At 31.8% G+C, this 72,089-nt stretch overlaps 4 protein-coding genes across 5 annotated transcripts in view; 1 reads left to right on the top strand and 3 right to left on the bottom strand.

Moving 5' to 3' along the window:
- The window catches only part of LOC111710331 (flotillin-1), a 12,232-nt gene extending 2,218 nt beyond the window's left edge, over positions 1–10,014 (top strand). The window contains exons 2-15 of one of the 2 annotated variants that reach the window (XR_002767036.1): positions 21–78; positions 266–298; positions 706–789; positions 1,620–1,679; positions 2,129–2,260; positions 2,945–3,063; positions 3,316–3,400; positions 3,477–3,634; positions 3,782–3,865; positions 4,765–4,855; positions 5,056–5,148; positions 5,917–6,015; positions 7,122–7,266; positions 9,503–9,592. Coding sequence is in view for 1 of the 2 variants with exons in the window: in XM_023484394.1 (XP_023340162.1) it covers positions 37–78; positions 266–298; positions 706–789; positions 1,620–1,679; positions 2,129–2,260; positions 2,945–3,063; positions 3,316–3,400; positions 3,477–3,634; positions 3,782–3,865; positions 4,765–4,855; positions 5,056–5,148; positions 5,917–6,015; positions 7,122–7,187; positions 9,503–9,562 (1,206 nt within the window). In the remaining variant the exon portion in view is untranslated. Of the gene's footprint in view, positions 1–20; positions 79–265; positions 299–705; positions 790–1,619; positions 1,680–2,128; positions 2,261–2,944; positions 3,064–3,315; positions 3,401–3,476; positions 3,635–3,781; positions 3,866–4,764; positions 4,856–5,055; positions 5,149–5,916; positions 6,016–7,121; positions 7,267–9,502 lie in introns of both variants that reach the window. The other variant, XM_023484394.1, reaches the window with a different exon arrangement.
- Positions 10,015–15,403: 5,389 nt separating this feature from the next.
- Positions 15,404–23,481, bottom strand: LOC111710327 (peroxidase). The gene is made up of 18 exons (XM_023484391.1): positions 23,217–23,481; positions 23,033–23,090; positions 22,571–22,690; positions 21,568–21,652; positions 20,459–20,514; positions 19,472–19,518; positions 18,772–18,864; positions 18,375–18,518; positions 18,034–18,149; positions 17,755–17,859; positions 17,503–17,544; positions 17,310–17,427; positions 17,042–17,178; positions 16,865–16,966; positions 16,666–16,765; positions 16,450–16,589; positions 16,202–16,356; positions 15,404–15,965 (listed from the first exon to the last, which is right to left on the bottom strand). Exons 1-18 carry the CDS (start codon positions 23,430–23,432, stop codon positions 15,631–15,633), a joined length of 2,169 nt encoding a protein of 722 aa, XP_023340159.1. The 5' UTR covers positions 23,433–23,481; the 3' UTR covers positions 15,404–15,630.
- A 9,012-nt stretch (positions 23,482–32,493) lies between these two features.
- On the bottom strand, positions 32,494–63,427 carry LOC111710326 (uncharacterized protein C05D11.1). The gene is made up of 42 exons (XM_023484390.1): positions 62,807–63,427; positions 60,759–60,827; positions 59,628–59,664; positions 59,010–59,069; positions 58,456–58,526; positions 57,453–57,551; positions 56,720–56,777; positions 56,409–56,473; positions 55,964–56,025; positions 55,370–55,432; positions 53,845–54,007; positions 53,745–53,800; positions 53,290–53,411; positions 52,895–52,967; positions 51,648–51,706; positions 51,075–51,145; positions 50,928–50,932; positions 50,662–50,759; positions 50,412–50,489; positions 49,773–49,857; positions 49,263–49,296; positions 48,142–48,234; positions 47,227–47,292; positions 46,844–46,979; positions 45,829–45,905; positions 44,473–44,531; positions 42,948–43,005; positions 42,315–42,404; positions 42,103–42,138; positions 41,103–41,199; positions 40,735–40,795; positions 40,348–40,436; positions 40,069–40,168; positions 39,337–39,432; positions 39,070–39,151; positions 37,467–37,610; positions 37,049–37,135; positions 36,738–36,811; positions 35,692–35,751; positions 34,381–34,470; positions 33,029–33,449; positions 32,494–32,889 (listed from the first exon to the last, which is right to left on the bottom strand). The coding sequence occupies exons 1-41, from the start codon at positions 62,837–62,839 to the stop codon at positions 33,392–33,394; spliced, it is 3,114 nt and encodes a 1,037-aa protein (XP_023340158.1). The 5' UTR covers positions 62,840–63,427; the 3' UTR covers positions 32,494–32,889; positions 33,029–33,391.
- Positions 63,428–71,391: 7,964 nt separating this feature from the next.
- LOC111710325 (nuclear transcription factor Y subunit gamma) overlaps positions 71,392–72,089 on the bottom strand; it is a 2,532-nt gene continuing 1,834 nt past the window's right edge. The window contains exon 3 of the mRNA XM_023484389.1: positions 71,392–71,508. Within this exon, the coding sequence (XP_023340157.1) occupies positions 71,392–71,508 (117 nt within the window). The remainder of the gene's footprint in view (positions 71,509–72,089) is intronic.

Here is a 72,089-nt window from a genome sequence, read left to right as displayed (position 1 = left end):
AATCTCACCACCATATTTAGAATAAATCTGACCACCATGACGTTATCTGTGACCTCCTCTGGGGTGTACACTAGTCAGGAATAGTATATGATGAGTTTTAGATAAAAATCAATCTTAAAATCTAAAAATTGGGTTAATGTTCTTTTGCCTTCAATGTTGTTCATAAATTATGTCTCTGAACTCTCATCCTTATAAAAACTACGAAAAATAATTTCTATAAAATTTCAAAAAAAAGTCTTGAAAAATCATATAAAATGCCTCGCAGGGTGTCAATATCACCGTGACAGGAATAGCTCAGGTTTGTCTAATTTCTAAAATCATTTTTTCGCTGTTTTATGTTTACAGTGGTACCGACAAATTTATAGAATAGGAAGACGACAATTAGACTCCAGTTGTGATTTAAACAGTCCAAAGAACATGAAACACATCAACTGTGCTAGTGTACACTGACCCATTTCAAATAATATGTTTATTTTCAAGATTTAACAAAAAGTAATAATATTGTTTAAATGTCGTCTTCATTTTCCACAGTTTTATTGGTCGCACTGTAAAATAATTTCTCTAGTTCTTTTCCACGATATCTTACAGTCCCAGTCCCCAGACCCATATATATATATATATATATATATATATATATATATATAATGTATACTATATATGTGATGCTTAATATATATAATATATATAATATTGTTCAATATCTAGGTTAAGATCCAGGGACAGAATGAGGAGATGCTCCTGGCAGCCTGTGAACAGTTTCTTGGCAAGACAGAGGATGAAATACAACAGGTGAATATAATTTGGTTTTTATTCATTAAATAGTCTGTTACAGAGCACAGTTGCTGTGTTTCGTGTTCATTGGATTAATGCGACAATTTTCGCATTTTTCGCGAGCGAACGAAGTACAAAAAAATGTGAAATTTTCCCGAATCGATTTTTCCTTTTCGCGCAAACCCTATTCTCACTGAATTTTTTTCTAAAGACTATCAATTAAATATCTTTTTTCCAAAGAAAAATTAATGGCTTTAAAGGGACCGTTCACTTTTTTTGGTAACTTCATGGTGTACTAATTAGCCTATTAGCTATTGTATTAGACTTACATTTTAAAGATATCTATGACCGGAGAAAAAGCCGATTTATTGTTTAGAATTCCAGCGGAAAGCTATGATACCTTTGCATAGGCATTTTTCAGTAACAACAGCCCAATAAAATCTAAAATTATCATATTTCAATAACATCATGTGTCACCCATTATATGTATAATAAAATATAAAGACTTTCTCTCTCAGACAAACCGGTTCCTAGATTCCAACTCTTCAATAAATCCCGGGGATTCCCATGGGGAAGTAGGGAAAACTTATCAAACCGTCAAATGTTTAAAATAAGTTATACTTAAGAAAAAGACACCACAATTAACTATTAGATATACTACCTTTGCGCTGGATTTCTGAATGATAAATCGGCTTTTTCTCCGGTCACAGTTGTCTTTGAAAAGTAAGACTAATACCAATGAAAAGCTAATAAGCTATTAGGTTTACCCTCAAATTACCCAAGTAAGTGAACAGTCCCTTTAAGTTTAATCTGCAACTGCAGTAGAATTCAACTCATGTGATTTACAGGTTGCACTAGAGACACTAGAGGGTCATCAGCGAGCCATCATGGGGTCAATGACTGTGGAGGTCAGTATATTTTTTACCTCAAAATATTTAAAAGTTATGATGTTAGTTTTTATAACTCAAGCAGATAAATACTGAATTGAAATACATCCAATATAAACTAAGATTCATTTTAAGTGACGGGCCGACTTTTAAGCAGCTGTACAGTACACGCACACAAAAACCGTATGAGGCAAAATGTGAAGAACAATAACAATAGACCGGTTAGTACCATTAAATGATCGGTTCGAATCTTGTACAGATTACACTGCAAATCCCAGTCATAGGACACAGTTTGCTTTATATACTGTACTGTACTGCTTGCACTAGCAACTTGAAAGTCTGACTGGTACTTGAAATCAACCGGAATGTATACAGTGTACAAGGATTGAGTCGGACCAGTACAAATTTTGTGCATCTTTCATAATCCACGAGATTTTACGCTGTGTTCAAGTTGCTGTTGTTGTTGCTAGGAGATCTACAAGGACCGGAAGAAGTTCTCAAAGCAGGTGTTTGAGGTGGCCAGCAGCGACCTGGTCAACATGGGGATCACGGTGGTCTCATATACCCTTAAAGATATCAGGGATGAGGAGGGGTATCTTAAGGTAAGCCATTCAATCGATCAATTAATCCACCAATTTATCACACAATCAATCAATCAATCACTCAATCAATCAACCAATCAACCAATTTATTAATCAAATCGTTAATCAATCAAATCATTAATTTATCAAATAGTCGATAAATCAATTAGGTGTGGTTGATCAAGGAAATAGACAATCAATTTATAAATCAATTAATTTAGCAATGGATTAATCAATCAGATAATTAAATGATTAATTAATTAATTAATCAGAGTACATTTGTTAAGATTAGAACATAAGAAAAGATTTAAATTTTTCCTTTTCTTGTGAATTTGTGAACAATAGTTAGTTTGTTTGTTTGAACAATTCTTTAATTTGAATCTTTTCAAACTATTTTTGCTGCTGAAATTGCACACATTGCTATTTTTGAATATTATTTATATCCCTTTTTAAATGAAATCTTATCTTTATATTCAAACTCCTGATGTTCAAAGAAATAGTTCAAATGAGCAAATTCAATATGTAGATTTGAACCTATAGCATGACGTCATGTGAGTAGTTAATATACAATAGTTCAAATCATTAATAGTTTAAGCGATTAATGGTTCAAAGGACGGTAGTTAAAACAAATAGCCACCCTAGGAATGGGCCGAGTAAGAAGCTGTCGCCAGATAGAAGACGATATTTAATGCAAGCTCTGTTTAGGCTCTAGGAATGGCCCGAACAGCTGAAGTTAAAAGAGATGCTAGAATAGGAGAAGCAGAAGCTAAGAGGGACGCACAGATTAAAGAAGCAATTGCAGAAGAAGAAAGGATGGCATCTAGGTATACATCGATCATTATCATTTTTCTTTCCAACAACTTGAATTTTTTGTTTTATTTTAATCTAACATTTCTTTAAAAATGCTAACATTTTGTTTGAAGTTATGAACAGCAGGTTAGATGTATCTCACAAATTTTTATATTTCTAAAATTCTGTTTGTAATTTCGAAAAAAATGTTATTTTTTTCTAACAATTTGTCATTATTAGATATGTCTAAATTTGTGAGATAAATCTAAATTTGTATGATATTTTAGATTACTTAACGATACTGAGATCGCCAAAGCAAAGCGTGATTTTGAGCTGAAGAAAGCAGCTTATGACGTGGAAGTACAAACAAAGGTTAATGATTTAGAAATTTTTGGTAGACAAATTAAACAAGACCAATTTTGTAAATCCGGTTTTTTTTTGTTTATAGAAAGCAGAAGCAGAATTAGCCTATGAGTTACAAGCAGCAAAGACAAAACAAAGAATTAAAGAAGAGAACATGGAAATAAAGGTGATGATGATAATGATGATACTCCAGGTTATTGAACGAAGACAAGAAATTAATATACAAGAGCAGGAAATTTTAAGGTAAACCTATAAATTAGATTTTAAATTTTGTTTTATTATTTCATGAATACCAATTACTACTAAGCCACTCCCCCTTTAGAGAAGGGTACACTTCTCCTTTCTTGTATTCAAATAAAAGTCTAAAATTAAAAAGCAAACATTTTTCAGACGAGAAAAAGAATTGGACAGTTCTGTGAGAAGACCAGCGGAAGCTGAAAAGTATAGACTAGAGAAGATTTCAGAAGCTAACAGGTTAACCCAAGGAGTATAAAATAGAAGGGAGATTCAACTGACGCGGCCCGCCCTACCATATGAATATACATGCTTTGCAGACGGGTACTCCATTTGTATAAGAAATATTCAGAATAGGTTATTGCATACGCGGTAGTTGTACATCAGACAAATATTTCTTATTCAAATGAAATACCATCTGTTAAGCATGTATACTCTTATGGTAGGGCTGGCCGCGTCAGTTATATCTCCCTTCTATTTCATACTCCTTAGGTTAAAACGATAGTTTTTATTTTATTTGAAGTTATCCTTCATTATAAATAAAGGGGTGTGCCCGATCCGGTATCCTGTAAACCTGAATTTGATCAATAATGTGGAAATAACGTCCCATGTAAACCTGAATCTGATCAATAATGTGGAAATAACGTCCCCTGTAAACCTGAATCTGATCAATAATGTGGAAATAACGTCCCCTGTAAACCTGAATCTGATCAATAATGTGGAAATAACGTCCCATGTAAACCTGAATCTGATCAATAATGTGGAAATAACGTCCCCTGTAAACCTGAATCTAATCAATAATGTGGAAATAACGTCCCCTGTAAACCTGAAACTGATCAATAATGTGGATATAACGTCCGCTGTAAACCTGAATCTGATCAATGTGGAAATAACGTCTGTTTTCAAGCTTGAATAGTGTTTAATTCTAGAGAAAGAAATCCACAATTCACGTTTGAGGAGAAACAACAAATGAAATAAGAGAAAACACAATAAAAAATAATCAAATTGCAGCAATAAAAACAAGGATATCTCATTCTTCCTTTTTTAAATGAAGGGTCAATTTAAATTCTAACAACAACAATTTAAACTTTTTATTTGTAAAAAAGTCCGAATGAAGAATTTTAAGTGTTTTTATTTAGGAACAAGATGATCATGGAAGCTGAAGCAGAAGCAGAAGCTATTGCACTGAAAGGAGATGCTGAGGCGTATGCCATAGAAATCAAAGCTAAGGTGACAAGTAAAAAACTGCTTTTTTGTCAAAATTTTCCGATTTTTTTATAAAAATGTTGGTTTGAGTAGATTTGAAGATAAAATATTTGAAAAATCTTTCTAAAATCTGCATTCTGCAACTTAATTGTAAAATTTTATTTAAATCTCGAACCATTTTTCATCCCGGATCCGGATTCGTATGAAAGACTCGTTGTATCTAGGCTGAAGCTGAACAGATGGCTAAGAAGGCAGATGCCTGGAAGGAATATAGAGAAGCTGCCATGTTGGACATGATGCTCACTACACTACCAAAGGTAAGGAAGGCTCTTTCTCTCAATTTATCTAAACGATGTTAGGTACTTTCCAAAAGGCATTTTCCCAAGTGGCAACTTTCCTGGGGTATTTTCCCAAGTGGCAACTTCCCAAATGTGCAATTTCTCAAGTAAAAAACTTCCCGAGTCTGTTCTAGCCGCAGCACCCGGCCCCCTAGCCTGATCTAGCTGCTGCGCTCGGCCCATCCTAGCCGCAGCGCTCGGCACCGAATGCAGCCTTCGGCGCCTCAGAAGGCCGAATAACCTAACCTTTGGGAAGTTGCCGCTTGGGAAATTGCACATTTGGGAAGATGTCACTTGGGAAATTGTCACTTAGGAAGTCGCCCTTGGGAAAATGCCTTCGGGAAAATACATAACACCATTTAAACATACAGTGGGATTGATAAAACTGTGGCATTTGAAGACGACTGTCAGACTCAAGTTATGATCTTAAAAGGTCCAACAAAGAAGTTGCAGTAATTGTGCAGTGTACACTGATCCATTTCACCTAATTAGTTAATAAATTTAAGCAACATCAAATACAAACAAAAATTGCTTAAATGTAGTCTTCCTGTTTTGAAGTTTTATGGTTTTTTTGTCAAAACAGCTGATCCAATTGGGGCCTGATTTTTTTGTGATAACTCACAAGAAAGATTTTTGGCCAGTCAGAATTAAAAATGCTTGCTTGAATTTCGATTAGATTTCGATTTTGGAAATCTGCCAATATGTAGAAAAAAAATCTGCGAAAATAAATAAATAATTTGTTTTGAGATTGCTGCCGAGGTAGCTGCCCCTCTCTCCCAAACGAAGAAGATCACGATGGTTAGCGATGGTTCAGGGGAAATAGGAGCCTCCAGGATAACCGGCGAGGTATATTCAGTCTCGTTAATCGTTAATCGTTAATCGTTAATCGTTTTGAAAACTTTTAAGAAAACTTTCACGTTTTCAAAACTGTTTTCAGGTTTGATTTTTATTAAGCTTTACAATATTTTTGGTTCGTTTTTGTCGAAATGTTCTTTCAAGGTCAAAATTTTACATAATGTAAGAAAAACACATGTCTGGAATAAATAATTTTGAAAACAATTGCTCTTCTTACACTATGCAAAATTAGGACTTTGAAAAAAGAAAAAATTGACGAACCAACTGATTGCAAATCACTGGCCATATTTTAACGGAAAGAAGATATTTCGATTACTTACTGTTTTTAATATTCCCATTAAAAAACATAACAGTTTGATATTCCATATATAATAAACCAAGACATGTTCCCTATATATGGACCGAATAGGCTGAAATTTTTAAAAGGAACCCAGTAGTATCCCGGGGTAACATAAGCTAACAAAATTTCAAATATTTTTTTTTCAAATATTTTTTTTCAAATTCTTTTCAATTTTTTTTTAAATTAGATTTTCTAATTTCTAACCCTTTATTTTTTACTACATGTTCCATGATTTGTTTGATCTTTGTGAGATTTTACAAACTATTGCTAAACTTTCTTTTTAATTTTTTTTATAACTTTCTGAACAATTTGGGACATTTTTTGAACAAATTTTTAGATTTTCCGTAACATTTGTTAAAATTTCTTAAAGGTCTGGAACAGTTTGCTACATTTACAGCCGCTTTGTAAGAATGTAAGATTTGTAATACAATTTGTTACATTTTCCTGGTAGCTGGTTAAATATTTCTATTGATTTGTTAGTTTGATTAAAAAATAGATCTTTATTTCTGTTATGACACTGCTACACTCCGCCATTTATGTGCTCCATTCATGCACATAGAAAATTGTTTAAATCTTATCTATATTAAGCTGAACCAGGGGAGCTCATGTGTAAACAGCCTGAGCTATCTTGTAGCTCCCCGGTCACAATATACTTTTAATTGTTTGTTATTTTCAATTAGCATTTATATGTATGTACATTGTATAATTTGTGGCCTAATAAAAGATTTGATTTGATTTGATTTGATGACTATTTTAGGTTCTGGATATAATGGTCCGTGTACCGGGGATGGTGAAGACAATGACCGGAGTTGATATTTGCAACGTAAGACCAGGACGAACAATGTGCTAAATGTACTGCAGATATTGTACTGCACCTAGATGTTCTAGATGGATGTTTACATGTACGCGTACATAATTTTATAGATAGGAACTCAAAACTCTTTTATGACTGTGACCGTAATTCTATCAATTCATCGTAATTCTAAGTGACCTGTCGATTCACAACGGAACCTGCAATAAACTTAGTTTGAGAAAAGATAGAAGATATTGTCGTATTCCTATCCTAAAATATTCCTGCAGTAACTTACAACGGACTTTTTAAAACATCGAAAATTTAAATGAAAAATTAAAAAAATCTGGAAGACGCAGCTTTCCTTGAAAGCAATTCGTTGGTTTTGACACCTTAAGGGACTTACGCGTAATTTTAAGTGACCCTCCATGGAAAAATAGCCCGATTTATAACCTTCATCTGGTCAAAAATGCGTAAGTCACTGTCGCAGAAAAAATCGCATGAATATCTATTTTAATCCTTTTAAAGATGTTGAGATATATTAGACCAGTGTCCGAATTTAATGAATCTACGCCGCATATCAAATCCGCCAAAACCCGGTTTTAATTGAGTGCCAGCATAAATCTTGAAACATTGAATACGATTTTAAGTGGAACCAACCATATTTGAGCCGCGGCTTAAATTTAAGCCGCGGCTCAAATTCTTTAAATTTGGCCTCAGCTCAAATGAAACCTCCAGCTAAAAAAATTTTGTTCCATTTACCAATAATCTTTAATGTCGTCAGTTTTGCTAATTAAAACTATATGATCGCCACTGACTGAAATTAGACTGAAATTAGCGATTTTTTTCCTGCAAATATCTGAAGAAAGACACTTAAAAGGTGGTAGCAGAGCCATTTTTTCCATTTTCCATTTTAAAGTACTGTTTTAAAGGACTTTTCATGAAAGGTCGGATAAATTTTCACATTTTACTCCAAAACCGTGGGAGCAATTCCAAATCCCTGAGAGCAGCCACCCCTCCCTCATCAGTCATCATGCAAAGCTTTTAAATTCAATTTTAAATTTTGAAATTACTCTTACTACAGCCCCTTTAAATAAACACTCTAATCTATCAGCCATTTTACTTTTCAGATTATTTCCAGTTAAAATAAAAAGAGTTTTGTCATTTGAAAAAAATATGTAAATATGTAGATAGTTATGTGTAATTTGCCACACTTCTTTTTTTTCACTTTTTTCATTTTTTTCTTATCTTTTTTTTATTTTCAAATTCTCTTAATGATTCTATTCTTTCATTTTTTTATTTTGATTCTTTTTCGTAATTTGAACAGATCGATCCATTTAGCTTTTTTTCAATATTTTTTTTATGTAGTTTGCAGCCAAAGAGAATAGAATATGTATTAGAGTGGAATTTACCAGAAAAAAGTGTAAAACGGCCATTTTGTTGTACGGCTTCCATACTGCAGGTGTACTTCAAATATTCGTGCTATATAACCTTTTGGGCCCTGGAACATCATTTTATTGAAAATCTAAAATTAATATTAAAAGTAAACCAAATTATGAAATAGGCTGGTTTCATAATTGACCAATGATCATTTCACATAGACTCTATGCCTTTCACTTTACAAACGATGATTTTCCGTTATAACTATAAATCAAATTTTGTTTTTTAGTCACCTAATTCATTTTATAACGTTATTTCGAATTTAAAAATTGGAAATTGAATTGGATAGTCTTGGGAACATACTGTATTAATGTACTCTACTGCATATAATTTGTGAACATTTACATGATTTGTACACTTTGAAGTCCCTTTCAGGCTGAAAGGGACGGACAAAATTCATACCGAGGGAATGTATAAATTCCACTCTAATTTATAATCTATTCTCTTTGTTTGCAGATCTAACATTTGATATTTTTAGTGTAATTTCTTTATCCTTAAGTTGGAACATTTTTGTGAAGTATGATTAATCTTGAGCGAATGATTTTGATATCAAATGCGGAAACTTCGAAAGGCTTGATCCCTAAATCAAAGTTATCCCAGCAGGGAATGGCCATCATTAAATGAATACGTAAATCAAGGAGATCAATACTTGATACTGAGATTCACAACATAAAAGGAATTGAGGCTTTGTCACAAACTCAAATTTACTGATCCCTATATCTTTGAAACCTTTAATACATCAATCTTAGCTTATTTAATATAACCCAATTCATAGCTTGAAATATCTAATGGGTTGCTCAGATATTGGGATTAGAAAATCAGAGTTCAGACTTCTTGGAAATTATTTTAGAACAAAATATTTTAATTTAATAAAACACTATATTTTTTAATGTTAAATGTTTTTTTAGATGAATGTTGGAGGGGGCCCACCTAGAAGTCCACAACCAAGAATCCGAATTAGAACATAATTATTTCGACATACAGACATAGGAATATTTTGACATACAGACATACACACATATAGGAATATTTTAATATACAGACATAAACGCATAAATATACATAGACACCCAGACATGAACATATACATACAGACACAGACATACAGACGTACATACATGAAGTTAGACATGCAGACATAAATATGTACTTACAAAAATAGACTTTAAAAAATATGGACATACAGACACCCATATAGATAGAACGGCATACAAATAGACAAAAAGCGTAAATATACTGCCGCAACGACATAAAATTATACTGAAAGGCATAAATTTAAACAAGGGCATAACTAATTACTGAGACACAGACAAAAGGCCATAAATGCAGAACCAAATTGACATGCAAACATAATACATACATACATATATACATATAAACCTACATGCTGACATACCTTATTTTTATATTCATGGCATAAAGTTTTATACAATTTAAAAAAACTGTTTTGCTCTAAAAAAGTTTTTGCTACAAACTCAAATTTTCTTATCCTTATATCTTTGGAACTAAATGTCGTAAACCTTTGATGTTTCAAACTATAAAATCTGTTAGATCAAATAATTTAAGTTTGAAAAAATCAAAGGTTTTAACCATCCGGTTGCAGCGATATAGAAATAAAGTTTCTGGCAAAAACTCAGTGTCTTTAAAAAAACATCTAATCTCTTCTAACAGTATTTTTCGTATCACATTATATTTTTGATACGGTAGTTAATCACAACATCAATCTTTCAGCGGGATTTTTAGAATTTTCAACTATTAAAAAAATATGTAAATTGTATTTATTTATAATTACATAAGGTGCTTTCCAAAATCCGTTTAAACAAAAATAAGTCACTGATATCTACACTTAGTAAATGATCAAAATAAAGGGCCTAAAAATAAAAGTTTGTTTCAGAAAAAATACTGACTTCAAAAGTTCAAACTTAAATATTTAGGACAAATTGTAAAAATAATTTATCAACCATGCTTCATGGTTACATTAGTATCCATTTAAAGACTGTCATACACGATTCACAGTGGCACCCTTCAAACCTAAGTCTGATAAAAAAATGTTGGAGATATTCCTGTTTTTCTTTTATTTATTATTTTCAATTGTGGTTCTTTATAAAATTATTGTGCAGATTTATGCAGTAGAAGAAAATCTAGTGAAAATACTGAAGGATCAGGTTAAGCTCCTCTACAAGGATAAGAAAAGTTTATTCATAAATTTAAAACGTTTGTGTTCTTCTCAAAAGCTCTTTAATAAGAGAAGTTATGATTGATCTTAACTCTAGTATGCCAAGTCCATTAGCGCCTGATCCAATCTGGGTTCAGTCATGTATTTTTTGTCTATTCTGAACCAATAGAAATTGCATGGGGGTATAACATCTATCTTTCTATCTAGCTCATTATCCAATTAGAGATATGAATCCTTATATCGGCGCTATCAGTGAATGGAAATATTTCCTTATACTGAAACTATAGTGTTACGTGCAATTTACTTTAGTTTCACGTGTCCTCATTGTTATGAAGGGTATCATTGTGAATCGGACTTGAGGGTCACATAAAATTATGCCCATAGTCTCTTTAGCGATCATAATCACTCCTGTATGCTGAGTCCATTAGCGCCTGATCCAATCAGGGTTCAGTCATCTATTTTTTGTCTATTCTGAACCAATAGAAATAGTATGGTGGTAACATCTATCTTTCTATCTATATCATAATCCAATTAGAGTTATGAATCCTTAAATCGGCGCTATCAGTAAAGGTAAATATTTACTTCTGATGAAACTGTAAGTTTAACATTTACATTTTAACAGTTTGTCAGACATTGAGAAATGTTTTAATGATATTTCTCAAAGGATTATTTTTTTGTTCTGCTGGAAAACACTTTTTTTATTGACAAAGTATGAATTGATATTGTAAACTGTGTATCTATCAATAATTAAAAAATTTATATATTTCCATGTCTTAATATTGTAATTGCAAAGATAATGTGCGATAAAAGTGCTAATGCTAAAACAGCTCGGATTTAAGAATGACAAATATGAATTTTTTATCATTACAGGAATTAAGTCTTTGCCACAAACCCAAATTTTCTAATCCCTAAATCTTTGCAACCTGATGATGTTAACACTTGATATTTCAAACCCATAGATTATTTCATCCAACAGAATTTATAGTTTAAAATATCTACAACATTTGGTTGAATTGCAAAGAGATATGGATTCGAAAATCAGAGTTTGTGACAACAATATATATATCATTTTTTCTTTTTTACATTACCCTGTTTTAAAATGACCTAAAACTGCCAACTCTTGTACATAAGGTTTAACTCGTTTTGTATCTTTGTGCTGTACACTTGTGCGCTAGTTCATGTACATAACTGTTCCTATATTTAAACAGGTTCTCATGTAAATTCTTATGCATATGCGAAAACAATGCAAAATTGATTTCTGCGAGTGCAATGTGCCAAATGTGAATTTTGTGCCAAAATAACGTCTTTGCCATAATCAGTATTATTCTATGATGGCCGCCTAACTGAAAAAGAATGAAAGAGATAAGAAAGCAAAGAGTAAATAACATAAAGAAGCAAAGAATAAATGATATAAGAAAGCAAAGAAAAGAATAAATGATATAAGAAAGCAAAGAATAAATGACATAAGAATAATTAAAAATGAATGCATGAGAATAAACTAAACTAATTGAAAGCAAATGAGTTTGTATACAGTTAAACCCGGAGATTCGAAAGTATTTATTAAATGTCGTCTTTACAATTTTTTAATATGTTTTATTCTATTATATATATCTGAATTTCAGTAATTGTAAAGATAAAAAATAGACAAAAAATGTGCACGAATAGTTTTGAAGAGCTCAATATAATCGTTAAATTAAAAACTAAATATCTGCAGCATTCCATTATCAGTAGGATAAAGAGACAGTTTATAAATTCTTTCGATGACTCCGAAGTTCTGATTCAAACTGTAATTAAGAATGTGAATGAGTTATAGGGTGTCCCAAAAAAAGAATTATTTAAAAAGACGATATCGAATTCGTCTCTGAATTCCCATATTTATTGGAACACCCTGTAGAATAAATGAATTGTAAATTTTTGACTCGGTATGAATTTGTGTAAATATCTTTTTTATACAAATAAAGTTTTTAGTGTTCAGTCAGCGTACAATTAGTCAGTTTTCGAGAATATGTATCTATTAAAGGGACTTTTTAGAGAATATGAATTCATTAAAGGGACTGTTTAGAGAATATGTATTTATTAAAGGGACTGTTTAGAGAATATTTATTTATTAAAGGGACTGTTTGGAGAATATGTATTTACTAAAGAGACTGTTTAGAGAATATGTATTTATCAAAGGGACTGTTTAGAGATTATGTATTTATTAAAGAGAATGTCTAGAGAATATGTCTTTATTAAAGGGACTGTAAGCGCATTTTAAGTAACACTTGAAATTACGCTTACAGCCCAATCCATGGGCGATTTTCAATATGCAGTCCAATGTGTGTATATCTCGCAGATGTTGTCAAATATTGTTACGGTCGTCGTCGTATATATCAATACAATGAAGACGAATTTTGTTTTATATTTCTTTATTTCTACCAAGCTTTCAGACAGCAAGGATACACGTAAACTTGGAAACAAAGAGAAGTTGTCATTTAGCAGCTTCTCTTTGTTTACTTGGAATCTTGTAATTGAAAAAAATCTTGTTAGAAATAAGTCGTCTTTATTGTATTGATTTAAACACCAACCATTGTATTCAATGTGTTTCTGTTTTTAAATAAGTCGTCTTTATTGTATTGATTTAAACACCAACCATTGTATTCAATGTGTTTCTGTTTTTGAATAAGTCGTCTTTATTGTATTAATTTAAACACCAACCATTGTATTCAATGTGTTTCTGTTTTTAAATAAGTCGTCTTTATTGTATTGATTTAAACACCAACCATTGTAGTCAATGTGTTTCTGTTTTTAAATAAGTCGTCTTTATTGTATTGATTTAAACACCAACCATTGTAGTCAATGTGTTTCTGTTTTTAAATAAGTCGTCTTTATTATATTGATTTAAACACCGACCATTGTATTCAATGTGTTTCTGTTTGGTCCAGTTTAAGCCCTCTGATCGACCTGAAATGACAGAATGACTCATCTAAAGATCATGATCCAGACATTTTACAAATTCAAGTCATCAAGATTTCATCTCCCCTGTTCATTGAATTAAAGGGAAGGAAAAGAAATGTTTTATTACAGTGGTTGGCGTATATGCAAATACAATGAAGACGACTTTTCTTTTTTAGTTTTGATTTCTAACAAGCTTTTTTAAATTTTATAATTAAAAAAAGAGACGCTGACAGCTGTTAATTGGCAGATTCTCGTTATTTCGATGTTTATGCGTATCCATGCTGTTTGAGAGCAATGCAGAATTAAAATTTAAATCGAAAGTCGATATACACGACGACGACAACTGTAGATACCTTCATTTGGACAAACTAAGAATTCGTTGTATATTTGAATTAAATCCAAATCTATGGATACCCACAAAGGATTAGACTGTAAAGACGCCCCAGAAATGTAAAATATGACGATTTGAAGCTTAATTTTTGATTTCTGCATTAATTGGGTATTTTGATGGTTTACTAAATTGCCAAGCAGAGAAATAAGCCAGTTTTGGCCTACAAAGAACCCTGAATGCAAGAAAATGGACTTAACAAATTCCGTACAATCGTCTCTGAAGGGTCATTCTTTGTGGGTAACCCTGTATATATTTGGCTTTGTATCCAATAAACGCCGAAACGGCCGAACTGAACTGGTCCAAATCGTACAATCGTCTCTGAAGGGTCATTCTTTGTGGGTAGCCCTCTATATATTTGGCTTTGTATCCAATAAACGCCAAAACGGCCGAACTGAACAGGTCCAAATGTTTGACCCCAGGACTATTTTGAAATGTTTGCCCCAATTTGTAAATTCACTTTTAAAAACAGACAAATCCGCAAATATGTTCATTATTTTTAAAAAAACAATGCTACCCTTTCAGAAACATTAAAGGGGCTGTTAAGCGTGATTTTAAGTGACCTTCATTCAAAGAAAACAATTCCAGATTTTACAACGGAACCCTTTAAACCTTAATCTGATCAAAAATGTGGAAGATATCTCGAGAGGTGTTTATTTCTGTGAGTTTCAACATTGCTTCTTATTAACAAGAAAACCGCAAATGAAAATAAACAGTTCAATAAAAATTGTTAAAAAGTAGTTGTAAATCGGACATTGCCATCTTTGCATTCAGGGTCACTTGTAATTACGCCTACAGTCGCTTTTAAGCTGCACGAACGACCAAGGAAGTGTAGAAGTTGTACAATTGTGTAAAGCAATCTCTAAAAAAAATTTCTAAGATTAAATTACTAATTGTCAAACGAATTCTGCATATTATTTCATGTATCCTAGAAGATCTTCAAGTCGTCTCTTAACTATCATGTTAAGTAGTACACCCTGCAGCTCACAAGTTTAAGGCTTGCTTTGTCAATCAATCTTTCTTCTCCGAAAATGTTTTGAAAATAGTTTAAATTTATTAACTATAATTTGTAAAGATTTCGGAATGATAATAATTAACAGGAATGGTCCAAACTGGTTTAAATTGTTATTGTACTAGAATTGTACAATGAGTCCTGAAAACCGGTTCCAATCAAGAGTACAGCTAATGTAAAAACATAAACAAAATAAATATGTTGAGCAGGTGAAATAATGTAACAAAAATGTTAGATGAACGTAGATACAGAAAAATGGTAACACACAAGGTCGGACTAAAAAGAGGTTTCTTGTTTCAATTTCCCATTTCTCGTTTCTGTACGGTTACGTTGCATTGCCTAGGTACCTCCCAGGGTACATAAGTTGCGGCAAAGAAGTTGGCTTGTTGTACAAGATTGACTAGTTACTAATTTACAATTAAATTAACAAAGAATTGAAAAGCAAAATGCCCTTTTTAGATTTGATGCCAATTAAGAACAAGTTTAAATAATTGAGTTTTCATGTATCTAATCAATTTAAAGTCTATTTGCCAAAGCCAAATGAAGGTGAAGGTGCAGCGTGATAAGTTGCATCACGCCACTTACTCAAATCCATACGGGGTAGAATACCCGACTTGCATGGAACTCTTGGGTTAATTTCATGATCTGGCAGCACCATAGCGTAAACTTGTACATTATCCAACTCATCAGAGTTGTCACAAAGGATTCTGGACATCTTCATTTTGCGGATTTCTCCAAGTTGTTCAACAGTGAAGCTTGATGGCCATCCTCCATTCTCATACCAGAACCGATCTCCATGTCGGAAGTTGTGGAACTGTCTTCCTATGACGCATGCTAGGGTGGGGCCAACCAGTGATCCTGAAGACAGGTTCTTTATCATTTACTTCCTGGACCAGTCAAAATGTCAGTCAATCTGCCATAATAGGTCAGGTTATGAATATTCATTCATGCATGGCCAAATAGGTTTTTATCTCATTCAAACAGAGGAATTGAAAAGTAAATTCTTCAATAAATATAAATACATAGTTTAATGCTTTAATTTAAATTTTTGAAAGGGTTTAGCTTTAATTTGATTTGTTGTAAAGAACTTTTTCCTGGAAGGGGTTTCTCAGTAACAGCAGAGGACCAGAGATCCAAGTCTTCAACAGATGCATACACACCAGCATATGCCTTGACCGAGTTGTTAGGCATAATATCATGAAGATCCTCCCAGGTGTTCATTGGGTGGAGTCCACACCATTCTCTCCATCTTTTATAATGTTAATTTTAGTCACTATCATGTAAATTTTCAACCAATTAAGCAATCATTAATATCAATAAAGCAATCAATATAAGCACAAACCTATTATAAGAGGGGACACCATGTTCTCTTCCTCTTGCAATGTTAAGAGCTGCAAGATCCATTCCAAATTTCTTTCCTGGTTCTTGGAACAAATGGTTAGTAACCTCCTGGGTGACGGAGGAGTCGAATGCTTGAGCAACCTGGAAATTTATTTGGTTATGATGCTTAAGAAAGCCTAAATATTTATATAATTTGCAAAAGAAAGGTCCTTTTTACCTGGTTGATGAGTCCCATCATGTAAGCATCAGACCATCCAGGCTTGTACAGATCGTATGGTTGCTGCAACATCTCAGAAAGCTTTTGAGAACCAACATATCTGAAAGTAAATGAGTCTTAATCATCTATGAACAAATATCAATAAGTAACAATTGCATTACTCAGGGAAAGTAAAATATTTATTTCTTATCTTTCCTACCTGTGGGTCTTAGACCATCTTTCAATGGTTGAAGGAAGGAGAGTATGTCCAAAACGGAATGCAGCAGACACAAAAGAAGCAGCAGCAGAAGGGTTGGTGGCACTAAATAGAGAAATAATTCAGTAAAGAACATAGATAAATAACTAGTTAATATAAATGCAAACTCCACAATCTTACCTGTCATATCCATCAAAGTATCCTTCCTTGAGCAGAACCAGATCATTCCTCTGCATCACTTCCTTTCCAAGAACCATGGGGAGGAACTCATTGTAGGTAATATGTTGGACGAGAGCAGCAATGATATGCCGGACTTCCTGATAAGGATAAAACATTGGGTTGTTTTTTCATGAGTTCCAGTGAAAATTAAATTAAATTTCAAGGTTCATGGAGCTCTGATCCCGGAGTTAGAGTTTATGTGATCATCCGATTATCTCATAATTTCTACCTGGAAAATTGTTTCGTCATTCCAATGAGGGTTGATCTTGGAGAGTTCAACTGCAATTCTGTTGTGCTCTCTCACGAATAGGAGGTGAACCATTGCAAGAACAGTTTGCTCATTGACTCTAAATAAAAATGTTAGAGTCTTATTTTTTAAAATGGCTAGACAAAATAAAGATAAAGACAAAAAATGACAATACCTGCTATCACCAGCCAAAAAGCAGAAAACATCTTCTTGGGGTCTAAAATTAATGTTTGATTTATTTTTAAAAGTATAATCATCACATGCTTACTGTACCCCATAGATCATCATATTTTTTTATTACATTGATAACCATTTTGAAATAGAAAATGAGCCATTTGTTTTTTGTTCTTTATTTCCAATAGTTTGATATTATTTTCAAATTGAATTGGTCCTCTGGGTTTAATGATTATTAGAGTATAAACAATACCTGATACAACCCTCATCAGGTTCATGAAGCTTCAGAGGAAGAAGATCCCTCATATTGAACTCAGCAAAGGCAGGCAGAGTCTTCAGTAGTCCACCCTTATAAAGCCTGAACAGGACAGTTGGTTAGTTGTTTAGAGCAGGGACAAAGAGATGGTTAAAGTTTAATTTTCTATTCAGTCGTAAATGACGTCAGCTCTTTCAGAACAATCTTAGCTAGTTTCTGTCTAAAATTAGTTTTAAGAAAGCTTTATTTCTTCGTAAGGTAATTTTGTTTTCTTACCTCAGCATCTCCTGTTTTTCAGGTGTACTTCCATAAACAGTTCCAGCGTCAAGGATGGAGGAGATCTCATTTGTTGGTGTTCTAGGTCCTAGTCTGCAATTATGACGAAGACCAGCCTGAGAAAAGATCAATCTTTGTAAATAAATCAAAAGTTTGAGGTAAATGAAAATTTTGACACATTAAGTTAAATTAAATTTAAGTTTTGACACAACTGGTTTAATGAAGCGCTTACATGAGACATGTGGAATTGTATTCTATGTTAAAAATCATCATATTACCACAAGATATATATTAATTAGTTTAAAAATGCAATAACCATAACGGAATGGAATGCTATCTACCTCAGTCCTAACAAAGTTCATACACTTTCGGTTATGAGAGGCGTAGAAGTTATCACCAGGAGGAATTTCAATGGGCAAGCAGTTGGGGTGATTGGCTTGAGGGCCACCATCACAGCACTTGGGAGTCTTTTTTGTTATAGGGTCCTAGATAAATACAATCATTTAATGCATTTAAACTGAATGTAACATTAATAAAAATCTAATTGTAACTTCAAGAACATTGAGAACGTACGCGAACATGAAATATTTAATTGTTACTTAAGAATACGGGTTCCAATCAGAATTCCGATGCGTTGAACTACTTCTGTTGTGCACCGGTTCAAGTTAAAGATTAAGTGGTTCAACTTTGGCCATGCTATACTCAAATCTGGTCTTAGATCTTGCATCTACAATGTACCTTAGTTTCAGCGGTTAGCGTGATGTCATGATCAATAAACTGCCCCCAGGCAACCAGGAGGATGGTTACAGCGTGGTCATGGAAGCCTTCATCCTAAATATCATACGTTAGAAGAACTAAAACTTAGAATCAATATAATTTTTAATGATGTTTTGAAAAAGACAAAATACAATTTACTTTTTCTAAATCTTTTACAGTATTTGTCAACAATGTTTAAAATGAAAAAATATTTGGATAAAAACATTCAAACATTCAAATTTGCTTCATGAATGATGATTTTTTAAGTATTTCTAAATATAATGTATTCCGAATTGTAAAAAGTTTTATCTAAAATCAAAATAAATCCAAAATAAATGCCAAATATTGTGTGTTTCAATTTAAGTCAAATAAACAGTTTTTTTGCAACATTTTCCCACGAATATTTACAATTTGATAATTTGATTCGTCAATTTGTCAACAATACAAAATTTGGTTGTGTGGTGAATTCAAATTCATTCCACCACTGTGTAACTAATGTCTTTATTGGATAGGATGGATCCAGATAGATAGGATGGATAGGATGGAAAAGGATGGATAGGATGGATAGGACGGATAGGACGGATAGGATGGATAGGATGGGTAGGACGCATAGGACGGATAGGACGGATAGGACGAATAGGACGGATAGGACGGATAGGACGGATAGGATGGATATATTTACCCTGTGAACACTTGAAGAAACCAGTCTAGCGGAAGGAAGGGGATATCCTGAAAAATATTATTTATAAAATAGAACAAATCAGGATAAAATTTATAATTCTAATCCCAACCTTTACATTTAATTAAAATTTTTTACACAAATACTCTATCCTTTATATATACTCATTGATCCAACCCATATTCTATCCCTTCTATATAAACGTTGATACAATCTTCAACAATAATTTATCCTTTATAAATACACATTGATCCAACCATGTAACCTTCCTCAACTCATTTTATCTACACATTGATTTTGTACCAATAATCTATCCTTTATATGTATGCATTGATCATGTACCAATACTCTATCCTTTATGTATTCAATTGATCCTTTACCAATACTCTATCCTTTATGTATTCAATTGATCCTTTACCAATACTCTATCCTTTATGTATTCAATTGATCCTTTACCAATACTCAATCCTTTTTTTATACATTGATTGTGTACCAATACTCTATCCTTTATATATACACATTGATCCCGTACCAATACTATATCCTTTATATATGCACGATGTTCCAAACAATACTCCATCCTTTATTTAGACACATTGATCCTGTACCAATTCTCTATCCTTTATACATACACATTTATCCTATAACAATACTCTATCCTTTATATATACACATTGATCAACCACATCTTTTTTCGTAATATATACACATTGATCCAACCAATACTCTATCCTTTATATATCCACATTGATCCAACCAATACTTTATCCTTTATATTTAAGCATTGATCAACCAATACTCTATCCTTTATATATACACATTGATTCAACCAATACTCTATCCTTTATATATCCACATTGATCCAACCAATACTTTATCCTTTATATTTAAGCATTGATCAACCAATACTCTATCCTTTATATATACACATNCAAAAGTACTTTATCAAGTACTAATACTCTATTTTTTATATATAAGCATTGGACCAACCTGTAACGGAAGCCCTGGGTGCGGAAACCCCGTCAGCATAATCTGGAGGCAGGAATCTAAATAACAAATTAAAATATCATTTTAAGAATTCATATCATTGTTCTCAGTATTACAGTAATAAATAAGCCTGCAAATAAACCTTCCTCATATTACTTTAAGAAATAATTATCTTATATTCAAAGAATATTGCCATAAATCAAGAATCTAAGATGAACTTCCATATGATAAAGTGTACTACAGTTTTTGGGAGGAATGTTTGTAAAGTTTGGGCAACCCTGCACGTGTTTAAATTCCTCCTAGAACTACAGTACACTTCCTGTTTTATATATTTTTCGCGTACATATATTCAAGTTGTCTATTTTTTGTGAATTCAAGATGGCATTCTTTACACTTTACACTTTACAGTGTATTTTGTACACTAAAATCCTAAATAATGACTTGTACAGTGACAATTTACACTAAAATCCAACATGGCTATTTCTAAACTGTACACTGTACAGTGTACAATGCACTAAATCTCAACATTGATACCTGTAAATTTTGTAAATTAGATTCCAATATGGCTACCTATACAGTGTACACTACAATCAAATATGGCTACCTGTACACTGTAAATTGGACTACAATATAGCTACCGGCCTGTACATTGTAAATTTGAGCCCAATATGGCCTCCTGTACACTGTAAACTAGAATCCAATATGGCTACCTGTACACTGTAAACAAGAATCCAATATGGCCGCCTGTACACTGTAAACAAGAATCCAATATAGCCGCCTGTACACTGTAAACTAGAATCCAATATGGCCGCCTGTATACACTGTAAACTAGAATCTAATATAACCACCTGTACATGTAAACTAGAATCCAGTATGGCAACCTGTACACTGTAAACTAGAATCCAATATGGCAACCTGTACACTGTAAACTAAAATCCAATATAATCAAGTGTACACAGTAAACTAGAATCCAATATGGCCGCCTGTACACTGTGCAGCATTTTAAAATACTGCATACTGTAAACAAGAATCCAATATGGCCACCTGTACACTGTAAACTAGAATCCAATATGGCCGCCTGTACACTGTAAACTAGAATCCAATATGGCTACCTGTGATGAGCATTCATAGCTGCTCCCCAATGAGGATTATCAAGATTATTGCACAAACCCTCGATGGACCTAAAAAGATTGAAATGAAATAAAAACATAAACAGTTTTTTTTTAATCTTGATGAAAAATGGCGACAAGGTAATATGATATTTTCCCGCTGTGTTGTATATAAAATCCTGTCATATCATTCTATAAAAGCCTGGAGGAACCCATAAATGGAGTTCCAAAAAAAACGGAATCCCCAAAAAATTACAATATTGTTGTCAATTATAATTTAAACAATGCTTCCAACAGCAAACTTCAAAGGTTAGAATCGTGTTACAAATTTAAATTCAATATTGTTTTTTTTGAACAACCTGAGAAACCAGCGGGATCTCTGTATTATTCTTTGGTTCCTGTTTCCTTGCAGTGTAAACTTACTATCCTAATATCCAACTATCCTACTATCCTACAATCCAACTACCTACTATCCTACTATCCTACTATCCTATTANCAATTAATGGTCAACATATAGATTTAATACTTTGTCAGATGTATCCCTTCAGATCTTAGGCAAAAAATTATGAGAATTTTGCCAATTACTTCTAAAAAACTAAAGCTAAAAACAGTGCTGTGTAGATCTAAAATACAGGACGAAAGGAATCGTGTAAGTGAGTTTTTGAGGTTCGATGAAATGTTCAGGAGTCAATAACTTATCGAAGGGGGAGGGGGGGGGGGACTTAACCTTTTTCAATTTTCCAGAAGAGGGTTGAATGGTGAATCCATTCCGCGGATTATTTCAAGTACTTATTATTTCAAAGTACAACTTTAAGAATGACTCGACGTAATAATCCTTAACCCCATAAATTCACACAGTTTTTCAACTTTGACAACCTGATATTTTATATGTCGAAAGGAGTAATCCCTTTGTTCTATCTTAAAATTAATTATTTTCAATTGCAGTAAAATCAATTTTCCAATTTGTGCAGCAAAAGAAACGAAGAAAATGTCAGAATTAAACACTTTTCCAGATAACAGAGTGTTGGCGTCCTACCTTAGATAGAGCATACTGTTTAGCCAGGTATCTGGAGGCTTCGTAGATAACAGTCCCAAGAGAAGCAATGTCATGAGGACTAAACTTTCCTGAAAAGAGTTCAATTCAAAAACAGATTTTTAAACCTTTTTTCTCTCTATTCAGTCATAGTTTAAAGACTGATGGATAGATGGATGAATAGATAGAAAGATAAATATAGATAGATAGATAGATAGATAGATAGATAGATAGATAGATAGATAGATAGATAGATAGATAGATATATAGATAGATAGATAGATAGATAGATAGATAGATAGATAGATAAAAAGATAGATAGATAGATAGATATATAGATAGATAGATAGATAGATAGATAGATAGATAGATATATAGATAGATAGATAGATAGATAGATAGATAGATAGATAGATAGATAGTTAGATAGATACCTTTAACAGGGGGAAGCCCTAAACGATCTCTCGCGGAAAGGAACGCAGCGTTGACTGCCTAAAAAATTGGGGGAATTAAAAAAATCAGTAAAATATGGGAAACTATCAAAAACCAACCAATCAATCAATAAATATGCAATCAAATAATCAATTTATTAATCAATCGATTAAAAAAACAGCCTACCTCAAATGTGATACATGTATTCTGACCATCGTATGTATTAGGCCGGCCGCCGAAAATCTGATTTGCCTGATCAAACAGCGCCGATTTGCCGGGCCCTGGAATAATCAGTGCACAACCGGCGTTGGCGCTTGGAGGTGGGGGTGGCGGGGCTCCAAACCGGTTTGGGTATTGAGCCGCAGCGCCCACTACTAAGAGTAAAGCTTGCAGCGCCTGCATGGTAGGTGTGTGAGGGGGGAGGGGGCGGCTGCCAAAACTTTCCAATATATTTCTGAAAATATCATAAATATTTAAATTTTATCATCTAATTATTTTTTAAAGCTTGAAAACCAGCTTTTCTTTTATATTTTCTCTACAAAATCTACTCTTTAGAATTGTCAAAACAAGCTGAAAATATTCTACCTTCTTCCCTGGTTAAAATCGGTTCAGGGGGGTTCATAAGTTATGCTGTACAAACACACAGACAAACAGAAATTACTACTTAATATGTACATGTACATATGTACATTGTACATACAAGTAAATGTAAATTAACAGAACATTATCTTTGAATTAAATCAAATAAAGAGTAAAAGTATATTCTGAGCTAAAAAACTTTAGACATGGGATATCCTCAATCCCGATCGGTTAATCAATCTGGAGATTAATAACAAGAGGAAAACAAGCCTTATTTAATCTCGAGATTAAGAAAAAGAGTGGATCAAGCATTAATCCCGATATCTACCATTCAAAAGTTCCCAGATCAGAACTTATAGAGTTAAAACTTGTGTCATGTATAATGTATAATGTATAATGTATAATGTATAATGTATAATGTATAATGTATAATTTATAATATATAATGTATAATGTATAGTGTATAATGTATAATGTATAATGTATAACGTATAATGTATAATATATAATGTATAATGTATAATGTATAATATATAATGTATAATNGCAGTACAACCAAATAGTTCTATTTACAGTACAACCAAATAGTTCTATTTACAGTACAACCAAATAGTTCTATTTACAGTACAACCAAATAGTTCTATTTACAGTTCAACCAAATAGTTCTATTTGACCAGCTATAAAACTTCCTTGTTTGTTTGTCCGATCATAACTCATATACCTCTCGACCAATTTGCCTCAAATTTTTATTGGTGAATTCGGGAGAACCACGGGAATATTCTTCGCCTTGGATTTAAGAGTGGGTCGACTTTTACAGGAAATAAATTGCTAAAATCGTAATTTAAGACCAAGCGCGGCCGGGTAATTGGCTGGAGTACCTTAAGCAACGGTGGATTCCCAAGCTAGTATAATGTAAAGATGTTGTTGATTTTTTTTTAAAAACTTATTGCGTAACACTAATATTTTGTACTAGATGCAGTATAATTTTTGAATTATATTTGAATATTAGTTTGCCTGGGAATATCATAAAACTTTATAATGTTTATAAATATTACAATACTAAAAATATGTAATATTTATACATACCACACTATACTAGGGATATCTGTACCACAATAGAATAAGGAAGGATATGCATATCCACATTTAAATCAGAAGGGATGCCACAATAGAGTAAGAAGCCATGTTTGATTATTTTTATTCAAACAAATAGCTATCTATCTAACTATCTATCTATATAATATATCTATCTATTTATCTATCTATCTATCTATATAATATATCTGTCTGTGTATGTATCTATCTATCTATATAATATATCTATCTATCCATATAATATATCTGTCTATGTATCTATCTAATATCTATCTATCTATTTATCTATCTATCTATCTATTCATCAAACCATATGTCTGATTGAATTTGACTACTTAACAATAATGACAAGCCTGAGATGAATTACTACAGAATTATCCTCAACTACAGGGTGTCCCAGAATTATCCTCAACTACAGGGTGTCCCAGAAAATTGAAATTTACTCTTAGTGCAATTCTTCAAATGTTATTTGTTTTTAATAAATTAAAAACTTGGAACTCTTCATCCCTAAAAAGTAAAATTTCTTACGCCCCCATTTTACGCAAGCGCGTGAGTGCGCGCGCCTGATAACCTTCCGGTTTCTTGACCTTCATCTTTAAATGTACTTCAGGCGCAAAGATAAAGCTTGCGCCAAGCTAAATTGTACACTGGGCAGACAGATATTCGCGGATTTTTAGATTTCAGACGTTGTGGTGTTTTGCGTTAAGCTTTCCGGGAAAAAAAATAGTTCTGATGTGACGCACGGCTGGCGTTTGAACGCTACCTGCGCACCTTTCACTAGTTGGATGCGAACTGAGTCCTAGGCGCCGGGTCTATAAAGGCGCCAACATAGGCGCCAACACCGTCGCAACATCTGTAGAGAATGTGGTTCTCCTATTGGCTGAAAAAGTCACGTGACGAGGGGATACCAGATCCGCTTGTATCAATCTTATGCATTTTAGATCCAGATACGAAAATATATAAATACTTTTATAGATTATAGATATATTTATTTGAATATATATATGCATTCATATCTAGTATAACTAGCTTGGGAACCCAGCTTTGCCTGGCTTTAGAATAATTTTTGTTAAAAGCCATGAACATTCCCCTAGTTCTACCAAGTTTTTCAATCAGAATGTTAATGGGTTTCTGAGTTATGATCGGACATACAAACAAACAGACAGACAGACAAACTTACTATCTACTTTACATATTTCAGATATACACAATACAGATATAAAAAATACAGATTTAAATCTACTGAAAAAGTCTGTCTTCTAATTTACGTAGAAATAAAAGCATTTTAATAATTATCTCAGATAAAGGCAAAAACTCAAAAAGCCCTTCAAAGTATTACTATTTGAGTGACAAAATAAGAAAGACATTATTTTATTTTATAAAAATTTTGAAAGCCTTATTTTTATCAACATTTTAATGATTAATAATTTTCATAACTTTTTATTCATGACCCTTAGAACATTTTCAAACATAAAAATACGTCTCTTCTTACATTCACAAAATACAGTTTAATTTAGAATGATGCAAAATTTTCTTTATGCATTTGTTGAGATTTTACAAAAAAAATTTTATATGAAATTAGATTACATTGTTAAGCAAGGGGAGGGGGAAGGATGGGTTATAAAAGATAGTTTCTCAAAGCATTGGGCTTCAATTTTACCGCTCTAACCAACTTATGCTTTTTTGTATACTTTGAAACTATAAAGCACTTGTTTTAGATAAAATTGTGACGTCATGTATAATTGGTACATTTCTCTGTTGCCACCTATTGTACTGGATAATCTATTTGAGATAAACATACGTCTACTGTAAATTAATTTTCAAAACTTTATGGTTATGACGTAATCTTAATGATAATGTAATCACATAATTAAGTATTTCACTTGCCAAACAGTGGCGTACATAGGGGGGCAGTAGTCCTCTATCCCCCCTGGAAAATACAAAATTAAAAGAGAACAAATTTAAAAAGTAACACCTGACAATGACAAAGACTAAGGATTTGTCTAAATTCACTGTTAACACACAATTTTAAGATATTTTAAACTAAAACTTTTGCAAAAACGAGACCTCGACATATTAGATGCTTATAACATGATGTAAGATGTAATACAGGTATTCTATTTTTCCATTTTTTCTTACAGTCAATTAATATTGGAATTGAGTCTTTGGCACAAACTCAAATATTCAAACCTTTGGAACCTGATGTTGTAAACCTTTGATATTTCATATTCAGAATATTTGATATACAGAATTCACTTGGTTCCAAAAATCAGAGTTTGTGGCAAGGACTTAATTCCTTTATTTCCATAAAGTATATATATTCCATTCTCTATGTATAAATATCATCCCTGCCATTCAACGCCATCGTTGCTCAAATAAATGTAATTATGCAACCTTTCTGAAAATGAAATCATTATATTTTAAGTATTCCACTTTTAATGTTTATTTGTCAAGTTTACATGTTCTAGTTTACTCCATATGTAAACTACCCCGAAAGGCCTGAAAAAAGTAAATAATGTTAAAACTGCTTTGTTTGAAGCAGGTAAGTACTAGTAAACTTATATAGTTTTACTGCTTTCAAGCCAATAGTGTTTTATTTCATACATTGCATCTATATTCTATATACCATATATATGTATATATCTGGTTTGTCTGTCAGTTCGTATTTTTGTTTGTTAGTGTCCAATAAACGTCAAAACGGCTGATTTGATCAGCCTCACTTACCGCAAAGAACGGCTGTTCAAAATAAAAATGCCCGAAAACTATTTCGATTTCTAATTTTTTAGAAATCCCCCAATAAGAATGAAAAGAGGAAAATCTACCAAATTTATTTTTGTAGTAAGTTCAAGATTTCTCACAAAATCTGTAATTGCATTTTTTTGGTAAAAATAGGTTCCTACCTACATGTTGTGACAGTATACAGTGAGAATCAGAAAACAGTGGAATAAATGTCGTCTTTGTTTTTTTATTTTGCTATGGAAATTACTGTACAAAAGAAATCCATTATATATTGGTTAGTTTTTTTATTCTAATAATTCAATATATTATTCTTTAGAGTAACCAAAATTGAAAATAATCAGCTTTTAAAATCATAAACATTGATATCCAATCATAGAGAATAGAATATATATTAGATGGGGAATTTAAAGAATCTCTCGGTATGATTTTTTTCAGTCCCTTTCAGCCTGAAAGGGAGTTCAAAGTGTACAAATCATGTAAATGTTCACAAATTATATGCAGTAGAGTACATTAATACAGTATGTTCCCTAGACTAAACATTTCAATTTCGAATTTTTTTTAAAGCTGTTAAATAAACTTTATAATGAATTAGGTGAATAAAAAACATCATTTGATTTATAGTTATAACGGAAAATCATCGTTTGTAAAGTGGAAGGCATAGAGTCTATGTGAAATGATCATTGGTCAATTATGAAACCAGCCTACTTCATAATTTGGTTTTCTTTATAACATTAATTTTAGATTTTCTATAAAATGATATTCCATAAATATGTGAAGTACATCTGCAGTATGGAAACAGTACAACAAAATGGCCGTTTTACACTTTTTTTCTAGTAAATTCCACTCTAATATATATTCTATTCTCTATTTATCCAATACATTCTTTATCAGACAATGCAAATAGTACTATATATAGTACAAGTACTAAAAGAATCTATTTGAGACAATGTAAATCGAACATTGCCATCTTTGCATGAGGTAAATTATTTTTGTAAAAATACTAGATGGAGAATATTAGATTTGAATATGGTAGCAAGAATATGTTTAAATTGATGCAGGCGGCTAGAATAAGGTTACAGGATACAAGATACCGATCTCAGACATGAAATATACATAGAAAATGTATCCTTGGATTGTAGACAGACGAACAGAAATGACANTACAACCAAATAGTTCTATTTATAGTACAACCAAATAGTTCTATTTGCAGTTCAACCAAATAGTTCTATTTGCATTACAACCAAATAGTTCTATTTACAGTACAACCAAATAGTTCTATTTACAGTACAACCAAATAGTTCTATTTATAGTACAACCAAATATTTATATTTATAGTACAACCAAATATTTCTATTTATAGTACAACCAAATATTTCTATTTGCAGTACAACCAAATAGTTCTATTTGCAGTACAACCAAATAGTTCTATTTACAGTACAACCAAATAGTTCTATTTGCAGTACAACCAAATATTTCTATTTATAGTACAACCAAATATTTCTATTTGCAGTACAACCAAATAGTTCTATTTGCAGTACAACCAAATAATTCTATTTGCAGTACAACCAAATATTTCTATTTATAGTACAACCAAATAGTTCTATTTGCAGTACAACCAAATAGTTCTATTTGCATTACAACCAAATAGTTCTATTTATAGTACAACCAAATATTTCTATTTATAGTACAACCAAATATTTCTATTTGCAGTACAACCAAATATTTCTATTTATAGTACAACCAAATAGTTCTATTTGCATTACAACCAAATAATTCTATTTATAGTACAACCAAATAGTTCTATTTGCAGTACAACCAAATAATTCTATTTATAGTACAACCAAATAGTTCTATTTGCATTACAACCAAATAGTTCTATTTGCAGTTCAACCAAATAGTTCTATTTACAGTACAACCAAATAGTTCTATTTGCATTACAACCAAATAGTTCTATTTGCAGTACAACCAAATAGTTCTATTTGCAGTACAACCAAATAGTTCTATTTGCAGTACAACCAAATAGTTCTATTTGCATTACAACCAAATAGTTCTATTTGCAGTACAACCAAATAGTTCTATTTACAGTACAACCAAATAGTTCTATTTGCAGTACAACCAAATAGTTCTATTTGCAGTGCAACCAAATAGTTCTATTTTTCTTCTCAATAGCTATCCATAAAAGTATAAGTATGTTAATCAAACATGATTTAATTTGACGCGATTTGTCTCAAATTTTACGACACAATTTTGTTTCTAATCATGTTTATCATTAAGAATGTAGAATTTAGAGAGGCGAACATCTATAACTTTGAACAAAAAAAACAGTTTAAAAACGTTCTGAAATCAAAATAAAATTGACTAAAAAATGAATATAGTTTAAGTGAAAAAATTCAACAATTAAAAATATATTGCTAATCATTTTAGAGGTGGTGAATATTAAAGGAACAGAGTTAAAGACATTTGTGTGAAATTGACTTTTCTGTTAAAGGTTTGAACTTGGGTATGCACGAAAATATTTTGGTCATTTCAAAGTTCTAAGCTTTTTTACTGACTTAGCTTAGCCCTATAGTCAAATAGGTGTTAAAGGGACTGTAAGCGTATATAATGTTTAAGTGACCCTCCATGCAAGGATGGCAATGCCCGATTTACAACGGTACTCTTTGTATTATCAATTAGATATCAATGTTTGTAATTTAGTAAACTGATTATCTGGTTTCTTTACTAAAGCGACTTGCGCATTTCTACTGCTGGAAATCATGTAGAAATGATGAGATTAGAAAACTTTTCAATATGAAAAACGACAATATTTTTAACATTATTGATCAGATAATGGTTTTAAGGGTACAGTTGTGAATCAGGCATTGCCATCTTTGGATGAAATTACGCCTAGAGTCCCTTTAAGGCCTATTTCGAACCTAAATTATTGGTCCTTTTTGACTGTGCGAAACGAATGGCGGAACCTGATATCAATAATCAAATCTTATTTATGAGTTTAATCTACTCCAATACAACTTTACGTACATGCACGGTAGTAATGCAGGGTTTACCATTGAGACTGAGCCTTTAATGACGCCCTTAAAGGGAGTGTCTGGCTAGACATGGTAGTTGAGCTGATAATGCAGTATTGTAGAGAAATTTGAACAAAGCAATTTACAAACGTCTTACAGTTCTCCAATGATTTAAAAAAAAATTTATCTACAATACTGCATTTTCAGCTCATTTACCATGTCTAGCCATACACTCCCTTTAAGCTAATTGATTAATACGAACTGAAAATTAAATTTGGGGTTTACCTTGATTATATAATTTATATAGTCTTCAAAAAAGCTTTTAAGTGAAATGAATACCCTGTAATGACGACCTATAACTCATATAATATGCAATGACCTAAAAATTGACATCGATGCACTCCAATCTACGGACATCATATTAGGTTTTTATCTTTCTATCTTTCCGTACATTTGAGTGCATTGAGAGTAACAAACGACTTATTATAAAACCTTGGTTTAAAGTGTTGTTAATGGGGTTGGTTCGTTTCTTAATCACTTTGCACACTTCATAACTGTATTAGGTTAAACTTTGCCCCTACATAACTGTATTGGGTTAAACTTTGCACACTTCATAACTGTATTTGGTTAAACATTGTACACTTCATAACTGTATTCGGTTAAACTTTGCACACTTCGTAACTGTATTCGGTTAAACTTTGCACACTTCATAACTATATTCGGCTAAACTTTGCACACTTCAAAAGTGTATTTGGTTAAACATTGTACACTTCATAACTGTATTTGGTTAAACTTTCCACACTTCATAACTGTATTCGGTTAAACTTTGTACACTTCATAACTGTATTCGGTTAAACTTTGCACACTTCATAACTGATTCGATTAAACTTTGTACACTTCATAACTGTATTGGGTTAAACTTTGCACACTTCATAACTGTATTCGGTTAAACTTTGCACACTTCATAATTGTATTCGGTTAAACTTTGAATTTCTTAAACTTTGCGAAAAAAAAACGAAAAAAAACGAATCAAAAACAAACCAAAAACGAACCTAAACGATTAACACCAGATGCAGGATTAACCACAAAGGCCGAGACTTTAATGACATCATAAAACTTAGAAATAAATAGAAAAACTTAGAATCATATCATAAAATCATTTGACAGCAGAAAAAAACAAATTTCCAATTACATGGAGCCAAAAAACGAAGATATCTTAAAGAATATTGATCAGAACGTCTAAAGGGTACAGTTTTTATTCTAATAATTTCTTAATGCGTAAGTAATTTGAATCAAAAACCATCGAATTTTTTCTAAGTGGTTTTATGGGAAAATTAGAGGCCGAAGTATATTTTGCTATTTATTTTCTTATTTTAAAAGTTAGCCATGGTAGGCTGTTAGATGGACTTCTGGTCGCAGCGCCCGGCCCCCTAGCCCATCCCAGCCACAGCGCCCGGCCCCCTAGCCCGTCCTAGCCGCAACGCTGGGCCCAGAAATTCTCTTAACCAAACCTAACACTCAAATACAAATAATCAGCTGTCGTAGGTCGGATGTGCAGTATAGCGGATGGGCAGTAGAGCGGATCAACATTACAATTTTTTTTTTAATCTTAAAAAGACAGAACGCTTCGAAATTTCAAGGCGAATACATACAGAGAAATTTGTTATACAGGGTTACCCACAAGGAATAAGACTGTAAAGACGACCTAAAACTCCTATGATATGACGATCCTATGGTCAATTTGAGTCTATTGCCTTATATATAGTCTGTTAATATGGTTTAATAAATGATTTGGAAAAAAATGATTTTACAGTTACAGAGAATTGTAAATATAAAGAATCAGAGAATTGTAAATATAAAGAATCAGAGAATTGTAAATATAAAGAATCAGAGAATTGTAAATATAAAGAATCAGTGAATTGTAAATATAAAATAATACAAAGNACTTTCAATTTTTTAATTTCTCTATCCTTTTTATCTCAATGTGTCACTCTTCTAATCTCTCTCTTAATTTTGCTGCTATAGAATAAATTTAGATATAAAAACAAAAAAGCATTTTATTGAATTGCATAGATTAATATTTGCTAAAAAACTTAACATCAAAATGAGCCAGAATTATTTGCAGTAACAAATTTACAATTTAATACAATGTGACCCCATCAAGGATTCACAACTGTACACCAAGAGAATATGTTATGGCAAGGGGTTAAAAAAACGGGTTGTTATTAACTGGAACACTTTTAGAAAATACTTTCATAAAAGAAGTATTAGACAATCTTCTATTTAAAGAAGATTCAAGAACACGTTCTTATCTTCTAGATAAAAGCTTAACATTTTGTTATTCATTGTCAGGGGTATCTCACTAATTTTTGTATAGCCCTAGAGGTACGATATTTTGAACAAAATGTTCGTAATTTCAAACGATATGTTCACAATTTCTAACAATATGTTCGAAATTTTGAATAAAATATTAATAATTTCGAACAAAATTTTTATAATTTAAAACAAAATTTTTGTAATTTAGAACAAAAAGGGTTCGAAATTTCTAAAATTTTTTTCATAATTTCTAAGTATTACCGATTAATGATACAAACAAAATGTTAGGTTTTTTTCTACTATTGTAGATCCTTGATGGCACTCTTATATTAGATGATTACCTAGTTAACTATCCCATTGAAGCTATTTTTCTACAAATAATTAGTTTAAGTTAAAAACAACAAAATCCAATAAAAAATGATGCAAGAGAAAGGAAAAGGTAGGAATAAAGACAGTAAAACATAATCAGAACAGGAGAACATCACTAATTAAAGAACAGGCTGAATCAGAAGTTAAAGAAACAGCGTGAAAATTCTCAGTAAAATTGCAAAAAAGTCAGAACAAGAGAAAATCACAAAAAAATCAGAAGTTGAAAAAAAGTCTGAAACAAGGTGAAATTTCTGTTCAAGCTGAGTCCAGGGCAGCATCAAGGGAAGGCAGAATACGGAGCTCTAATCCCTCACTGCAAAAAATATATTTTAAAAAAGATTTTGATTAAGAATATTTTTTTACTTGTGAATCAAATTAAAATTTTTAATATTTTAATGGTTTTGCAAACTTAAAATTTTTTTTCGGAACATTTAATTTGCCAAATTGCCAAATTTTTACTTTTAAGATAAATTTTTTGCGTAGTTTCATAAAAGCAAACTTTGCAGTTGTTAAATTTTTTATTATTTCTAGGTGTTCTGATTAACTGTATTGCATTAATTTTCAAATTATGAATTATGAAAGGTTTGGTGGAAGAAATAAGTAAAAAAAAATAAAATTTACAAGGCCAGATGATCCAGGGTGTCCCAATAAACATGGGAATTGAGTGACGAATACAAAATAGCCTTTGCTAAGAAGTAGAAGTGTAATTAATACCCGATTGAAAAATCAAAAGTCGTAAAATATTTATGTCTGCTAGAGTTTGTTTTATGAAATGTAATGATGTGAATATATTGTTTCTGGAAGATGAACAATATAGACAGTACAAGATGAACAGTACAGACGGACAAATTTAAATGTTTTCATACACAGATTTTCTTGTTTTACAGTTTACTGCAGGCAACCGTATGCAAAAAAAACAAAAACAAAAAAATTCCATACTCTACTATTCATACGAAAATCTTGTTAGATGTACGTATTATTCAGTATTCTAAATCAGAAATCATTTACAAAGACAATCTCAAAATCGATGCTAAATTCACATGTTTTTTTGGGACACACTGTACCTTGATAAATGAATATTAATGAACAGGATGATTAAAGGAATCAATGAATGAATAGTCAAATAAAGGAATTAACATGCAACAGGATGAATAAGTAAAAAATGGCTTTATAATCAAACGAACGAATGGGTGAATGAATGAATGAATGAATGAATGAAAGGATGAATGAATAAATGAATGGACCTGATGAATGAATCCCTAATCTCCTGAAGTTTAGCAGGGGAGCAGACTACCGCAGTCCAGGATGAAGGAGTAAAGAGCGGAGCAATATACCTAGATAGGTTATACAGTACATAAGTGGAGGTTATACAGAACCTAGGTGTACACAAGGTTGTAATGCAAGGAAATTTAATTGCAGTTGCGTATACTCTGCGTTCATATTGAAGCCAGTTCTCTCTGGGCGGAATTTGAAAACAAGATTAGATGCATCAGTGTACGTTTAGTATCCGAGGAGGTTATAAGCATTAAATTTTGATAATTTTGATAATTCACATAATAGTTTCCTATGACCAGAATATTTCATTGATTTTTTATGTGAAAGATGGATCCCATGTCAGGCCTTGACATCCGTCTTGTGTTTACATTACCGCCCAGAGACAGCACACTGAAGTACAAAAAATGCGTACACATCTGAAATAACTTTCCTTGCATTACAACCTTGAGTGTACACAGTTGAGGTTTTACAGTACATAATTGTACACAGTAGAGGTTATACAGAACTTAGGTGTATACGGTGCAGGTTATAAAGTACATAGATGTACACAGTGCAGGTTATGCAGTACATAGATGTACACAGTGCAGGTTATACAGTACATTGTGTAGATTTTGATTTAAAAGATTCAAAATTGGAGAATATAAACAAACTGAAAAAAAATATTTCATTACAAAAATATTGATATTCACAAAACTGCCTTTACCCCATTCGTGAAACCCAGATTTTAAAACTGGTTTTCATCACGATACCCTGTCTTCAGTGTTGGGGTCTGTTCATAGCCTGCGTACACAGTGCAGATTATGCAGTATGTAGATGTACACAATGCAGGTTATACAGTACATAAGTGTACAAAGTGGAGATTATACAGTTCATAGCCATGTGTACACAGTGCAGGTTATTTAGTATGTAGGTGTACACAGTGCAGGTTATTTAGTATGTAGGTGTACACAGTGCAGGTTATACAAAACATAAGTGTACAAAGTGAAGTTTATACAGTTCATAGCCATGTGTACACAGTGCAGGTTATTCAGTATGTAGGTGTACACAGTGCAGGTTATTCAGTATGTAGGTGTACACAGTGTAGGTTATTCAGTATGTAGGTGTACACAGTGCAGGTTATACAGTACATAAGTGTACACAGTGCAGGTTAGACAGTACATATGTATATAGAAAGGAAGTTATACACTGTACAGTATAAAGGTATACAGTGTACACTGAATGGATTAAAATGTTGAAGTCCCGGACCTTTGACATGCACAGGGGTAAAAATAAATTCTTACTTGTTTCCAACCCTCTTCAGATCTTCAACACTAACATTGTTGATTCTTCGAAGAAACTCCCTGAAAATAATCAATCAATCAAGGACCTTCTTTCTGCTCAGACGCAAAATAGTGAAAATTAGTGAAAAAATAGTTAGAGGTTTAGAGTATATTGTTGTGAATTGTTTATGGCACATCTTAGTGACCTTTACAATAGATTTAAGGGTCACATAACAAATCTTTAAAAACCTATTTTAGTTGTTACTTATTATACTCCATATCTACTCCCTCTAATTGTTACTTATTATACTCCCTATCTACTCCCTCTGATTGTTTACATGTTATACTCCCTATCTACTTCCTCTAATTTTTTACCTATTATACTCCCTATCTACTCCCTCTAATTGTTTACATGTTATACTATCTACTCCCTCTAATTGCTTACTTATTATACTCCCTATCTACTCCCTTTAATTGTTAACATGTTATACTCCCTATCTACTCCCTCTAATTGTTACCTATTATACTCCCTATCTATGCCCTCTAATTATTTACCTATTATACTCCCTATCTACTCCCTCTAATTGTTTACATGTTATACTATCTACTCCCTCTAATTGCTTATCTAATTGCTTCCCTATCTATTCCCTTTTTTGTTTATCTATTATGCTCCCTATCTACTCCCTCTATTTGTTTACCTATTATACTCCCTATCTACTCCCTCTATTTGTTTACCTATTATACTCCCTATCTACTCCCTCTAATTGTTTACTTATTATACTCCCTATCTACTCCCTTTAATTGTTTACATGTTATACTCCCTATCTACTCCCTCTAATTGCTTACTTATTATACTCCCTATCTACTCCCTTTAATTGTTAACATGTTATACTCCCTATCTACTCCCTCTAATTGTTTACATGTTATACTCCCTATCTACTCCCTCTAATTGTTACCTATTATACTCCCTATCTACTCCCTTTAATTGTTTACCTATTATACTCCGTATCTACTCCCTCTTATTGTTTACTTATTATACTCCCTATCTACTCCCTCTAATTGTTTACCTATTATACTCCCTATCTACTCCCTTGAAAGAAGAGATGAGACTCTCACCAACAACTTCTCCGATAGTTTTCTCCTTCAAATAAATAAAATCAAATCCAGGGGATTAACTTTTAAATTGATGTTTAACTCCATAAATACGGTCCCTTGTCCATTTGTTTGATGTTTAGGTTTCTTGTAACTGGAAACTCACCCTCCCCTTTTATGAAACCCAAAAAATCAACTCCTTTCCCCTAAAAAGCATTACCCCCACACCCCCAAAAGAACTAAGCGTAATGGAATACCTATCCCTGGGAACCCTTTTATACATTACCTTCTCTATAAGCTCGAAAATGAGACTGGACTTAGCGGCCTCCAGAAGGGTCAGGTTAAACTCCTCATCTCCGCTCACATAACTCATCTGAAAGGGGTCGTGGCGTGTCAAACATATACTTTTGTAAATTGTATATTAAGCAAGTTGCCTTTAAGATAAGTTCTAATTGCAAATTGTAGGAAATTATCTGTCAAAGTTTATCAAGTTGTCCATCTATTCAAATTGTATCTTTAGAAAATTATCTGTTTAATGAGTTGTCTCTTGGTATGATGGTTAAATTGTTTCTTTGAATAGCTGTGCATTAGTAGAGATGACTTTTCCATAAATTGTTTTTCTTTTGGAAAATTGTCCTTAAGAAAAATAGTCTTTTTGAAAAATAGTCTTATTTAGAAATTTGTCTCTTAAAAAATAAACTTACCGCAATCCTACGGGCCTCTGTGTACGCTTTAACCGGGTGTGTTGCCCTGTACAAGGTTATGTACAGTAGACCCTTACTAACAACAGGGTACATGTTGTACCCATAGGCTAATCCCTGACCTCTTATCTGTCGCCACATTGGACCCTGCAATAAAAATTTATTTTCAAATAGATAAACAAAGAAATCTTGATCATTATTGTTCTGACATAAATACTATAACCCTGCAATAACAATAACCATCAGAAAGGGACTGTACACGTAATTTCAAATCACCCCCATTTACAGAGTTGCACGTCCGATTTATAAATCTTCACCTGAGCAACATTGAGGAAGATGTTTTCGATTTTTGGACAAAGAAAAAAGGAAATCTTTTGACAAAGTTTTAAAGGGTGCTATTGTGAATTGCGCATGGCCCCCCTTTTTTTTTGGGGGGGGGGGGGTTCACTTAAAATCACTCTGATATTTCCTTCAATAATTAATCATCTGATAAAAAAGTTTACTTCAATGTTAGAGTTAATAATTTTATTATCAAAATTAAAACTGTTAAACTCATTCAATCTAATATCATGTTTATTTCTGTAAATGCCCTCTAAATGCTTGCAACAATACTCCCCCAACATTTTCTACGTTCTATAATAATACCAATAATCACTGTCAACTTTCAATTCTAGAGTATCCAGCTTGAGCTGACATCCTTTTAAGTTTCAAATGCTGTAATTTTAAGAAATGTCCTATACTAAATTTTGAATGAATGCATTCTCTACTTACGTTCTTAATTCACTATCTTAATTCACTATTACTATTTCCAGGGTGGCCAAAACTTTTTTGAACAAATCCGTACAAAAATCCGTACATTTTCAGTAGAAATCCGTACAATCCGTACAATTTTCGAAAAAAAATCCGTACAATCCGTACAATTTTTTGAAAAAAATCCGTACAATCCGTACATTTTTTTAAACCAATCCGTACATTTTTTTAAAAATCCGTACATTTTTTAAAAAAATCTGTACAATCAGTACANTATACATTTTACAAATATTTAAGTTTTCTTGTCTATTTATCAATGTTTATAAATATTTATTAAAATAAATATTAATTTGTATGTTTGTTTGCTTGCATGTTGAATCAGAACTCATGAACTACGGAAATGTTATTAGCTTGGTTTTAAAGTTCTAAGTTAAGTGGTTGGACATTTCCAGACAAAGCTGGGTTACAAAGCTAAGGTTCTATAATAATGTTCTTTCAAAAAATGTTCTCAAACTTACTGTACATACTATGGATCTGTGAGTCTGTAATTGTTCTCTATTAAAATTCCAAACTAATGTTCTGTACTAAATTCAATTATAACATTTATTACTAACATTTTCTAAAGATACTTTCTGCACTATTTTCCAACATTTTTTACCAACGTTCCCTTTTGAAAAAACAGTTGTGCAGTATGCGCTCGCATTTCTATTACCAGAAAAATGGAGCCCTAACAAAATTAAAACCGTATGAAAATATTTTTTTCTAAAAATGATCTTTTATCATATTTTAACATAATTCAAGGTAATTTTACACATTTTCAACGTATTTTTACATTGAGTGGTTTGCTGGGAATTACCTCACACTGAGTTAGATACTGAAGGAAGAGTCGAAGTGCGGGTAAATCATTATCCTTAGCTGAGGTAATACACGGAACACTTCTATTTTTTTAAGAAAAATAAAATTTTTTAATTAATATTTATCAAAATAAATCTGATGTAATTCTTGATTTACATAAAAAAACATGAAATGTTGTTTTTGATCTTTGAAATGATAAAAGATAACGTTTCTTACATTTCATTTTCTAATTTGAAGCCATTTATTTGATTGGAGTAACTTTACTAACCTCGCCATGAAGGATGATTCGCAGGCCCCTAGGGCAACTATTACATGATCCTTTTCTGCAGTACACAAGGTGTACTCTGGTACAATGTTACACCCACTGGAAATTAGTAAGATTGTAAACTGTGTAAAACTACGCGGTATGATTATGTATGCCTCTATGCCTTCTCTAGGCCTCTGTGTAGTAAATACAAAACAAATTTGTTTTGCAAAAAATTACTCAAGTAACATCTTTATCTTCTTAAATGTTGATGAAAGCAACACCATTGTAACTTGACCTAATGTGCAGTTATTGGGTTTTGCGCCAATACGCAGAACTGACAAAATCGATCCACTAGACACAGTGAACTCAGGTGCTGTCTAATATGCATTGGAAAATTAAAAAAAACTCTTCTTCATCAATGCTACAACCACTGACAGATCATTTTCTCACCCCTCCCCCCTTAAAAATTCTTTTTTTTTTTTAAACCAATGACATTATAACTGCAAACAAGGACGAATACAAAAGAAAAGACGTTAATCAGTTTAGTTTGTTAGTTTGGAAAACAAAGATTTTTAACAGCAAACAGGATCAAAAGAGGTGTTTATATTCTTGCATTTTATCATCCTCCCAAAACTTATCCTTGCTTGTTCATATTGATTATCTACCTATTATTGATTTCAAGACCCTTTCTGGGTTTTCTCTTGGGGAATATAATGTTGGAGTATGGGGGATAGGAATAGCAAGAATACAAACCCCTTCAATTTAACCTCTGACTTTGCCACCACATCACACCAAACCATAACAGCGGGAAGATCAGGACTCAAATAATCCAAATCCAAGATGCATGATTTTTCTAACCAATCAGCAATACCATTTTAGGATATTCTCAAAATTCAGGGGGGGTTTTCAACTGTGGATTCAGTCATAGCAGATCATCTCTCCTTCATTTACTTTTTGAGTAACATATGTGTACTAAGATGTTAATTTTCTTTCATCCTCCCTCACCCCGCCCTTGTTGTATTTCTTGATTGCCTAGATAAGTCAGGTCAGTTGACGACTGTGCTAATATTATGGAAGAGTACTTAGATTTTGGAGATGGTGTTTCTTCAATGGTTTCTGGTCTACAATTAGAATCAGATCTATGAGGGAGTTCAGTGAGCCAATAAGGATTTAAAGTACTCACACATGAGACAAACAGTCATCAGGAGAATGCACTTGGATTAGAAATTATACTTTGCATGTTTTCAAATATGGGAAAAAAGTTTTGAAATTATTACATGCAATCACAAAAGTTAGATTTTTACATTCTTGGAAAATGATAATTTGATTTAAGAAATAATGAATAAATTTGATGGTGTTCCCTGAATTAAATTAGAATGATTTAATTTCTCATTGATTCAGTTTTCTTTTTATTCTTACCTTGCAGGGTTTGAGGTGTGTCCAGTAGGTAGAAGTTTTGACCATGGTTTCTCAGCATTACCTTAAAAAATTACAACTATTTTAAAAATATAATAAATTATGGACTTTTATGCCTAATTCAAAATAAATCTAAAAGCATATGCATGGAACAACCCCAGCATCCTGTAGATTTAAACAACTGTTATTTATTGTACTGTTCCCAATTCACTCTCATTGAATTGGTTGTATGTACAATGTAAATTGTAATGTGCACAATAAACTCTGATCTGAGATTCTTACGCTAGTAAAAAAAGGACAAAATTTTAAAAATCTTGATGAAAAACTGAGTATAACTGGATAATAACCACACCCTTTTACGTTTATTTCACCTTGAGAGCGGATGTTATCTAAATCTGCAGCCATATGGACCATCATATTGGAGGGCTTGGTTAGACTCTGCCTAATATTCTCTAATCGTTCAACAACCTTAAACATGGTTTTATAAATTCTAGAGCAAAAACTAATCAAAAATGTTCTCTTTTAGCTCCCTCTTTCTTTTGACTTAGCATATCTCCACAGAATTCCAAATAACATTTAGTTTTCCGGATTACATTCCCAACTTTTCCTAATCTTTCCACACACCATCTTGACCCTTCCTACCCTTTCTTTACCTTCAACCTATTTCCTTCTTCCGATTCCCCTTGGCTTACATCTTAGATGAAGGATAAAGAAATTATATAATTCACTTATATTCGAACAACCTTACAAGATTGCTAATGTTATGACAAATTGACTTGGTACAGAAATATGAATACTCTCTTACAAGATTGCTAATGTTATGACAAATTGACTTGGTACAGAAATATGAATACTCTCTTACAAGATTGCTATTGTATGACAAATTGACTTGGTACAGATATATGAATACTCTCTTACAAGATTGCTAATGTTATGACAAATTGACTTGGTACAGAAATATGAATACTCTCTTACAAGATTGCTATTGTATGACAAATTGACTTGGTACAGAAATATGAATACTCTCTTACAAGATTGCTAATGTTATGACAAATTGACTTGGTACAGAAATATGAATACTCTCTTACAAGATTGCTAATGTTATGATTAATTGACTTGGTACAGAAATATGAATACTCTCTTACAAGATTGCTAATGTTATGACAAATTGACTTGGTACAGAAATATGAATACTCTCTTACAAGATTGCTATTGTATGACAAATTGACTTGGTACAGAAATATGAATACTCTCTTACAAGATTGCTTTTGTATGACAAATTGACTTGGTACAGAAATATGAATACCCTCTTACAAGATTGCTAATGTTATGACAAATTGACTTGGTACAGAAATATGAATACTCTCTTACCTTTTCAGGCGTACTGTCCAGCTTCTTTAGTACATCCTAGAATAAATAGATAATTGAATATATTTTTATTGAAATTACAACAATATATTTTCTATAATAAGAGCTATATAGAGTATAGACAAACCCTTTGATTTGCCACTTTTAGGTTCAAGTGTTAAAAGGTTCTGTAGCAAAAACATAACCAATCGGAAATATAATTGAACTAATAGGACCTTAAGAAATGTTTGTTGCTGAAGGATGCTTGCGTTGTAGATGTTACTGCTCTCATGGAACATCAGGCTGTTCAGCAAGATGTTCACAACCTGATCATTTAATCAATCAATCAATCAATTAGCTCGTCAATCATTAACTAATGAATCAAACAAAGTTTCTTAAAACATTCTATTAGCTTTTTCGTTAATCATTTATTTGTTAATTAATTAATTTGTGTTTGTTTATTTCAATATTCTATCATCCACCATTTCTCTATTCATAAACATTTTATCATCTTATTTTTATTCTTATTCATCAATTAAATAATTAATTAATGCATTCATTGATTCATTTATTTATCCATCCTTACTTCCTTTCCTTTCATTCTTCCCTTTCATCTATTCATTCATTAGTTTATCAATACATGATTCCATTTATTAGATCATTCATTTATTCATTAATCCATTCATTCTGTAAATCATTCATACACCCTTTAATTAATTGATTAATTAATTACTTCATTTATTAAATCTTTTATTCTTGAAACCCCATGATATGATTAATTGTCGTATCGTATAAGTGGCTGTATTTACCAAATTGGAGAACCACGGATAAGTGAGTAAGTAATTTTTAATTCATGCAACTGAACTTACCCTGCTTCCTTGTCTTTTTAGCTCTGAGATACTGTTATCCATCTTAGTTGCAACAACCCTAGATTAATCTTCTTTTTAGTTGCAACAGCCATAGATTATTTTTCTTATTAGTTGCAACAACCATAGATTATTTTTCATATTAGTTGCAGCAACAATTAGTTTTTTCTCTTATTAATTGCAAAAACCCTATATTATTTTTCTTATTAGTTGCAACAACCATAGATTATTTTCCTTATTAGTTGCAACAACCCTAAGTTAATTTTTTTTTAATATTTGCAACAAACATACATTATTTTTCAAATTAGTTGCAACAATCCTTAATTTATTTTCCTTGCAACAACCCTAGATAATTTTTCTTATTAATTTCAACAACCTTGGTTAAATTTCTTATTAGTTGCAACAACCCTAATTTATTTTTCTTATTAGTTGCTACAACCCTAAATAATTTTTCTTCTAAGGAATGTCGATCTAATTCTTACACCCCCCCCACCCCCCATAGAAATTAAAATTGTGATTAATATGTTTATTTATGTTTTATTTTTTTGTTAAAGGGAGTGACCAGCTATGTAAGGTAGTTGAACTGAGTATGCCGTGTTGTGAAAAACTTCTTTCGGATTCATTTAAGACATATTAAACTTTTTAAGATCTGTAAATTCTGAGTTTGATCTCAAATTCGACGTTCAAAACTTCTACTTTGGGGGTGGATACTTTTTCAGAATTTGTTTTTTTAGTTATTAAATAACGACAACGAAAAATAAAGTAAAAACTATACAGTAATCTAATTAGATGGTTAGGAACATATTTCTCACAAGAAATTTGTAAATAAATCAATCCTAAAATTAACTATTTCGTTTTCATAATTATATTGAATTTCTTATCTTCTTTGAATTTATTCGCAGATTTCTTCAAATTCTTCAAATGTCGTCTTTTTAATAATAATTCTAGAAAATCTGCGAAAATCTTTGTGAATATTGAGAAACTAGAATAATGAGAAAATAGAAACTAATAATTGAACAAGATTACTTATTTTCGATGATAAGATTAATTTTTATTTTCTCAACATGTTCCTATACATGACGTCTGTAGTTTATTGTAGAACTTTTTTACATTTTATGTCGTCGTTATTTAATAATTTAAAAAAACTAATTCTGAAAACGTATCCACCCCCAAAGTAGGAGTTTTGAACGTCGAATTTGCGCTCAAACTCAAGATTTACAGATCTTTAAAAAGTTTGATATGTCTCAAATGAATCCGAAAGAAGTTTTCCACAACACTGCATACTCAGTTCAACTACCTTACATAGCCGGTCACTCCCTTTAAGAGGGGGCTCTTGTTCGCTGAGCCCCCTGGTATTAAGAATGTTAGAATAACTCGAGTAAATATTTTTTGTAAATTATGTAACCAAAAAATAAACTTATTATTGATTATATTATTATTTAGCTTTGCTATTAAATTCAATATTCAAATTTTCTTGTCTCAACTTGTCTCTACAAAACGAGAAGAAAACAATAAAATATAAGTTCACCTAATTCTGTCTGGTGTCAGCTTCGTACAAAACAGGATTTTTCTAATCCATTCAACTGCCTTCAATAAAATGTTTGCTAAAAAATGATTAAATTTTCTCTGAAAGTTTGAATTTAGAAAACTTTTTTTCTTCTAAATTTAATTCTTTTTTTGAACAACAGGTCTTTTCCCTAACGAGATTGTAAGTATAATTTTGAGGGACGCTCCATGCTCAGATTGAAAGCTAGATTTGATAGAAGATAAATTAAACTTTCAGTCCCTTTAAAATGGTAGCTCAGTAGAAGATAAATTAAACTTACAGTCCCTTTAAAATTATAGTTTAGTAGTAGACAAATTAAACTTACAGTCCCTTTAAAATGGTGGCTCAGTAGAAGATAAACTAAACTTACAGTCCCTTTCAAATGGTAGCTCAGTAGATACAGTCCCTTTAAAATGGTGGCTCAGTAGAAGATAAACTAAACTTACAGTCCCTTTCAAATGGTAGCTCAGTAGAATGTTTGAAGACTACAATTTAAAAAAAAGTCAGGACACGATACTAGTTCGTCACATGATTTTATTAGATTTCTAGCGGAATTAAAGATCTATGCGCGCAAATTTGGAAAAATTGGTAAAAATATCGCAAAATGCTTTATCCAACACATAAAAGGATGTTGTAACTTGTAAACGTAAAAACTACATTTTCTCCCTTTAAAGCAATTCAACGACTGTAAAAGTATTTTCAAGTATCTCTCAATTCAACGAGTGGCATGTTCTATTCGTAACAAAAGTTCTTGTCAAACATTTATTGTTTAATATTTCCAATTGCTGTATCTCTATGAAGTGACTGGCACATTTCTACTCCAGAATAATATGGAGGAATTGATCAGAATTGAACACTTTCCAAGCTAGAAAAACAAAGATATTATCCACATCATTGATCAGAGCTGGGAACTTTAGATACCATTAATCCCGACTGCTTAATCCGAATATCCAATGTAGACACTTTTGATTTCTCGCTTAATCCACTCTTTTTTGGATATAGTAGAGAAAAATCAAAACCCGTTTTTTTAAATTAAGAATCCCTCCCGTTTCTGTACATTAATCTTAAATGGCGCGCAAAATTTCTAATTTACCGGCTTATAATACGCGACTCTAATTGGTTGAATTTTATACACTTTTGAGGATTCAAGAACAAGATTAAGTTTGTCTCGAGATTAAGAAAAAGAGAGGATTCAGCATTAATCTCGATATCCAACATTCTAAAGTTCCCAGCTCAGGTAAAGGTATAAAAGGCACCGTTGTGAAGATTGTGAATTGGACATTAAATTGAAGGTCACGTGAATTTACAAATTACAACGACAGTCCGTTTAAGTCCAACCTTGTTATATTTCTGAGGTTGAGTTTGTAGATAGAGACAAACAGATTGAGAGAAGGCCCCGGGAAGAAATCTACTGCCTGAAAATCGTCCTTGATATACGCAGCATTCATAAGTGAATAAAGTTTTTCTACAGTGGTCGGAGTTTATATCATTACATTAAAGGCGATTTTTCTAATTTAGTTTTGATTTAGAACAAGCTTTTTTCAAATAACAAGTTTTCCTGTTAACAAAAAGGTCTTAATTGACATTTTCGCTTTGTTTCCATGTTAACATGTATCCATGCTGTTTAAAAGTTTGGTAGAAAGTTGTATTCATTGTATTGATATATACGATAACGACAGTATGATTACACACTTGCCATTATAAAACATATTATCTAAATTTTTGAATACCTACAGTGAAAGCCTTAATAACAAATACATCGAAAGAATTCATCAAATGTCGTATTCTTCACTTTCTGATAATGGAATGTTGCAGATATTTAGTATTTTAATTAAATGATTATATGGAACTCTTTAAAACTGTTCCTGCATGTTCATGGCTATTTATTTATTTTCGCAAATAATAAAATTTACGTAATTTAGTATAAAACTCATTGAAAAATTGTCAAGACGACATTTGATAAATTCTTCCGATGTTTAGCGCATTAAGGGTTTCACTGTATGATTAATCTACTTAAAACCTGATTTACTAACAAATTAATAGTAACTAAAGAGACTATATTGACTTTGATTTTTGTTAAAATCTATCAAAAATCAGACCTGTGAGGCTGTGAAAATTGTCTGAATTTTCTTTATCGATAGTTTTTAAGAAACTTACTTTACTAAAACATGGCTTTGATGACGCTTCGCGCCCATCTTTTATTTCAACTTTAAATTGTTGCTCTATCCTTAAACAATTTTATGAACTACGACCCGAGAGAAATAAATTGTCTGATAGTGTATGATAATTTAAATCAACAAGCGCGTAATGAACAGTTTGAAAATTCAAAAGTTTTGAGCTCTGTCCTCCCTACCTGAGACTCCAATGCTAGCTGTAGAGGTCAGGAACTGTTCCTCTAGAGCTGCAACAACCTCCTCGTGGGTCAACTTGTCCTCCCCGTCCTCCACACTAGACTCCAGCAGGAGTTCAAGCAGCAGGGGCAGATACATCTAGATTACATAAGTATTATTATAGATTTTATTCACATAATTGTGGGAAAAATACCTATGAATTGTTGGGTAAAAAATTAAAATATAAAAAATCAATTAACTCTAAATAATAACTAATTCCATTGATATATTTATCAATTCATCAACCATCCCCATTCCCCAATCAAAGATGTTTTAAATCACGCACCTCTGCAATGTACAACGGCTACCCGTGAAAAACTAAAAAATAAAAATAAAGAATATTAACCTTGAGTTCTGCTGGAATATCCTGGGTGCCCAGTACAGTGAAGATGTAAACAAAGTTAGAAGAAACCTAAACAATAAACATTTTAATTCTTGTTAAAGGGTAAGTCGGGAAATGTATGGTTAGTTGAACTAAGAATGTAGTATTGTAGAGTAATTCTTGAGGATTTAATTGAGACCTATCAGACGTTTTTAAGGTATATATTTGTTCAGCAAGAGCGCAAATTCAATCTTTAAAATACTTATTCAATCTTTAAAATACTTATTCAATCTTCAAAATACTTATATATTGTGCATTTTGGAGGGATGATTCTGAGAATAGTTTTTTTTGATTATTCAATGACGGCGACGGATAATGTTGTTTAGGAACAGACTGGGAAAATAGAAATTAACTATAAGTATAAAAAATATGTAGTTATTATGTTTCTGTAATGTCTCAATGTTCACAAACATTTTCTGTAGATATCTTTAGACGACATTTGAAGAATTTCAAGAAATCTGCGAACAAATTTGTAAAGAATAAGAAAAATATATTATGTTCAGATGTTTATGGGACAGAAACAAATAGACCCAACAGACAAGTGAAATATATTATGTTTACAAGTGAAATATATTATGTTTATATGTTTATAGGTGAGAAACAAATAGACCCAACAGACAAGTGAAATATATTATGTTTATATGTTTATAGGTGAGAAACAAATAGACCCAACAGACAAGAGAAATATATTATGTTCAGATGTTTATAGGACAGAACCAAATAGACCCAACAGACAAGTGAAACATATTATGTTTAGATGTTTATAGGACAGAAACAAATAGACCCATGAGACAAGAGAAATATATTATGTTTATATGCTTAAAATCGTCTGAATATCTGTCAATCAATTCGGTGCCTCTCTGATTATAATGACTATACCTGATCGAACTGAAAGTATACTGGCATTTTGGTGAGGTCAAATCCTTCCATCTGCTCAGCTGACCGGCTTGTATAGCTGCTCACAGGATGGAACTAAACAGATACATACTTCATTCATTTATCATTTTTTTTAAATCCTTTTTACCCAAAACTTCATTCCCCCCTCCCCTTAATTATCATTGAGCGGATATACATTAAAAATATATATTTGCAAGTTTGTCAAAATAATGATTTTAAAAAGAAAAATGTTACAAGAAAATACATAGTCCTGAATTTTTCTCTTTTCTTCAGATTTTTTAAAAATATCTTATTTTATTTTGATTTGTTCTACTATAGGTTCCCAATTGAATAGTTTCCTTTTGCTACAATTTTCCATTTTATAATTCCACCCTACTCTTTTATTTATTAGTTTCGTTGTGTTGTGTCCTGTTGTGTTTGTTTCCGACTCCAGATTGAAATTAGCACTTAAAGGGGCTGTAAAGGAAAAATGAAAGGGGGTATAGGCTGAAAGCTAATCACTTTAGCTCTTGATCGCGACCCATGAAAGTCATATCTGATGTTCCTATCTCGAGAAATTGATATACAACTTTGTAAAATTTATACGAAAATTGATATATATACAATTTTGTATAAAAGTAGTAGGTTTAAAAAGATCAAATTCAGCAAATAAGCAACCAATCTGAAAACGATGATTTCCCAGAGAAAGCTAATTGTAAATTAGGTTTACTTTTATATTTGTTTTTTCTATTTTTAATAGATTTCATTCATAATATTATTTATACGTCCGTATTGCTTGACCAGAAATTCCACCAATGGCAGTGCAGTAAGTAAAGTGGTCACGTGATACAGGCGGAGACACATGATCAGTATACTGCTCTGCCATTGGTGATAGTTCTGGTCACGTGATTTAAGTTTAAGATTTTCTCAATTTTACATATATGAACTTTCGTATAATTTGAACACAGTTTTATATCAATTTCTCGAGACAGGAACATCAGATAAAACTTTCATGGGTCGCGATCAAGAGCTAAAGTGATTAGCTTTCAGCCTATACCCCCTTTTATTTTTCCTTTACAGTCCCTTTAACACTGAAACAAGTTAAATTATTTGTTTAAACTAACCTGGATAGAATCAGATGAGGGTATAGGTATAGATCTGAAAAATGTTAATATTCTACTTATTTAAAAAAAAAAAACATACAGTCAATTATAAATTCAGAATTTTAAGAAATGGAAGGGGGAAAGACTAAGACCAGATATGGGAATAATTTGTCTAGGGGAGAGGGGGCTTTAATTTCATTCTTTTTAATTACTTTCGAGGGACTCATCCTGTTGGGGACTGAACGCTCCCTGGGAACCAAAGTTTTAACTCTAACAGGGGAAGGGGCAGACCCAATGGCCCCAATATGAATGCCTGGGCAGTAGGAAGGAGGAAATGGTTCATGAAATAAAAACTTGAGACCCCATTCTTTTTTTTACCTCTTTTAAATACTTTCACCCTCAAATATGATTTTCAAGTCAGTTCAAAATACTTTTGAGAGCAAGTGAGAATTTGAAGGGGCGAGGGGTGAGGGAAGGGGTTAGAATTCTTTTATCAAAATATATACCCCTCCATAAATCCTGAACTCTGACCTGAGAACATGTTCAGGAGCCTCCTTTTCATTCTCCTCCATAGCGTCATTCAACTCCTTCTCCTTCAACTTCAAACCAGACTCTCCTGATTAATGAATGAGTGAATGAATGAACGAATGAAAGGATGAATGGATGGATGAATGAATGACTAGGTGAAAAGGTAAATAGGTGAATGAATGAATTAATGAATGCCTATATGAACAAAATAACTCTACCATCTCTCGGGGTTAAAGCTGACGCAGTCTGTATTAAAAATTCATGGAAGAATGAATGATTGAATGAATGCATGCATGAAGAAAAATAAATTAATGAATGAGTGAGTGAATGAAAGGAAAAGGACGAATGAATGAATAAATGAATAAATCAACCAATGAACAAATGAACCAATAGATTGATCACAATGTAACTTCTGAAAAAAACTTTGTGGCATTCATTGAAATATGCGCAACTACGAAATCTAATTCTAATTAATAGGCGAAAGCCCCAAAATTTACAAAATATACACTTAGTATCACAATTTATTAGTATTAGAAAATGATCATGAAAGATCCCCAACGTGAAATCCCCAGACCGCCATCCGAGTAAGGGTCTCAGTCAGGTATAAATCTACAAATAATACATAAATCAAAACGTACACACCTAACTGTTGTTTTTGCAATTCGATCCTGTTCTTTTCTTCAGTTTTCAACCTTTTCTCTTCTTGTATACTGGGAATACCTGCACAGTAGGGTAGTAGGTCATAATACTGATGTGTATTAAATTTCAGTTGTGGAAACATATTGTTTTTTTCCAGGACAAACATTTTTTTTTTATTTTTCAAATTAAGTTTTTCTTCATAATATTTTTTTCCAGAAGATATAAACCCCCAGCATGCACTTCCTTTACTCACCGAGGGCCACAACTCTGACGGTGTTGCCGAGATACTGGTCCAGCAATTTTATCCAAAAACTGGTTGGTTGGCTGGTAAGCTTCTTATACTCCCGTACACTTTACATAGATAGATAGATAGATAGATAGATAGATAGATAGATAGATAGATANCCCCCCCCCTCCTATCAATTTTGTACATGGATCTTATATTTAAGACATGTGGCCTCAGCGCTCGGCCCCTTAGCCTGTCCTAGACGTAGCGCTCGTCCCAAAAAGTGTCTTAACCTAACCTAACCCTAAATAAATACTAATTTAATTGAAAATTGTTGAACAAGTGATCATGTACAAAATTGATAGGAGGGGGGGGGGGGGGTCCAAAAATCGTTCTCTAGGACGGGCCCAATTTTATGATTATATAAAATTATGATTTACTTGAGAAACTTGTTCTAGGATTCGTCGCTGAATAACATTCTCCATTCTTTCTGTATCCCACGGTATCCTTCCTACAAACAATAAAATAGAAAAAATAATAACAATGCACCCTCAACTAAGCCTTCGGTGTGTACTGGAGTGATTTGCAGTACTCTGACCGAAGAAATATAGGGTTGTAATGGAGAGTGAATAACGATCACAAATCAGGCTTCTAGGGTTATCTTATGTCCATTCTATAATTCCAAAATGACAATACTAAATCAAAATTTACGATTTGAATTGAGTCAAGAGAATTTATTATCACAAACACAATAACAATAACAATAACTGTAATAAAATATCAAGACCTTTCGTATTTGACCCTACCATTGTAAATATATACTTTCGTATTTGAAGGCGCTGACCGCTACGCCGGTCCCAGCGGATTATTATTCTTTAAAATAAAATAAGTTCTATGCAAATCGTTGTATTTGTCAGAACAGGTTGAGAGGATAGAATTGCTCGCGTACATTTCGTACTTAAAACTATTCGGAGAGACTGGCAGGGTTGCTTCATAACTTAGAGAAAGACTACCTGACTGAAGACTAGTTAGTACTCTGTCTAACTCTGAGACAAGAGAAGATTGTTTCTCTCTAAATATATTAAAAATATCAATATGAATATATAATAAATTATCCAGATAAATATATAAATGATTTACATAAATATATACCTATCAAGAAATATAAATATAAATATATAAATGATATACATAAATATATATCTATCAAGAAATATAAATATAAATATATGTATGGATTGTTCTCAACCTAGAAATAAAACAATTGACTAGCTTGGGAACCCAGCTTTGTCTCAAAACTAAGCTTCCTCTATCAAATTTGAGGCAATTCGGTCAAGGGGTTCTTGAGTTATGATCAGACATCCAAACAAACAAACAGAGATTACTACTTTTTATATATAGAATCAAATGTTTTTATTTTCTGGTGGGGAATTGATAAGAAATTAGAACGAATTAGCATGATTCCCTGAAGTTAAAAAAAAACCCTTGATCTTTAAAATATGACTTTTATTACAGAGAGATATTCGCCATTTGAAGCTTCAAAGGGGACAAAAAATCCCAAAAGGGGGGAAAAAAAACTTGCCACCACATCCTCTCCTTAATTACATCATCATATACGTGTTTTCAAATGGGAGAACATTGAACAATAAAGTTCGATATTTTAAATAATTTTATTACCACAAATGATCTTATGAAAAAAATTTATCCTTGTGCATCAAATTTTATGGTAATTTCCTAGAGAACGATTTTTGGACCTAATATATATATATCAAGAAATATAAATATAAATATATAAATGATTTACATAAATATATATATATCAAGAAATATAAATATAAATATATAAATGATATACATAAATATATATATATCAAGAAATATAAATATAAATATATAAATGTCTAACATGGGAACCAAGCTTTGCCTTGAAATTATGTCTTCCTATTTAAGAAAACCTCATTAACTCATAAATGAATAAATGAATGAATGAAAAAATTAAAGGATGAATAAATGTATGATAGAAAGAATTAGTATATGAATGCATTAATGCATGAATTCATGAATGTATGAAAGGATGAATAGGTGAATGAATAAATGAATGAAAAAATTAAAGGAGGAATAAATGTATGAAAGAAGAATAAATGTATGAAAGAAGAATAATGAAGGAATGAAATAAATAAATGAATGATAGGATGAATAAATAAATGAATGAATAGATGAATAAATAAATGAATAAATGAATGAGAATGAATAATCTAACCTTGGAACATTGTCGAATGTTAGATAAAAGGTAGATTCCGAGTTCTCAATGAAGGAGTACCCAACATTACTTGCTAGGATAGATTAATAGATAGTTAGTTAGATAGATAGATAGTTAGTTAGTTAGAAAGAAAGATGGACTGAAAGATGGAATATTAAGTATATAGATAGGATTGATAGAAAGATATAAAAATATATCTCCGATGATATATAAATACGTTGACTGACAGTTAGATGGATAGATTGATAAAATAAAGATGGATAGACTGGACGCATAAGAAATGATATGTATAAAACAAGTAGATAAACAAACACCCACATAAATAGATAGATATAGATTGAAAGAAATAGAACCCAATAGATAGAAGGATGGATAGAAAGATAGATAAATCTAACCTAGAGGATCTGTGACCTCTACAAAGGCTGCTTGAAGAGGACTAACCGAGGACTCCGTTAAATACTCCAGAAGGACAACAAGGGAATACATTCCTATCAGGTCCTTGGTCACCTCAGGTCCCCTATAAATATTCCTATATTCCTATTAGGTCCTTGGTCACCTCAGGACCCCTATAAATATTCCTATATTCCTATTAGGTTCTTGGTCACCTCAGGGCCCCTACAAATATTCCTATATTCCTATTAGGTTCTTGGTCACCTCAGGACCCCTACAAATATTCCTATATTCCTATTAGGTTCTTGGTCACCTCAGGACCCTTATAAATATTCCTATGTTCCCATCAGGTTCTTGGTCACCTCAGGACCCCTACAAATATGCCTATATTCCTATTAGGTTCTTGGTGACCTCAGGACCCCTACAAATATTCCTTTATTCCTATCAGGTTCTTGGTGACCTCAGGACCCCTACAAATACTCGTATTTCTATCAGGTCCTTGGTCACCTCAGGACCCTACAAATATTCCTATTAGGTTCTTGGTCACCTCAGGACCCTACAAATATTCCTATCAAGTTCTTGGTCACCTCAGAACCCCTTGAAATTATTCCTATCAAGTTCTTGGTCACCTCAGAACCCCTAGAAATTATTCCTATCAAGTTCTTGGTCACCTCAGGACCCCTAGAAATTATTCCTATCAAGTTCTTGGTCACCGCAGGACCTCTACAAATATTTGATCATACAAACCCTTTCAGGGGTGCATTCAGAAACTTTTCCAGGGAGGCTTAAATTTCATTTCTTTCTAGGGGAGGGGGGCTCAGCAGTCAGTACCAATTTGGGCCCAAAACCTCCTAAAAACATAGATTTCACTTTCCCAGGGGGAGACCCCATAGCACCCCCCAGAATACGCCTCTTACCCATTTATACACAGTAGGAGTCTATGCGCAAATTTATTTGTTCAATTTTAGAAAATTTTCATGAAAAATTACCAAGTCAGAGATCTTTGTGACTTAAAATAGATGAGTTTAATTTTCAGCCGGGATTGGAATGGAAGTAGCTAACCATGAGGCCAGTGCTTAGGATCCATTTAATTTTGATGCGGATCCGGATCCGGATCCTGGATCCGCTTTTCAAAAAAATGGATCCGGATCCGGATCCAGGTCATTGATCCAAAAAAAATTTATTTTAGTTCAAATATCTTTTCATACCTAAAAAATGTTAAACATTTTAACATTTTTTAATACTATTTTTCTACTAGTTTGCACAAAATAATAATGATTTTTTTTTACTTTTTTGGATGAAAAAAAAAGATCTAATTCATATTAGCTTTTAGTAGAAGGAGGGCGTTTGGAATATCTGCCTTCAGGCAACTCCTTAGGTCTGATTTGAATATCTTCAGGGCAGAGAACAGTCTCTTTATACTGGAACACAAGATGTTCCTTAGCATCTGTATCTTTTTAGCATATGTGCGCCCCCTCCCTTTTCCCCTTCACTCTTACACATCCTTGCACATTAATTTGTGAAGACTGACTTTGCTTAGTTCCAATGGGGAAAAGGGAGACTTCTCCCCCCCCCTCTCTAGTTATTAAAGGGCCCCCCCCCCGGTGCACCGTGGAGGTCTGAGTTAAGATTTGAGCAAGATAGAAACCTGAGACCCTGAGAATATTTTTAAAATCTGTTAAACAATTCAAAATAAGATATTTTTAAGGAAAAATAACGCTGTTTTGCACATTTTGAAAAATAAAATTGTGCTTGGATCCGGATCCGTGGATCCGCATTTTTATGCGGATCCGGATCCAGAGAGCCAAAATAATGCGGATCCGGATCCTAAGCACTGCATGAGGCAGAATTAAAAGAATTTAAACCGCGTCTCTAAACAGGCAAAAACCGGTTTCAGTTGAGCGCCGGCTCAAATTTTGAAATACTGAATACAATATCAAGTGAAACCGACCATGTTTGAGCCGCGTCTAAATTTTAGGACGCGGCTCAAGTTCTTTAAATTCAGTCTAAGGGCTGGTTTATTAGTTAAACCAGCTGTGCCTACTTAGTTCTCTTATATTCATAAATTTCCATCTCTAATCTTACCTCCAGGCAATATAGACCATTCCATTATCCTCTTCATCGGCAGGATACAGGACTTTAAGCTCTCTATATTTAATCATTTATTTATTATTTCATTGATTCATTAATTCATTAATTCATTAATTCATTAATTCATTTTTTCATTTTTTCATTTATTAATTTATTAAATAATTAATTTATTTATTTATTAATTTAATAATCTATTAGTTTACTAATTTATCAATTTATTCATTAGTTAATTTTTTCATTAATTCATTTATTCATTGATTGATTGATTCATTATTTCATTTATTCGTTTATTCGTTTATTCATTCATTCATTAATTCATTTACAGTAGTCATCTTTTATATTATTATAATAAAGACGACTTTCGATTTCCATTTCGATTTTTTTACCAAGCTTTTAAACAGCCTGAAGATACAGAAACAAACAAAAGCTGTAAAATAACAAAACTGTCAACATTGTACTGATATAAACGCCCACCACTATGTTATATATCATAATTATATTTATATATTATTACAATTATCTTGGTAGGGATGGTCACTCTTGACATTAAAAATTACGCGTATTGTCCCTTTAAATAAATGATTGTGCCTGGCTGCTTCTAGTTTAGGAACAGGTGACTGCCAAGGACGAGTAAAGGGCCCTCTTTCTCCCTGAACAAACATCATAAATACTAATTTTTTATGCGATAGAAAATATTATTTCAAAATGAGTTTCAGAAAAGCCTTTTTTTTTAGAAATTGGAGGTGTAAAAATTCCTTTATGGTATCAATCTGTTGGGGATGAAGAAGATCATTTTGATTTTTCCCTTACGGCCCAGCCATAACAATCCTATCTTTTTAACCTTTTCCAAGATTTGTTTTCGGAATTGAAAATTGGATGAAAAAAAATCGAATGAGTAGCCAAGCCGTTTTGGAGAGAATGTGGTTGAAAACCTGCTTAAACAACATATTGGCTTCACGTTATTAATCTTTTGTGGATCGATTTTGATTTCCTTTTTACGCACAAGGTCTAAGAATCGTAACAGTTTGTTTACCTTCTCCAAGATCTTTGTCTGAAAACCTTGAATACTGGCAAATACTTCCTCAGGAGCAACACGACCTTTTCATTTATTTATTTATTCATTCTTTTATTCATTTATTCATTCATTTACTCATTCATGTATTCATTCATTCATTCATTCATTCATTCATTCATTCATTCATTCATTCATTCATTCATTCATTCATTCATTCATCCTTTCATTCATTCATTCATTCATTCATTCATTCCTCTGTTATGTTTAGGACAGAAAACTAAAAGATTTTTTTTTGTAAAATTTTGAAAATATTTATCCCTGTAATTTACCTGTGATGATTAGACAAAGATTCTCAGGCCTGTAGAAGCTTTTATGATAATCCTGAACCTGGAAACATTTAAAAGTTACCAACATGAACACATTCAAAAGTTACCAACATAAAAACATTCAAAAGTTACCGACATGAAAACATTCAAAAGTTACCAACATGAAAATATTAAAAAGTTACCAACATGAAAACATTCAAAAGTTACCAACATGAAAACATTCAAAAGTTACCAACATTAAAACATTCAAAAGTTACCAACATTATAACATTCAAAAGTTACCAACATGAACACATTCAAAAGTTATCGACATGAAAACATTCAAAAGTTACCAACATAAAAACATTCAAAAGTTACCAACATGAAAACATTCAAAAGTTACCAATATGAAAACATTCAAAAGTTACNAAAACGAAACATCAGCATCTAGACATTTGTATGAGCAATATTAACTAAGATATCAATGTTTTATAAGACATAAGACATATCTTAAAATATCAATATTGACAATCAATCAATCAATATTTCTTCTTAAAAAAAAATCTTAATTGAGGGGGGGGGGGAGGCAGCGGGAACCCAGCAAAAATATTTCTTTCAGAAACACATTCAATTCTCATTCTTTCCTCTGAGCTACCTTACAACCCTCGTCCTTGCAATATTATTGTGTTCATGATTGAGCAAAATCTTGGATGGACGAGATATTGTTGTAGCTGGCCTTCCCCCCTCGTTCATTAACCTTTTGATTAGAAGTTGATTCTCTCAAGTTTTGAAGTATTCCTCCAGTTTCAGATTTATACCCACAGTTTCCTGGATACATCGCTGTTACCATTTCTAAATAGGTTTAGGGGTCATCAATTGGTAACAATCCCTTTTATGATTTATTGCCAACTACCTTCTAATATCTTTAGTACCAATCCCTTAGTACCAAGTGACCTGAGCTGAAAACTTTAGAATGGGATATCCTTAATCCAGATCGGTTAATTAATCTGGAGATTAATAACAAGAGGAGAACAAGCATTATTTAATCTTTAAACCGCATCAATTTGTAATTCCCCTCATACATATATTGACCAGCAGTTCAAAATAATATCTTTTTTGTTTATATACATTTTTAAATTGATAATTCAACCCTAAGGAATGATTACAAATTGTTGTGTGTGCTTGCCGAGAAATAGATTTGTGCATTGAAGGATTACACATTTCTTTGGTTGCATACCCCCCCCCTCTCCCTTCTTCAGTCACACGATACAAGATAGCATAAAAATATCAGGATTTATTTGATACCTTAATAAACGTAAAACCGAAAATTTCCTCTTAAAATATCCTGAGGAGGAATCAAATTCTGGAGGTTGGAGTTCATTAACCCGGCCGAAAAAAGTGACAAAAATTCTTCTATAAACTAACTTGGTGTTTAGGTTGAGAAAATAATATTAACTTTTATAATTGGTAATTTTATTAAGTTATATGTTTATGTAAAGTTTAATTCTTCTAGAACGTTGGCCGTAGATTTCCTTGAACTTTATTGCAAAGACGACATTTAAAGAAATTTGAAGAAATCTGCGAACATTTTTATAAAGAATAAAGAATTTAACATATTGATGATAAAGAAATAGTTGATTTTACACAATTTAATCACAAAGCATGTTCCTAAACAACAAATTAGTTTATAGAAATTCTGGAATTATAGTTACCAAATCCTTAGCCAAGAGGATTCCGACTAATATTGGGTACTACTTCTAAAGTTGAATAAGTTTAAGGTTCCTGTTGGCCAGCAGATCTAACACACCCTTATACGGATAATCCTCACTCCCTAATCAATCAATTAATTAATCAATCAATCAATCAATCAACGAACTAGCTCCCAATCAATCTTTACATTTTAACGCATACAAATTAAAACAGGGATATTTTCTTATTTCCCCCTTCCGGGTAAAAAAAATGAAAAAAAGAAGAAAAATAAAGAAAAAAAGTGGAAAAAGCTACAAAGAAGTGAAAAATGAATGTTCTTCCCCAAGAATCAATAAGTTTTCTTCTCTGATATTGTATATCAAGAGATAAGATCTAGGATGAAGAAGATAATTCCTTCCAAATAAGCGCATTCTAGTTTCACTTCATCTGAATAACTTTTGCGCTTTGTGCTCTTTAGGAAAATGACTATGAAAACTATGAAAACTATGAAAACTATGAAAACTATGAAAACTATGAAAAAGTATCAGAAAGTGCAAACAAATTTGCTATTTATTGTTTTATTTATATTTTTTTTATGTGCATAGTTTTAGCATATTTGACTAACCTAGGAAGATCAGGTGCTCCAGAGTATGAGGAAGTCCGTCATCGTCAAACGCTTCCGTCGCTTAAAGGGATGTTTTACGTTATTTAAGAGCGACTTAAACTGTTTACAATGGTACCATACACAATTTCTGACAAATGATATCTGCATCCAAGAAAATTAGAAAAATAGATGGGCTTACTTAAAATTCAATTAAAGAAAAGAGGTAATCAAACGATGTATCAAAAATTAATCATTAATTGGGACCCAGGGGGGTCTGCGGATTGGGACCCAGGGGGGTCTGCGGATTGGGACCCAGGGAGGTCTGCGAAAAATTATCTGAGCCTGATGGGTATACCAATATTATGAAGGGGGGGGGGGTTATATAAGTTTTAGCAAATTACGTAAGTACAGGGTTACCCACAAAGGTTAATGACGACCTATAAACGCCTAAAACTCAACGATAACGTGGTTAAAATTTGTATTTGTCTAAAATATATTTTTTGATGTTAGAAAAAAACGAAAATGTTAGAAAACAGTAAAATAAATTCTTTAAAAGTCGTCTCTGAATTCTCATTCTTTGTGGGTAACCCTGATATGGAGCAAGTGAAAAATAAGAAATATTAAAATGTTATCATTTACCAAGACAGAAATATCCGTTGACCACCGGTCCATCAACCTTTCATTAAATCCTTCTTTAAACAGTGAGCAAAATGTTTTTACAAATAGCAGATGTCAAAACAGTAAAAAGAGGTCAAAACAGTAAAAAGAGGTCAAAATAGTAAACAGATGTCTAAACAGTAAACAAAGATCAAAACAGAAAACAGAGATCAAAACAGTAAACAGAGGTCAAACTAGTAAACAGAGATCAAACAGTAAACAGAGGTCAAAACTTAAAACAGAGGTCAAAACTTTAAACAGAGGTCAAAACAGTACACAGAGGTCAAAACAGTAAACATAGGTCAAAACAGTAAACAGAGGTCAAAACAGTAAACAGAGGTCAAAACAGTAAACAGAAGTCAAAACAGTAAATAGATGTCAAAACAGTAAACAGAGTTCAAAACAGTAAACAGAGGTCAAAACATTAAACAGAGGTCAAAACTTTAAACAAAGGTAAAAAAAGATCAAAATCTTTAACAGAGGTCTAAGCTTTAAAAAGAGGTCAAAAAAGTAAACAGATGTCAAAACAGTAAACAGAGGACAAAACAGTAAACAGAGGTCAAAACAGTAAAATGAGGCCAAAACAGTAAACAGAGGCCAAAACATTGAACAGACTTCAAAGCAGTACACAAAAGTCAAAACATTAAAAAGAGTTAAAAACAGTAAATAGAGGTCAAAACATTAAACAGAGATGAAAACAGTAAACAGAGATCAACACAGTTAAAAAAGGCCAAAACATTGAACAGAGGTCAAAACAGTAAACAGAGGCCAAAACATTGAACAGACTTCAAAGCAGTACACAAAAGTCAAAACATTAAAAAGAGGTAAAAACAGTAAATAGAGGTCAAAACACTAAACAGAGATGAAAACAGTAAACAGAGATCAACACAGTTAAAAAAGGCCAAAACATTGAACAGAGATCAACACAGTGGTAAGGAATAGCGCTAACCCTCAACACATTATCTTGATATCCTCTTTGACACTTTTAAATTTTAGGAATACGTTCTTGATCTCTATGTATTTTAATTATCACTGCAGGGTATGACAACCATGGAATATCCAAACAAAGTGAATATATATAAAGATAACTCGTCCTGGTTAAAGAATATGTTCCTGAGCTATGACGACTGTTAGTCCAGTACTGGACGATCTGTACTTCTCAACTGGAATTCGTCCATTGGCCTGCCAGAAATATCGTCAAATCAAAGCCGTCGAAAAAAACTAATACAAAGTTAGATTTAATAAACATATTGTGAACATTAATTAAAAATTAATTATTTAGAATGCGTACTTTTTCAGGAGTATACAATATACATCATTCGGAACTTATTTGTTGGAATTTAGATATTAAGGCGGTTTATTTCGGTATTTTCAGAATTGGCAGTCCAAAAATTCGTAATTTTTTCTAGTTATTTCCGGAGCTGCAACCATTTAGCATCATGGATCGGGGTCCGCAAAAACATGGAGACCCAAGGGGCTTTAAGTCAACAAAAATATCTCAATTACTACCAAAATTTTCTAAACTATTAGAAATATAAATGCGCATCATCAATAATAAAAAAGAGTTATTTCCTTATATTTTAAATATTAAAAAAGGAAGAACAAAGACGACATCAATTACAAAGTTATCTGGGTCTCACTGTACACTGTACAGTACGGTTTTGGGACAATTCATAGAAAAATTAATTCATAGATAGGACATTTCAGACTGAGAAGATCCTACATAAATAGTATAGTAGTAAAGTATGATTTTTAGATTTACTAATTAAATCAAAAGTAAAATGTATTTAACATTACTCTGCATTGTGAGACTTCCCTCTTGCCAGAAACAAGGAAAATGGAAACATAAAAAGATGGGTTGTGCACCATGCACTATGATACCGATTTTAATCTGCCGGTTCCAAGGGAAGGATTACTGTAAACGAGGCCGTAATCTGAAGCACTGTATCTGAGATGAACAAGAACCAAGAATTCTTTTGTCGAAAATATCCACTCATTTTCTAACCTTTCTTATCTCATTTGTCATTATTAAGCCGGAATTCTGACACAATGAATATCCTCACAATTATCAAACCCCCCTGGGTGCAGTGGCATTTTTTTAACCTACAAGAATATCGAGGAAGTTGAGTTTGAAGCTAAACTTCAACAGTTACTGCGTCAGATATTTCATAGATCAGAAAACAATATTCAAAACTGTAAATTCATCTGATATCTACTCCTGACAACAGTAACCTTCTGTTATACTTTATTTGATATTTCTGGCGCCAAGATATCAAATTTAATAATAGTATGGATCAGAAATATGTGTCAAAATACATTTTTCCCTTATAAAAGGAACACAAAACAGATGAATTCTAAGATAAAAGGAACACAAAACAGATGAATTCTAAGATAAAAGGAACACAAAACAGATGAATTCTAAGATAAAAAAGATACAACGGTCAAAATGCATTTTTCCCTTATAAAAGGAACACAAAACAGATGAATTCTAAGATAAAAAAGATACAAAGGTCAAATAAAAACAATTAACTGCTCTTTTAATTTTGTTTAAATTTTTTTTTTATTAAAAATAAATTGTTAAAATAAAGAGAAGGAGAGAAATCCAATTTATAAAACTAAAAAGATATTACCAAGTTTTAAATAGTTTCAGCTGAAAGGGAAAATATATATAATATTTGAAGCAATAATCAGATAGATTGTAGAAATAACAGTGTATAATTTATAGAATAAAAATAATTATTTCCCTTATCTAGGAAAAATGTTCTCGGTCGATGAAATGTCTTATCTATGAAATGTCCAATCAATGAAAAATGTTCTCAGTCGATGAAATGTCTTATCTATGAAAGGTTCTATCTATGAAAAATGTTCTCAATCGATGAAATGTCTTATCTATGAAAGGTTCTATCTATGAAAAATGTTCTCAGTCGATGAAATGTCTTATCTATGAAAGGTTCTATCTATGAAATGTCATTTTATGAAAAATGTTCTCAGTCGATGAAATGTATTATCTATGAAAGGTTCTATCTATGAAATGTCCCATCTATGAAAAATGTTCTCAGTCGATGAAATGTCCTATCTATGAACAGTCTTTCTCCAAAATGTCTAAATCAAAATGAATCTTTTCTTTCAACGGAAAAACAACGGTAAGTTTGATTTCTATCCTTGGTTGAGACAAGCAGCTTGAAATCTGACATTTTGATCTGAAATATTTATGTACAATGTGTACTAGAACAAAATACAAGCTAAATATATATTTAGTAACTCAAGAATAGGGTCATAATACTAGTAATTTAATGCCGGGGTCAGATTATCCAATATCAGGGGTGTATATTTTCTTGAAAATACTTTTTGGTTTTTTCCCGCTGTATTGGGGAAAATAATTCAATTTCTGAGTATAAAGTACATAAAAGGGGGGGGGGTAATTTTTAGAAATATACACCCCTGTTGTCAATAATCGTACAATATTACAAACATTCAGTTTATAAACACATGGCTTGCGTACATTGTACATAATGCACAGTACATGAACTTGATAAAGATCGCCTTCAGTTAAGTCTAAATGGGGTTAACGGAACTGTAAGTAACCCTTAACGCAAACTCAAAAGATACTAATGCACGATTCACAACGATACCCTGCACTGATTAAGTATGAATTAGATATAAATGTATACGGTGGTTTCTCTACTCGCGCATTATTACTGCTGAAAACATATAGGAATTACCAGAATTAAATACATTTTAAAACCTGATGATCACATTATTGATCAGATAAAGGTTTCAAGGATACCAATGTAAATCGGAAATTGCTATCTTTGCATGAAAGGTCATTTAAAATTACGCTTACAATCCCTTTAATAATAATAGTAAACGTACGTAATAAAAAATAGTAATTATCAATTATTGTAAAATGAAATTTTCGAAAAGAATAGTTGCAACTTTCTACATTTGATTATTATTCAAAATATGAATATTTTACAGTGGTAGGCGATTATATCAATATAAGGAAGACGACTTTTATTAAGCTTTTAAACAGCGTGAATACACAAAAATAGAAAACAAAGAGAAGCTTTCAATTGAAAAGCTTCTCTTTAATTACTTGTATTGTAAACTTGTAATTCGAAAAAACAAGCTAACAAAAAAATGTTAATAAAAAAGTCGTCTTCATTACTTCATTATATTGACATTATCGCCTACCACCGTTTATGGAACTTTTTAAAAATTAATTTCATAATTGTAATTAAATATATTTCAAATCTTTCTTTATTCTTCACTGATTTCATTGTTGTAACTTGTAGACTCCATTTTAGGTACTTTTGGTATGTACTCTATATTTGTAGCAGTAACAGCCCCAACTTTAGACATTTAAACTGGAGTATCTACTCCCATTAAAGTTACTGAAGGTACTCCCACTACTCCTGTTGCAGATAAACCTGCTGAGTTTGAAGGTGCTGTGTGGTGTTTATCGCCTAAATCAAACATTATATTCTCCTTTTACCTTTAATAGAGTGTAATTTTTTTAAGCATTTAGAATCATGACCCCCCCCTCATCGGCCCCTCTCCGAAAATTTCAAAGACAGTTTTATCTGAAACATTTAAAAAAAAATGAATAAAAATAAATCTAAAAAACTCAAAATAAATCAAAATAAAATCAAAATAAATCAACATAAATCAAAATAAAAAAAATAAATAAAAATAAATCAAAAGAAAAATAAAATAAAATGATATCAAATTATCAATCATCTCAACCCCAAATTAAAATAGCTAAAAGACAAAATAAAACATAATACTCCCCATTTTTCTTTTCTTCCCACTGTTTAAATAAATTGTTTAATTGAATAAAAATACAAATAAATCACCTTGTTGCCACAAAATTCACTTTTCCCCCATTTTCGCCCCCAAAAAAACAGTAACACACACACACAAATTTGAAGAAATGAATGTATTCCTGAATGGGAGCTGTTTGAATAACAATTGGTTGAGAAGTGCCGCCAATCATCTGAGATCTGATAACCTGGAAATATCAATCAATCAATCAATCAATCCTCCCGATTTTCAATTAATCAATTATTCAAATCAATTGTTACGCAAGCACATGCTTCGATATTAAAGTCTATAATGCAACCCCTGTTGCTACCAATATTCTCCCCTGGTTCAAGATGATGAGTTGGAAGATAAAACTAGTTTTTTGCGGGTGAACTATCCTTTATACGCATGCGTAGGAATCTCCCGTGGTGTCCGCTCAGTTTTTTCTCTCAGTAGTTTGTAAATATTGTATTCGTATATTTATAATGTTAACGTGCCAAGAATTCTAGGACTAATATGGTAAATATCCTTTTAAATACTTAAACCCATTGTCCTTGTCTTGTATGATTATATATGTATGTTTTACCAGCATAATTCCGCAGTTTTTAATGCCTGAGATGATGTTTTTTTTTTGTATTGTTTGTTGTATCAATGATGTGAAATTTGATCTCTTAAAGCTTTTCTGTGGTCTTACCAAGCTTTATTTGTTTAAGATTGAAGATTGGTATGTCTCAATAAAGTTTGGAGCTATCCTGAGTTTTCTTTATTATCGAGAGAGACGGGAAGAAAAGATCTTACAATCAGGCCCGGAGAAATACAGCACGGTACTTATCCAATTTTCATTAGGTCTTTAGGGAAATCGCGTAACATCAATAATCCATGAATCAATTCACTTATTAATAAAATCAATTAATAAATCACCAAATACCTCTATTTAACAATTAATAAAAAAAGCAAAAAAAAAACAAGTTTCACTATCTATCAACCAACCAAACAAACACAGGCTAACACAGACTGCTCATACGCTCTAACGGGGTAGCCTAGCAGCCCATGCAATTTAAGTTTTACAACTTATAACATGAAACATAAAAATGAACTTAATCATTTTATTCAGATTTTCAATCCAAAGGATCCTTAAATATCCCTGAATGCAGATGTCTGTTGATTGGTCGTGTACTCCAATTGTACACAATGGAAAATATCGCATTTACCGTATGAGCAGTCTGTGTTAGTCTGTGGAACCAACCAACTAATTAATCGATCAATCAAATAAATAAACAATCAAATAATCAATCAATGAAAAAATCAATGAAAAAATCAATCAATCAACCAAACAAAACAATCAAACAATCAATCAATCAATGAAACAAAAAGTCAATCAAACAATCAAACAAACAATCAATCAATCAATGCAGCAAAAAAATAAACAGAAAAAAAGCAACCACTCAAGAGAGTAGAAGGGTTAGGTTTAACCTGAAGTTGCTGCTGACTAAGCTGGATTGGTATCTGCTGGATCTCTCCGTTTGGTCCCATAATCTGCTGAACAATCTGAAAAATAACATTTTAATGGCAGGGATATATAATTTCTAAAAAAAATCCCTACCCCACCCACTCTAGGGATAAATAATTGATTCAGAGTGTATTGTTAAGATTTTCTAAAAAAAATTATTAGACTCAAAAATAAAATGTAGAATTGATTGTACAGTGTACAGTGTACAGTGTATACTGTACAGTTACATCTTTGTCTGATCAATAATGTGTAAAACATCGTAATTTTTCAAGTTTAAAAATATGTGTTTAATTCTAACATTCTTCTCCAACTTTTCGGTAGCTAAACATCCTCAAGTAACTTAGAGAAGCCACAATTTCAAAAAATCAATTATTTCAAAGATAAAAACATACATATCTTGATCAGACAAATATTCAAAGCTTTTAAAGAAGGGTCACTTTAACTATCAAGTTTGAATGTAAACCTGTTGTTGTTGTTGTTGTTGCTGGCCCTAAAACAAAATATTTAATTAGTTTCTTTAAAAATTATTCTTTTCCCACAAATATTAAGTTGAATTTTGTATGAAAAGCATTATAAAATTAATCGGTAAAAAATTAATTAAAAGAAGAAATATTGATGTAAAAATACATAACAAAAATACCATAATAGGATAATTAATGATAAAAGTGGAAAAAAATATTAAAGATCAATAAATAAATGAATAAATGATTGAAAGGATGACAGGATGTATGTATGCAAGAAAGAATAAAGAAATGAATGCATGAATGACTGAATGAAATAATGAATAAATAAATGAATAAATGAATAGATGAATAGGTGAATGAAAGGATGAATGAATGAATGAATGAAGGGATGAATAAATGAAAGGAAGGATGAAAGGATGAAAGAATGAAATGATGAATGAAAGGATGAATGAAAGGATGAATGAATGAATGAATGAATGAATGAATGAATGAATGAAGGAATGAAGGAATGTATACCTGTGATGTATTGGATTGCAAAGACTGCTGATGCTGCTGAGCTAACTGCAGATAGTAGGAAACCTAGAAATTATTAATATTTTTATGATGCAGTTGTATTTTTTATTAACTTTTTACACAACACATCAAGTGAACATACAAGAACAGCGAAGAAATAAAGTCTTTGAAACAAAATTCAAATTTGTTATTCCATATATCTTTGCAACCTGATGGTGTAATCGTGAATATTTCAACCGCATATTATTTTATCTAACAGTAATCATAGTTTGAAATATCTTAGGTCTACGACATTGGGTGGCTAAGATGTAGGGATTAGAAATGAGAGTTTGTAACAAAAACTCAATACTTTTATATAAAGAACATAAAGAAATGTGGACCCCCCAGACTGTCGCTGAATTTTAGGACATTCAGAACCGGCGTTTTAAGTACATTGTAATTTTAAAATTCCCTGCAAATATATTGACGCAATCATGTAAACCATTTGTTTATCTCAGATTTGTAAATAAATGATTAAATTATAAATCCACCAATGAGATGAACTATAATCAATCCAAGGGACGCCATTGCACGGTTTAACAAAGCAATGCCGCGGAGCCGGGTTTTATGTCTTCTTCCATAAATAAGAGAAACCAAGGTTACAGATCAAGGGTCAAATAAAACTTTTATAAGAGCAATTTTTATTTATAATCTTCTATTAATTACTAACTTCACGAGTTAATTAATAATTAAGTAAGAAATTATAAATTAATTAAACTTTGCACTTCTGAAATGAATTTTATGGCATAATTTTATTATCATGAAAAATATTGTCGATAGTGTCTTACCTTTGTTTTATATCCTTGGTTAAGAGCAGTTTTCATAATAATACGCAGCGTTTTGAGCACTCTGTGAAAGGTACTGGAGATTAGGATAAAATGAAGGTTTGGTGTTGGTTAAAACCTTTTTTTTGCTATTTTGAACGCTCTTAATGTGTCTTGCATACTTTCCGAACCAAATTATCTTTAGGTTGTGGTTTTAAGCAAATTAAAAAATAAATAAGTTTAAGAAATGATGCAGCTTCTTACGGATTCAAAAACAGCTTCAATTCACTTATTGTTATTCATGTGTGGCTGCAGCGCTGCAGCTGGGCCCCTAGCCTGTTCAAGCCGCGGCGCTCGGTCAGTTTGTTCCAAAGCCTTTACTAGGCCTGAGCCAATACTAGAAATAAAAGTAGTGTACAACATTTTTAACAAACATTTTTTATATTTTTTTTTATCGATTTTGATGGTTTTTATATTGTTAGAACTGACGAGAGTCAACCCAGACCGAAATATATTTTCAATAAATGTGGAACTAACATCTACTTTTTTACTCTACAGAGGTTTGGTCCATCACCATCACGGAATTTTAAATTTGTTGTTTTAGTTTTACAACATGACTATATTTTGATCATTAATTTTTAATATGTTCTCAATTTTACAGATATTCATTAGCTATCTGAAGATGTTGTGGGTTACAACGAAATATATTATGGCGAAAAAGACAGTTGGTTAAAACCTAGAGTAATAAGTTGCGTTGGAGAGAGTATAATCTNGCTATTCTTTTTAAGTGTTCGCTGAATTTGAGAAACGTTCAGAATTGTAGCCACCTTCGGGGATACGAAATGAATTTTTTTGGTAAAAAGTATCAAATCATGAAAAACAGTCCGTTTAAAGTCAATTTTTAACCCTCCTCCCCCCCTTTGTATAGTTTTTGTTAGAGATTATTCTTCCTTAAATGATTAGAAGGACTGTAAGTGACCATTTCAAGTCAGCCTTCATACAAAGATGACAATGCCCTATTAACAAGGGTACCCTTAAAAGCTTTGTCAGATCAAGTATGAATTGAATATCCATGATTTTGTTTCTTAAGCCTGTTTAATTTCATTTACGGGTTTTCTTCGAAAAATACTGATCGGAAAAAAATTTCCAGTGAGGAAAACGACTTAGTCTTCCACAGTTCTGATGAAATAAAGGTTGCTAGGGTACCGATGTAAATTGGGCATTCCAATTTTTGCAGGAAGAATTACTTAACAGTCGCTTTAAACAAAAGATTTATTAAAACCCGCAGATTGTTTTTTTTTTGTGAATCTGAAAATTTAATGTTTATCCCAGTTTATCCCCCAATTTTGTATCAAAAATACATAAAGTAATAATGACAACTATAGCTAGTCAATCATCAGTCCGTGGAAAAAAATATTTGATAATACGTAATTTTTTATAAGAAGGTTTTTTTTTAATGGAAATAAACACCTCCCCAATTTAAAACAGATTACATTTAGCTGTAGCAAAATACTAAATTGGTCAATTAGTGTCAAATAACAAATGTTTTTTTTTTTAAATTTAATTAATTTTATTTTTTACATTCAAACATTTACCGGAGTAAGTATGAGGAAGATATCGCTATCATAATCTCTGCAGCATACATCCGCAAGTCGCGTTATAGAGAAGCACAATTAAAAATTATCACATTTTAGATATAAAAATAAGTATATCTTATTCATCCTTGATCTGGTTTAAGGTTTAAAGGGCATCGTGGCGAATACAAAATGACACTTAACAAATGAAAGGTCACATTAAATTTTGTCGAACAGTCCTTTTAACCAGCTAAATAAAACTATTCTTTTAACGAAAATGGATCTTTGTGAAACCAGAATTAATGCGATCATTTCAGAACAACATTTTGATCATTTTAACAAAAAATCGTAACGTTTTATCAATTTTTTTTAGCGCTCTTTAATCCTTATTTTATTATGCTTAAAAGGTAGAAGAAACGTATATATTCAGTTTTACAATAAGTTTTGATTAATTAATTTTTATTTTTTTAGGAAAATGGAGTTCAGGAGTTAAATAAAGCAAATCTAAATGAAGAGGTATAAATATAGAATTTAAAAAACAGTCCCTTTATTCCAAAAGAACTTATATAACGATCGGTTCTCCAGTTTTTAAGATAACAATATTTCAAAGCTTAATTAAAGTAAACTTTCACAGAAAATAGTTTTAAAATGTTGAAAGTTTTATTGCATGTTTTTCTGAAAAAAACGGTTCTATCTATCTATCTATCTATCTTATCTTTAGGACCTAGTAGTAGTGGATAAAATAGTTGCAGCTAAACCGCATCTAGCAAGAGCTCAGGAAATGGCTTTCAAGGTATTGTTACTGTTCTTGTTATTGTTATTGTTATTGTTATTGTTATTGTTATTGTTTTTTGTTATTGTTATTGTTATTGTTTTTGTTTGTTATTGTTTTTTATTGTTTTTTTATTGTTTTTTTATTGTTTTTGTTATTGTTTTTGTTATTGTTTTTGTTATTGTTTTTGTTTTTGTTATTGTTTTTGTTATTGTTTTTGTTTGTTATTGTTTTTTATTGTTTTTTTTATTGTTATTTTTTATTGTTTTTGTTATTGTTTTTGTTATTGTTATTGTTATTGTTCTTGTTTTTATTCTTGTAATTTTCACTATCAATATTGTTATTGTTTTTGATTTTAAGGCTAATTTTTCTATAAATGATGTCATGGGTATTGTTGCTAATGCGGTTGATATCATTATTAGCAATATTATTAATTATCTTTATTATTTTGAAGTATTGTTATTATTTTCATTATTTTCAGTGGTATCATTTTCACGGTTAGTTTTACTTTGTAAAGCTAATTTTCTGTTGAAATGTATTTCTAATTTTCTTAAAAATGGATTCGTAGATTTATTTTTATTTTTTAATTAAACTTGATATTTGCTTGATCGACAACAATAATATTATTATTTGGAAAAAATTCCAGGGAATATAAAAATAGTTTATTTGATGATGTGCTGAAAATATAAAATATAAAGCTGTCTTCACTTGCGACCATTTTTGTTTGTACTTTGCTAAATTTGACAATTTCTAAGATTTTCCCGAGTTTTTTGGGTGAATTTTCAAAAAACAAACAACTCGCTTTGTTCACACTGTTTAAGGAGGACTGTAGAGAAACCGCTAACGTAAATCTACAGTTTAAAGTAACAAAAACAAACATACATTGATATCTAATTCATACTTGACCAGACAAAGCTTTTAAGGGTACTGTTGTAAAACATGGCATTGTCATCTTTGCATTGAGGGTCTTTAATTTACGCTAACTGTCTTGTGTTATCATGCAGGACAAAAGGTGTTTTGGGCCGGAATTTTATTTTATTTTCGTTTGTTTAAGGTTTAAATTCAAGACTGTAATCCCGAACCTAGTGAGGGATTAAAATTCTTGAATTTAAACCGAAAACAAACAAAAAAAGTAAAAATCCTAACAAAAAATATAATTTACCAAATGATAACACAAGACAGTTGGATATATCAATTTAATTAAGTTAAGTGTAAAAAAAAATAGCGATTATTTATTAAAATCCGCGAAATAAAAAGGGAAACCTGCTTTCCCTGTAAAAAATGTTGCTTATTTTCCTCGGAACAAGTCAGAAACTATTTATATCCAAGATCATGAAATTTTGAATCCAGGCGCGCATTGTTAATTCATGAATAAATATCTCAGCAGCCTTGGCAAACAGTACAGGGGCCTCAGCAGATATCATCTAGATAGGATAGAAAGATGGATAGATATAAAAATAGAAAGATAAATAGATAGACAGACAGAGAGAAAATAGATAAGAAATACAAATAGAGCAATCAATCAATCAATAAATCACTGGTATGTGATCTACACGCCAATCCCAGTATAGAAGACCCAGACAGTCAACGGGATTAAGCACACACAAGATAGACATAGAGAAAAATAAAGATTGATTAATAGATGAATAGGTAGATAGAAAGGTAATTACAGAATTAAGTCTTAATTATAAATATTTTAGAAACTAAAAGATGATTTTGTCTCCCTTAAAATTATAAACTTACACTTCCATGCAAATTCTAAAATTACACATAACACATCATCTTTAATCTCGTTCAGATTTAATAATTCTATGGTTGCACTGATCAAATTGTCTGCAGTATTACCCTCAAAAGATGAGACTAAAAGACAACCTGAAACTCATATAATATAATGATCCTAAAGTTTAATTAAGTAGTCTACCTTTTAATAGCTTATTTAATGATATACCAAAGAAAGAAACAAATTTATGTGAATTTAAGAAAACAGAAATAAAAAAATTACGTA

Source organism: Eurytemora carolleeae, unplaced genomic scaffold (genome assembly GCF_000591075.1).
Source record: "Eurytemora carolleeae unplaced genomic scaffold, Eaff_2.0 scaffold561, whole genome shotgun sequence".
Lineage (NCBI taxonomy): Eukaryota > Metazoa > Arthropoda > Copepoda > Calanoida > Temoridae > Eurytemora > Eurytemora carolleeae.
The sequence above is the reverse complement of the archived record's forward strand: the minus strand, read 5'-3'. Positions and strand labels throughout refer to the sequence as shown.

Bases quoted from the DNA above. Each gene is read 5' to 3' on its own strand.
- LOC111710327 (XM_023484391.1), bottom strand. From the start codon at position 23,432: ATGCAGGCGCTGCAAGCTTTACTCTTAGTAGTGGGCGCTGCGGCTCAA. The intron at 19,519-20,458 runs GTTGGTCCAATG...AATATTTTTCAG, and splicing joins ACCCAGGGCTTCCGTTACAG to GATATCCCCTTCCTTCCGCT. The intron at 18,865-19,471 runs GTAAATATATCC...TATGATATTTAG, and splicing joins TTTCTTCAAGTGTTCACAGG to GATGAAGGCTTCCATGACCA.
- LOC111710326 (XM_023484390.1), bottom strand. From the start codon at position 62,839: ATGTCAGATTTCAAGCTGCTTGTCTCAACCAAG. The intron at 41,200-42,102 runs GTAAGAGAGTAT...ACCATGTTTAAG, and splicing joins TGGACAGTACGCCTGAAAAG to GTTGTTGAACGATTAGAGAA. The intron at 37,136-37,466 runs GTAAGTTTATTT...GACCCCTTTCAG, and splicing joins CAGAGGCCCGTAGGATTGCG to ATGAGTTATGTGAGCGGAGA.